The 70,633-nt window shown below is 48.7% G+C and overlaps 1 protein-coding gene and 1 long non-coding RNA gene across 4 annotated transcripts; one reads left to right on the top strand and one right to left on the bottom strand.

Annotated features, from left to right (window-relative positions):
• Window positions 1-1,378: 1,378 nt before the first annotated feature.
• Window positions 1,379-11,516, bottom strand: PKDCC (protein kinase domain containing, cytoplasmic). Of its 2 annotated transcripts, XM_080684088.1 has the most exons (7): window positions 10,689-11,516; window positions 6,063-6,185; window positions 5,224-5,495; window positions 4,545-4,624; window positions 4,181-4,288; window positions 2,530-2,703; window positions 1,379-2,305 (listed from the first exon to the last, which is right to left on the bottom strand). In XM_080684088.1, the coding sequence occupies exons 1-7, from the start codon at window positions 11,325-11,327 to the stop codon at window positions 2,220-2,222; spliced, it is 1,482 nt and encodes a 493-aa protein (XP_080540214.1). In that variant the 5' UTR covers window positions 11,328-11,516; the 3' UTR covers window positions 1,379-2,219. The 2 variants fall into 2 exon arrangements, with proteins under 2 accessions (XP_080540214.1, XP_080540213.1); XM_080684087.1 differs by lacking the exon at window positions 6,063-6,185 and having other exon boundaries at window positions 10,689-11,444.
• Window positions 11,517-11,684: 168 nt separating this feature from the next.
• Window positions 11,685-38,782, top strand: LOC308256130. Of its 2 annotated transcripts, XR_013961413.1 has the most exons (6): window positions 11,685-12,038; window positions 14,065-14,168; window positions 26,503-26,665; window positions 37,559-37,656; window positions 38,327-38,428; window positions 38,560-38,781. It is a non-coding gene; the product is annotated as an uncharacterized lncRNA (long non-coding RNA). The 2 variants fall into 2 exon arrangements; XR_013961412.1 differs by having other exon boundaries at window positions 38,327-38,782.
• The last annotated feature ends 31,851 nt before the right edge of the window (window positions 38,783-70,633 follow it).

Genomic DNA, 70,633 nt, shown 5'->3' on the forward strand with positions numbered 1-70,633 from the left:
GTGCCATGTTTCCTCCTGCTCTCAGAGCCCCACTGACTGCGTGGTAGTTGGAGAGTAACAGAGGGCACGGGGCAGGCTGCACGTGTTGTGCATGAATTCAGCTGAGGAAAGAGGTCTGGGGGCTGATGAAGGCCGAGGCCTCCTTGGAGAGGTGGCGACTGAGGGTGGTGAGCATGGGCAGGATCTGACTTGGCTGAGTCATGGTGTGAGGTTCTGTGGAGGCTCGGACTTCCCTTCCCCAACCACAATCACCAAGCCCAAGTAGCCAGAGGCAAGATGTGGGGTGTGTGGGTCAGGCACAGTGGTGGTGAGGTACAACTTGAGGGTCCAAGTGACGTCCATGACGAGGACTCCAGAGCTAACAGCGGCTCCTCCATCACTTAGAACTACAAGGACATTTTTAAAAAATTGATTTCAGAGAGGAAGGGAGAGGCAGAGAGAGATAGAAACATCAATGATGAGAGAGAATCACTGATTGGCTGCCTCCTGCTCGCCCCCTCCTGGGGATTGTGCCCAAAACCTGAGCATGTGCCCTTGACTGGAATCGAACCCGGGATCTTCCAGTCCCCAGTCCAATGCTCTATCCACTGAGCCAAACCAGCCAGGGCTACAAGGACATTTTGCATTTGAGAAATTACACCAACCACATCTGCTGTGAAGAAATCGAGTTGAATTAAAGTTTGGTTATTCTTTCTAAAACTCTCAAAGGTTTGTGCATTTTAAGAATGTTCTAGAAGCAGAAGAGGTAGGATTTCAGGTTAGAAGACCTGCATCCATGTCAGGGTTCTCTTTGGCCGCAGTGTGTAATCTTGAACCCTTAGGTCATCTTTTTGCTCTGGGCTTCCATACACTTGGACTTTCCCCTGCAAGACTGTCCCTCCTAAAACCCAGAAGATGGGGCTGGTCTTTTCCTAGGCCTTCCTTTCTCTTTGCTTTCCATATATTCCTTGCTCAGAGAAAAACTCTGAAAAGTGTCCATTACCTTGTGGAAGGCAGTGGTGGTGATGGCGAGGCCCAACCCTGTACGCAGGCAAGGCTGACCTGACTGGAGGTTGCTTGGGGTTCCCTGAGATGGTTGACATCCCACCGTTTGGCCATCGCTCCTTTGGGTAAGGCTCCTCACGTAAGAAGCTGGTGTGTGTTAAAATGGGAACCTCCTTAGGGGAAGGAGTCTCTCATGTCCTTTGTCCGGATACGGATGTGGATGGCCAAGTAGGGAGGTGGGCACCATGAGAGCAGGGCCTGAAGACACACTTTGCCCACTTTCATGGGGATTTCACTCCCTCAAAGGTCATCCCTCATGACACGTTGCCCCTCCCCGCAAACACACCGAAGACATCACTGAGGACTAGTAAGTCAGCCCAAGAAACTGTGGCTTGGAAAGAGGTCTTACTGTGAAATGTCATTTTATTAATTGATTGATTTTTTTTTTTTACAAAAATAAACATTTTAATGAACAAGAAGTACAAAAGCTTCTGGATATACAAACTCCAGGAGGAGGGAGAGGCTGTTTTTGGCTGTTTTCGGCTTTCACTGAAAGCAAATGAGGCAGAAAGGCCCTGGCCCCACCCCCACTCCAGGTCCTGGCTCAAACCGCAACCTGCTCCTCGACCCCACATCTTGGCTCATACCATGTGTGCCCCTCTGCCCCTGTCCCTGGGCTGGCCCACGAGAAACCCCAGTCAGGTGGCCAGAGGTGGCCTCCCCAGTACAGGATCACTGACTTCCTGTAGCATCCCGTCAAGTCTCCTGTCTGGAGCTCAGCGGAGAGAACACTCTGTGACCGATTGTCCCCACGCAGCCCCCACTAGGCCATGGCACCTGTAGCAACAGCAGCAGCAGCAGCAGCAGCAGCAGCCGGGGCTTTGGCTACATTCTCACACTACAAACACAGTGATGGGGCTGCCCACGGAATTGTCCCAGTGAGGGCAGAGCCCCCAAGGGGAGACCAGCCTGAGCCTTGCTGGCAGCCCAGAGGGTTGCAGAGGCCGCCCGCCCCCAGGATTTCTAGCCCTGGAGCCAGCAGTCCCACACCTAGACCGGTAAACTCACATTTTAACATTTGGCATTATTGCACATTGTCCTGGTCACCTTCGTCTGTCTGGGATGTCAGCCTTGTCTGTAGCGGTTCTGGGCGACATGCAATGCTGCTAGTGCAAGTCACTCCCTTCACAGGCAAGCCCAGCTGGCGGGGATGGTCAGCTGAGCCCTCAGATAGGTCAGCCAGAGGCCTTCACATATGTGGTCTTGTTGAGATCAGGGACTACATGGCTCCATCCCGTCTTGAAAAAGACCAGCTGCCGACCTGGGGGCAGAGGTGAGAGGTAAATTGGTCTGGATGTTTCTCTCCCTGGAGGCAGGGCCACTCTCCGTAATGTGACTGCCTTGAGGACACATATACTTGTCTCTTATCATCTCGGCCTTCTTGTCTTCTCATCATCCCTGGCTGCTGATGGGGAAACATTACCTATCAATCTCTTCTGGGAAGTCCAGTCACATCCCTCATGATGTCCTTTCCCACTGGCTCACCTGTCCAGGTGGTATGGTTGGTGACCACAAAGGCCCGGCACTGGGCATGGCTCTCACAGACGTCCACAGCCTCAGCCAGGTTGAACACGGAAAGGAGGCAGCTGCCGTGGTGGTAGGATGGCCAGCAGCGGTAGTCTTCCTGGGGGATGGTGCTGTCTGGCAGGCGCTGGTACTCTGTGGGTTGGGGATGGAGCGCAAATGAGAACTTTGTGTGCCCCGGGGTGAGGGCTTGGTCGCTTTCTGAAAAGGACAGGAAGATTCACTGGGCTGAAATCCAGCCCAGTCCCCGTAGCATGGAGATGAATGCAGCCAGCACTCTGAAACGGCAAGGCTCAGATTTAGTTTTGGGGAGACACACGTCCCCCAAATCCAAGAACATGCAGGTGGCTCAGGAAGCACACGGTGACGGGCACATGTGTAAGATAACTGCACACCCAGAGTCACTGGCTGTCCAGGCTGGTTGCTAAAGTCAGAACCTTTTGGACATTGATTGAGAGCGGGCTTCTCAAACATCACTGTGCATACGATTCTGATGCACAAGGCCTAGGGTGGCCTTCCTCCTGGTCTTGGGGAGAGAGGTTAGGCAAGCCCCTCAGATAAGGGGGTGGTCAGGAAGTTTTGAAGTGAAGAGGCATGCAAATGAATGTAAAACACAAAAATCACCATTTGGGAATCCACAACTGGAGTGTTTGGGGAGGAGGCTGGAGGAAGAATCTGAGATCTCCCCATTACACAGAAAGAGCTTCTGAAATCTGCTCAGTCAGGAAGCAGGCTGGGCTCGGCGGGCGGCAGGCTTCCGGGTCACCGTCTTTCCCACTGCCTGGGGAGCCCAGCTCTGGACTGATAATGCAGAAGTCCTGGGCCTCTGGTCACCCCGCCCTCCTGCCTCCTTCTACCAGGGACTAGACCAAAGTCCAGGCGGCTGTGATTTACAGCCCCATAAACGACGTCCTCAGGGACAGAGCCAGCCATTGTTCACCTCGTTAAACTTTATTTACAGGGCTAACGAGGGCTCCCCAACCCCTAAGACTGGCCAGAGCTCCTTGAATACGAAGGCTGCCCACCCCTCGCTCCCCTGCCAACCACACTAAACTCCAGGGCCTCAGCCGAGGGACCGTGGCCCTAAGCAGTGACTAAATCCTCCCCCTGCTCCAGGGCTTCTTGACTGGGCCCCCTCCACCCCAGCCGCCCTCCTAGCCCCAGAAGTGTAGCGGAAGGAAAGAGAAGCGAACATGTGCCGTCTTCTAGCTGTGGAATAGGAACTGGGTTAACTGCTTTCACACACTTCACCTGGTATTTATGCCCCGTTAAGAATTTTGTGAGGCAGGTAATACTGAACCCAATTCATAGATGAGGAAAGTGAAGCTCAAGTGGAACTTGCTCAAAGTCACACAGACAGTATACAGTGCAGTTTGGAGCCACCCAGAGAAGGAGTGTCAGTGCCAACCACCCCTGGTTTATGGTCAAGTTATAGTTCTAGTTCAGCCAGAGATGAGACCTCAAAGTGAAGGCTACACAGTCAGCAGCCTGTATATCACACCAAGTAAGCCTTAGAGGGGACAGGAGCTACTTAGTCCATTTAGGGAGACTGGTCCCCCTCCCACCTGTTTCCCACCTCCCCAGCCCCTGGATCCCTACCGGGGCTACTCACCAGCTCTACTGTCTGCGGTGGAGTTCTGCAGATACTGCCCGCTCCGGTACAGGTGCAGCACCTTCTCCAGCTGGGCCAGCGTCTCGTCCACCCCCCACGTGAGTTCTCCTGCAGGGTGCAGTGTCGCTCTGAGAGGGGGCGTGGGCTCCTGCTTCTCCCATGGTAGGCAGGCAGCTGCCTTTCCCTCTCTCCCTCTGGAGCCTGGGCCCCGAGGACTGGTGGACTGGGGAGGAGGTTCACCACAGAATGCCACTTTGGGAAATGATGGTTTCTGGACCCTGTGCTGCCCTGGGTCATTCTTGTCCCCACACCTGCTGGGGGAGGGGCATGGTGATGGGAAGCAGATGGGCCCTGGAGAGCTCACCTGTGGCATTGACAATACTGTCCAGCAGAGGCCGTAGTGAGGGTGGGGCACTGTGAGGAAGGAGGTATGTGAAGAAAAACCTGGAGCAGAGAGAAACCAGGGGCTCAGTGGTCCAGCCTTTGGAGACACATGCTTCCTCTATGCCAGCTTGGGATGGAATCCCGATTATCTCTAGGGAGTCTGCCCCCCCAGGCCTACCAATGAGGCACATCCCCAGAATGTACATGGAGTTACTCAGACTCAGGGTTGGGGTCCCACAACAAACCTAGCAAACAAGTCTGAAGTCAGTCTTCCCCACCCCTCAGCCCCACATTACCCTGACTGGCCAGTGTCAAAGCAGCTCCACGGCTGGGGCCCAGGGAGGAGCTTCCAGAGGTGAAGGGCGGGGCGGGGGGGCAGTGTCAATGTCATGGCCCTAAGCTCTGAGTCTGACACTATTTTAAGAAGCCTCCAGCTGCCACCCCCAACCCAGATTCTCCTTGGAGCTGGCTATTTTTAGCCTCACCCTCAGGAGCCTGAATGTTCCCTTCTTGACTGGGTGGCAGCCTTTCCCCTCCTGCTAATCCATTGGTCAAGGCTGAGCCTCCCACTCTGGCTGGCCTCCCGTTGGCTCTCTCCGAGCCATGCCCTCCCGGCCCACTCTCCCTCGCTGGCCTTCCGAGTAGGGGGTGGAGGTCACCTGTAGGCATTGTAGAGGTTGCGCTTCTCGTTCATGCCCTCACACCAGCCCTGGGCTGAGCAGGGCAGGGTGAAGTTCCTGGCTGGAAACTCGAGTATACAGTTGGTGCTGCTTGCACATGGTGTCTCCTCTACGCGTGCATCATCCAGATCCGTCACCTTCAGCTCCCCATCCACCAACACAAACTGTCGGGGGCGGAAGTCCAGCAGAGTGACAGAGCCCAGCGGGGAGTGGGCCAGGTGGTGAAGGAGGCGGCCCAGGCTCAGGCAGATCTGAGGGGCAGACACAAGGCTGCTCACTGCTTTTCTCCTGGGGCTCCAGGACTCCCTCCTTTGGAAACTCCGGACTTAGCTCAGGGGGGCTGACCTTTACTTTCAAAGCCTAGTGCTCACCAAGGGCTGAGGCCAGGGGCCTTACAGAGCAAGCCTGTGATTTTCTATTAACCCCTGGCTGACCTGACCCTGAGAGTAACATGGAGTAAGTGAGAAGTGGGCAGCAGGGATGTCTGGGGACAATGGGTCTCCTCCCTGAAGTTGCATCTTGTGTGTGGTTTTAGTCCAGTGTGTGGAAAGAGGAGGAGGACACTGGCCCTTCTGCAACCGGGCTGAGAGTGTATGTGAGGGAAGAGTGTGTATGTGTGTGCGTAGCTGGAGCACAAAGAAAGTCTGGGTCCTCTATGTCTGGCTTCTTACTTTAACCCTTTGGCGGATGGCCGAGTCAGCTTTGCTCCCTCCCTCCCCCACTGCGGAGGAGGAGTGGAAGCTGCTCTGGTAGGCTGGCCTTCTAAGGGTGAACCATCCCAGCAAAGAGCACAGGGCCCAGCCCTCCTCCCTGCTCACTCGGAATCGATCCTCCCAGGACGTCTGGAGCAGCTGGATCATCTCCACAGGGGCGCCCAGCTCCGTGATGGTGGTCAGGGTGTCCGGGATGTCCTCGCTGTCCTGGTAGCAGTAGCCATAGAGCTGGGGGAGGCCCGGGGGGGGGGGGTCATTAGGTCCCAGGGTGGGAGTGGGGACAGAGAAAGGATGGCTATTACGCCCTCTTCCTCTGCTACCAGCCCCCCTCCTTGGTGTTCCCTAGGCCTTTGCTTCAGCTGGAGCCAGAAGAGAATAGCAGCGCTGCCCGGGAAGCCTGCCCTCTGTCCCTGTAGCCGGAGTTCCTCCTAACTACATCAGCCCCTTACCTCTTGCTGCTCAGGCAAATGGGCTGGTCTGGCCACCATGTGTTAACTATGAGCCAGGCGTTGTGCTAAATGTTTTACAGGCACAACGCAAGTCTTATAATCACCTCAAATGGTACAGGAGGTACTATTATCTCCAATTCACAGGTAAGGAAACCAACTCAGAAAGTTTAAGTTACTTACACAAAGTCACACAGCTAATGAATTCAGGAGCTAGAATTCACATTTATGACACTGATTCTACAGCCTGGTTCTTTCCAAGAATACCGTTTGCTACTCGACAAGCCAGCAAATGGTTCCTATACCTCCTTCCCTGCTCCAATCCCTGTTTATTTCTCATTATTTCCACTTTTTGGCAGTTTCATTTTTCCCCCTCTGCTCAGGTCTTGTGGGAGAAGCAAGCTCCCTCAGCATTGGTAACAAGCACTAAGAACAAAAACTCTAAGGGCACGTCCTTGGGTGTTCTCTGCAAATGTTGGTGGGCGGGGGCCACACGCATCAGTGGGGGTGGGAGTTAAGAGATGGCTCCTGGGAAAGGTCAGTTCTTTGGGAGCATGATCACAAAGGCCTGCCCACTCCATATGATCTGGGGAGGAGCTTGGTACAGCTCAGCTGGTCAGGGGCTTCTGGGAAGCCCAGCCTGACTTTGTCACCAACACCTAAACCAGCATCCACAGAGAACTCTGCTTCTCCTGGCCTCTCCCATCACACTGCACATCAGCTGGGGTCAAACTATGCTCAAAACAACCAGTACCCTGTGGAGTAGGAAGGCCGAGTTGTTCAGGCCAGAGTTCTCCAGGGAGAAGAGAGAGCAGCATGACGGGGGGAGGGGTGGGGGGTGGCAGGGGGAGCCAAGTCCACAAGCTAGATGTCCCTGCATATTGTCACCCTTCATGCCATGATTCACACCCCTTCCAGCTCCACTCCAGGCCCTCGCAGACTCCCTTCCATCCCAGGGGTGCCCTTCAGCTCCCTGACCCTGGAGCCAGCTGTCCCAGTCCTGCTGGCATGAGGGAAGGCACCACTCAGTATCAGATCACTAGGGCTGCATGCAACTTGGGGGAGCTGGGGCCAGTCCCAGGCACCCTCTTCTTCTCCCTCTCTCCACCCCACCCCCTCCCCAATCAGCTCAGGGAGGCCCCAGACCCTGGTGGGGCGGGGGAAGGTAAGGGGAGCAGCCCTGGGGCCTGGTTCTCATTTTCTTGCCCAGAGTCTGAGCCTTTGTGGGAAACTTCTGAAGGTTATTAAACACCCGGAGGTCATTAAATGCGCTGTTAACGAGGTATTAATCAACACCCCTCAGGAAAAAATAAAAAGACACCATTAACCCCCCCAGGAAGCGTGAGGCTGAGCATTTCAGCCGTATCTTTTGTTCGTTTGGGAGAAGAAATATACTCTAAGCAGGGCCAGAATCGGGGCTCAGGCAGGCCTGGGGCCTCCGGGGACAACGGAGGGGGGTTGGAGGGAAGACCTTTGTGCCCTTTGACCCTGGGCTACAGAGGCATCTATCACATGAGGGAGTGTGTGTGTATTGGGGTTGGTTGGAGAGGGGGTCACAGAAGGTGGATAGAGAAATCTCGCTCAAGCAGTCCCAGGAGACCAGAGCAAGGCACTGGAAGGTACCCTGTGGGACATGCTGTCCTGGGCATTTTCTATTAGAATTTTTACTTTTTCCTGAGGGGTGTTGATTAATACCTCGTTAACAGTGCATTTAATGACCTGGCTGGGTGGTTCATTTGGTTGGAGTTTTGTCTGGATGCACCAGTGTTTTGGGTTCAATCCCTGGTCTGGGCACATACAAGAATCAGTGAATAGGTGGAACAAGTCAATATCTGTCTGTCTCTCCCTTCCTCTCTCTCTAAAAAAAAAGCAATCAATCAATAAAAAAGTTTCTTAAAAAAAGAACACACTGCACCAACTTGGGGCTGCCAGAGAGGGGGAGGGGACCTCTGGAGGTCTGGGGGAGCGGGAAATCTAAGAAATGTTCTCTGGCTCCTCCCCAGTTCAGCAAACAGTCAAATGGTTTTGAAATTTTAAATGATTAAGAGGTATTACAACAACATTATTTCTAGTTCCCTGCACACCCTCACTGAAGCCTCCTGAACAAGAAGACCCCACGCAGGCTCCCTGGAAGCAGAGGTGGCATTGCAGAAGAAGCCAGAGGGACACTGACCTGGGGCTTGGGGAATAAAGCGGGAGATCCACTCCCAAAGCAGTTCCTAAGCTCACATTACCGGCCCCCTGCTTCCTTCAGTAGTTTTTCATGCATTCAACAGAAAGGACCTGGGACCTTACTCACCTTACAACATGTGCCCTATGGCAACTAACCCCAGTTTTGACCCCCTGAGAGTCACATAGCCAACTCCAGACAACCAATCTTGGTCTCCTGAGGGAATGGGTGAAAACTATTCAGTTATAATTTTTTTCTTTGGTGTTCTTGGGCTGGGGACCTGACATTATAGTGGAGATCCATTCCGTGATATGTGTGTGTGTGTGTGTGGCGGGGGGGGGTGGGGTGGTCGTCAGTTGGATGCTTGTCTGGAAGTCTGCAGGGATAAGTGAGAAGTTCCCTAAGAGATAGGAAAGCACATAAAACTTCTAACCTGTCCAAAGGTGTGTGTGTGTGTGTTGTGTCTTGAGTCAATTAACACTAATGTCCTGCTAAGTCACTAAAGACCTCCACGACTCATAATCTGGCTGATACCCCAGGGTTTCCAAAAAGTAGAGGCTTTCCAAGAGCCCCTTAGAAGCAAAGACAACAAGATCCTCTCAGTTAGAATGGCCACGTAACCAGCCGCTCACTCCCTTAAGCTCCAGACACAGTGTCAGCCATGCAACCAGGCACAGCCACCCTTGGCTCTGCCCGACCTCCAGCAACCAGTTCAGAGTCCAGAACTCGGTCACAAGTGTTGGATCAGGGCTGGGAAGCCTGGGGAGACTGGGAGCCAGCGGGACTATACACACCTCCCTGCCTGGCTATCCTCTTCTGCAATGCCCATCTAGGCCTGGGGGCCACCTCACTCCTGAGGAAAGGGGGAAGGAATCCTGGGTTTCTGGTCAGTTCTGCTGGCTGCAGAAAGGTTAGTTTGAATGGGCTAGGAGGTGGAACGTGTGGGCAAGGTTCCTCTGCTGCGGAGTTTGTACACACCCTAGTTCAGTGGGCCAAGAGCAGTCAGGGATTCCCCTCTCAGGCTGCTCAGACATGTGCAAAGGGAACAGTTTGTCTAATCCTGGGGCCGACTCAAGGACAGAGAGCTGGGGGAGAGGAGGAAGTGGTTGTGTTAGGGCAGTGCTGGGACTGGGAGAGGCCCACTCTCTTAGTCTAGCCTGGAGGGGACAAGGTGGGGGGGGGGTTTCTCATCTTTCCCCCCTGCCCCAGTGAACAGGAGAGACAGAGTCCCATTTAATAGAAACCTGGGCATCTAGCCTTCTCCATCTTTCAGCCTCTTAGATCTAGCCTTCTCCATCTTTCAGCCTCTTAGCCACGTTTGCTCAGATAATGTGATCCTCAGACCTTCGGGCCCTCAGCCTGTCCCCTGGGCACTGAGCTAAGAACTTGAGGCTTCTCCAGGGGTTCAAGGGCCCACGTTAAGGCCTGGAGAATCCCAGGGCCACTTTTGGGAAGGGCTGTGCACTTTCTGGCCTACTACCTAATCCCCTCCAGTCCCTCCAGTGGTTTCTGGATGGGGAAAAGGGTGGGGGTATTCTCTGAGAATCAAGCTGGACATAAGATCTCTTTCTAGCCCTACCCAACCCCATTGCTGTCCCACCCCATCTTCAAAGTCACTGTTTGGAACTTGAGAGAAGTAGGGTTCAGATTCCATCAAGAAAGGGGACCCTATTACTGCAGTTGGGATCCTGACCCAGGGGATGACTGCTGTCCCGTGTCCTGGCTTGGGGTTATTTTCCTGGTGCTCACCACTCTAGCTCCAGTCAGAAGCAGGGCCCTAAGTGCCCACGGACCTCCACCTCAAGTTCAGGACCCTCACCCCAAGCTTGGGACCCTCTGCACTGGCCTCTGTCTTCCAGAAATACAGCGTGGAAGCTGAGAAACCCAGGAGTCCCTCCGCCAGGGGACACCCACCCAGGACTGGGACCTAGGGTGTGTACTGGGAAGTGGCCACGGTACAGGTTCTGCTCCTGGCTTAACTTGGGCACAGTTATTGGGGCTCCGTTTCTTCCTCTATAAAAGCAAGGGTTCTCTTCCAGCGGAGCGCCCGAGCCTGACACGTCCAGCCAGCACCTTCCCCCCCGCCGCCCCCCCCCTGCATGCCCGCCCTCGTACCTGCAGCACGTTGGGGTGCCGCAGCCGCTCCAGCAGCACCATCTCCTTGAGCAGCTTGTGGGCCGCCAGCCGATAGCAGCCCCTCCGCGCCCCGAACTCCCGCACGCAACTGCCCAGGTCGTGGCCGCTGAAGTCCACCGCCTTGAGCGCCACCGCGGCGCCGCCGGGCAGGCGGACCCGGTACACGGCCTTGGTGTAGCCCGAGCCCACGTACTGGGCGCCAGACACGTTGCGGAGCGCGGCGCAGCCCAGGCGCGGGCCCGGGCCGGGGGAGCCGGGGCCGGGAGCCGGGGGCCAGCTCGGGGAGCCGTCGGGCAGAGGCCGGGCCCCCGGGGGCTGGAGACGCTGCAGGCCCGGCCCGCCCGGAGCCAGGTCCATCAAGCGCCGCCGCTCCGGCCGGCCCGCCCCAGGCGCGGGGCCCCCGCGGGAATAGCGCTGCACCTCCTCGTAGCGCGCTCGGATCTGCCGGGCCAGTTCCCCGCGGCCCCCGCGACGGCCCGGGCCCGGGGCTGGCGAGGGCCCGGGGGACTGGCCTGGCCGCGGGGGCTCCGAGCCCGGTGCGAAGAGCACGTTGAGGACGGAGCCCAGCAGGAAGGAGGCGCAGAAACCCGCGGCCACCGCCGCCCGCCGGCGCCGCATCGCTCCCCTCCCCCCGACCGGCCGCCCCGCGCGCTCCCCGGCCCGGCCCGGGAGGCTCAGGCTCCGAGGCGGCTCCGCTGCGCGCCCCGCCGGCCCCCTGCCCAGCTCGCGCGCATGGCCCCGGCGGCCCCGACCCCGGCCCCTCGCGGGCGGCACATCGGCCTGACACTTGCCTCCCGCCCGCCCTGCCCCCGCCGCTTATAAGGCCCGGAGCCGCCCCCGCCTCCGCCCCCTCCGCCTCCGCCTCCGCCTCCCGCTCCCGGCCCGAGCCGTCCTCGGCGCCGCCTCCTCCGGCCTCCCGGCCCGGCCTTCCCGCTGACTGACAGTAGGACCTCCTCCCGCGGCCGTCCGGGCCTGGGAAGCGGCGCGGAGGCGGCTCGGCCCTGCCCAACGCGCAGCCCCCGGACTCCGGCGGGGGAGCGGGGGAGGGGCCGGCGGCGGCCCCGCGACGCGCGAGGGCTCCAGGCCCAGCGCCAGGGCGGATAACGGGGCCGTGGCTGCCGCATAACGGGACCGGGAGGCGGATAACGGAGCCGGCGGGGCGGGGTGGGAGAGTAGAAAAGGGGCGAGGCCGCGGGTAACGGACTTGGGAGAGGACGAGCAGCTGGGGTCGGTCTGGAGATCTGTGTGACCCCAGAGCGCCCTTCCCGGGACCCAGGGCCAGAGGTCGGACGGGGCGCAGGAAATTCCCGTGGGTCCCGCCTCCCGCCGGTGAGGCTGGGGGTGACGGCTCCTGGCCCAAGTCCCAGATTCGAGGTGGGGGGGGGGCGGGGAGGACGCAGAGGGGCTTGCACCTGCGAGCGCGCGTGGGACGGGAACTCTGAGATCAGAGGAATAATCATGTTTTCGGAGATGCACTGTTCAACCTCCTCTTACAAGTCTTTCCGATTTCTGATTTTTCCTTGTCCCTAACCCTTTCTCCTCCTCCGGGACCCCTGCGTTCAGACGCGGTCAGCAGCGGATCACGAACCAAGTGCATGCTAGTAGTTTCTGCAAAGAGTGTGTTTTTACCCACGGACGTGCGTGGTCCCCACCGTCTGTGGAGTGTGTGCATTGGTGTGTCTGAAGGGGCCACTGTGTCGGAGGAAGGGAGTGTGTACTTTGTGTGTAAGTTGGTGCTGACTCTCCACCAGAACTTCTGGTCCCTCCTCCTCCCTCCCTGATTGCATCATTAGTGCTAATTGAGGGGCTTTCACACGCCAGTGCATTAGCTGTTTGGAGTGAATTCCCTCCTCCTGGGAGAGATAAGCCGCTGCCCCTCCCCCTCCCAGCCCTCCACTTCCCCATCACCCTGGAACTGTCCACCTAGCTCCTCTCACCTTCCTGGGCACCTTCCTGCCTCCCTCTGGTCCTGGACTGATCAATCACATTCCTCCCCCGCAGTGTCAGAGATTGCCTGAAGAGGTGTCAGGGAGGGGGAGGAGGGCCCAGAACCTCTTCTCTAAGGAGGTGTCCAGGGAGGGGATATTTTCCTACAGGGGGCCAAAGAAATCTGGTGTTCCTACAGAACAGAGTTACTGTGATGAGAGAGAGGACAGAGATTCTTGGACATGGAAGGGCAGAGGAGAGAACTGAGTCCTTGATCTCCAGCCTGTGATCCCACCGAGGTTGGGGCACCCAACCCTGATTCATGGGGTCCCAAAGACGCAGAGGGCTGGGGTCCAGTCTAACTTAGCAAGCATGGGGGAGACAGAATGAGAGAAGCCACGATTCTCCTGAGAACCTTGGGTTTGCTGTAGTTCTGTCTGGTTCAGTTTAGCTGTTCTGCCCTGCACTGGCCCATGGCTGCTGGGTGTGGGGGGAAGGCTCTGAGCAGATGCCCTCCCCAGCCCTCACACCAGATGTCTTTGGTCTAATTAACTGTGCTGGGAAAACCAACCTGGGTTTGTAAACAGAGCTACTGGCTAAAGTCAGCAGGGAGCAGCAGCAAACAGCAAACATTCCCCTCACACTCAGCTTCAATTCAATCCAGCCCCCTGGGGAAGAGGAGAGAGCCTGGCTGATCAAGAGGCCTCCTGGCCCACAGCTGAGTCAGGGAAAGCCTATCAGCCTCTGTGACCCCATTATGGCTGTTCCCTTACCAGTTCCAGAGGGTACCCTACTGGGGAGGAAGGGGGATTCTGGGAGGAACAGAGTTGCTATCCCAAGATAGGCTCTGCCCCCCTTTGGATCCAAGAGGGGGCCATTGTGGGGGACAATATTCCTTCCAGGGCTTTCTTTAGGGTCTGCTCTGCTCCTGGGTCTTGGAGAAAGAAGCCTGTGAATTAGGTAGGACTTGGCATTGTGGGTCTATAACTCAGAGTTGGTGAATATAACGCGAACATTGTTAAGTTCGTTACACATCATGTAGGTATTATAATAACATGTTCCAAAATTAGATAATTATTCTTTGCCAAGCTTCAGTGTTTCTGTTATGGTTTGAAAGTTCAATGCACACAGGGGCCTGAGAAACAGGCACAAATGTACGTACAATGATATGCGGCACACATAAGCCCCGGAGCAGCAGCCTCACACACAGGAACAAAGGCATTTCAACTCTTTCCTTCTCACACTCACTCTGTCTCCCTCACCAGCTCTCAGACACACAGACATATACAATCTTCGATGGAAATAGGTTTTTGGCCTCTGAAAAAAAGGACTTAACTTTCTGAACAGATTAGAGTTTCTGAATTGGCAGTTCTTGAGTTCTTAACCAAATTTTGCTCATTTGCTTTTTTTTTTTTTTTTTGCCACCCAGGGAGAGGAATCATCCTTTGAAAGAATTGAAAAAGACACAAAAACCGCTGCTTCAGGCTCCAGGTCTGCAATCTGTCCACCCGCTCCACCCCAGAGAACTGGCAGGTCAGTATCCTGGGCCTCCCAGACCAAAGTCCTCAGGCCAGTGTCCAGCTCAGAGTGCTGAGTGCTCTCACTCAGGGCCCAGCAGCCCTCCCACCAGAGGGTCTGTCTGCAAGTGCGAAGGCTCAGAGCTGCAGACACACGGTATTGCCCTGCTCTCCCTTTGCTTACCACACCCCACCCCACCCAAAGGCTAACTTAGATAGCAATCCTTGGGAAAGAGCAGATGGCTCCAAAATGCTGAATTTCTTTGGAAATGTCTTTTAGATAAACTATTTCTACATGTTTTGTCAGATCATCCTACCTGCCTGGATTGTAATACCAACCTTTCAGCAGCCCTCCATTCATTCATTCATTCATTCATTCATTCATTCATTCATTTTAGAGAGAGAGGAAGGTAGAGGGAGAGAAAGAAACTCCTGATGAGAGAGATGTCGATCCCATACTTCCTGCATGCCCCCTACTGGGGATTGAGCTTGAAACCTGGGCATGTGCCCTGACCAGGGAATGGAACTGGGGACCTCTTGGTTCATGGATTGACACTCAAACACTGATCCACACCGGCCGGGCTCAGCAGCCCTCTTAATTGTCTACCTTTTCCCTCCAGCCTAGGTCTCAAACACTTCTTTTGGAGAACAGTCATCCCTTGGTATTCCTGGGGGGATTGGTTCTAGGAATCCGTGAATACCAAAGTCTGAGGATGCCCAAGTCCCTTATGTAAAATGGCGCAGTATTTGCATGTAATCTATGCACATTCTCCCATATACTTTAAATAATCTCTAGTGCACTTATAATATCTAATATAATGTAAACATTAGGTAAGTAGTTGATTTACTGTATTGTTTAGGGAAGAATGAAAAAAAAAAGCCTGTATGTTCAATACAGACACAACCATCACAGGCCTAACTACATAGTACACGTCAGCAACAATGTAATGTTTTCAGGCCAACTATTTTCTATCCATGATTGGTTGAATCTGCGGGTGCTGAACCTGCAGATGTGGAGGGCAGACTGTATTACTCTCCAGCTCAGTAACCTGGAGCAGAGCCTCAGGCCTCTGTGAGTGGGCCCCTGCCCTCCACCCTCTCATTTCCCTGCACGGAGCCAGACACTCGAAGACTGGTACTTGCACTGTCTCCTGACTCACAGCCATGGTTTGCATTTTTTTTACGTTGCCCTCCCACTTCTTCCTTCCTGAAATGCCCTCTTCTAGCCTTTCCACACACTCTTTGCTGGTTGGTTCTTCAAGGTCTCCCAGGAAGCAGTGCGTTCCAAACAATGCCTCTCCAACTGGGGTGCCTGGCTCCCTGGGATCTTGGAGGTTTACTCTGAGTTCTGTGGATTTATTTCCTTTAAAAAAGAAATGTACAAAACTTCTCAGGTCTTGCAAAACTTGATGCAGAGTAAACGTGGAGTCAGAGAAACCTGGGTTCAGGTCTTCCTAGCTGAGTTACATTGGGCAAGTAGTGTTCGTTTTCTCATTAAGAAAATGGGAGATAATAATAGTACCTGCCATATAAAGTTGTCGAGTGGGTGATATGCAAAGTTATATGAAGTGCCTGGCACAGGACACACCCTCAGTATGTGTAATCTATTGCTCGTATTAACAATAACATTAAATAAACACCTGTGGCGGCATGTTAGGCAACCAAGTTGGCTGTAATGCTGCCTGGAGGCAGAAATGACTTTACTTTCCATCTTGGTTTCCACTGGGCTCTCTCTGTGCCTGGAATTTTTCACGTTTTCTCAAATCAACAAATCAGCACTGGATCAGAAGAGGCCTCACTGCCTTCCCCACCCTGCGGTGAGCTGTGGAGGAAAGGAAGATCATGAATCAGGACCTGATTCCTGATGCCACAGTGACCCAGAGCAGGGAAGGCCTCAGCTGAGAGCTCCGGGGGCAAAGAGCTGGGGGAGGGAACGGATTCAGAAAGGAGGGGGCAGGGGAAGGGGTGGAGCCAGGCAGCCCACTCCTCAATCCCCACTTCCCTCAGGTAGGAAGTTAAGTGGACGTTTCCAAAATATAAAAAACAGATGATGAAGGTCAGGTTTCCTACACACTGGGGAGTGGGAGCCCTGAGGCAGAGTCCCCAAGAAATTATCTGAGACAGAGATGGGGTCAGAGAGAGAGAGAGAGAGAGAGAGAGAGAGAGAGAGAGAGGAGACAAGATAGACAAAGATGCGGAAACAGGGAGACAGACAAAACCCCCTGAATCTCGAGAAGGGTAGTCAGACACAGAACAGAAAGCCCTGGCTCAGGAGAGCTCTTTCTACCCGTCTCTGGAAAAGAGCTTAGTTCCTCTTCGAGGGTCTCAAGATAGGAGGGAACATGAGCCATTGTGGTTCCATGACCCTGGCAGAGGGTGAGGCCCTCTGGGACCCTAGTAACCAAAAGGCTCTGTGGGCTCCCAGAGCTCTCACTGCCCAGGCTGGTCTCTCCATCTGTCTGGGCCTCCAGGTCTGTGATCCAGTGTGTCCCTCTCAATTCCCCCCCCGGCCCCCGCCCCGCTCCTGCCTGGCTCTCTCATCCTCCCTCCTGCTCAGCCTCATCCACCAGCCCAGAGAGATGCTCTATGACAGCTGCTCTTGTCTCTCCTTTTCCTGACTGTCTGAGCTGTGTTTCCTGTCTCCATCACTGTTTCCTTGGATTGGAGAGCTGGGGGTGGGGTGGGGTGGGGCTAAGGACAGAGAAGGCTGAGAGGTACCTATTTAGAACCATCACCTGGCATTGGACCTAGCCCAGAATAGAGACTCTGTCCTAAAGACCCTTCCGGGGAGGGAGAAGAGTGAGGGCTGCATTCCTGGGCCTCTGTTCCCCCGGCAGATGGAGAGTCAGGTAGTTGGCGGTTGGATCAAGGGGTGATGGATGGACTCTGGTGGCAGGGTGGTAGTGGAGGGGAGACTTTTGCCTTTGTCCAGAGGCCTTTGCATGGGAGAGGGAAGGGACCTGGAGCATCGGGGCCAGGTGATTGGGTCTGACACATCACATCTGACCAAGCCAAATGCACCCTGAGTCAATGGGGCAACTTTTCTTCTAGGCCATGGTCAAATAGAAAATGCCCGTTCTGTGTGAGCAGCCTCAGGGCTGTGGTTTGGAAAGCAGAGAGACGAGGATGAAAGAGAGGCTATTGAGTTTGTGCATCTGGTTCTGGACCTTTAGATGGTTGACAATTTTCTCCTCCTTCCCCAGCTGCCCCAGGAGGCTGGCCTGGAGCCAGGTCCAGGAGGAAGACTGCTCCTTACAGTTAAGGAGGCCTGGCTTGCTTCTGCCCTCAGGAGCTTACCCAAAACCATCAGGGATGAACACAAAGGAGATTATGCAGGGTCTGGGGGTTAGGATGCAGGCAGGAAAGAGCTGGCCCCTCCCTGGAACCCCAATGGAGGACTATCATGTACTGAAAGCCTGCTGTGTGCCAGGAACGGTCTAACCTTTTGATACAGAGTGTGAGGTCAGTATTATTACACCCGTTTTAGAGATGAGGGAATTGAGGCTCATGAGATTAAGAAATCTGTCAAATGTCACAGAAATTGTAAGTGGCAGAGTAGACCACCATGAATCAGAAAGCAGCAACTCAGGCCCTGATTCAGCTCTTCTCTTAGCTCTTTGTTGGTCTAGGAAAAATAACAATTCCAGTCAAAGGGAAAGATAGAAATGCCACCAGTGAGAACCAGGATAGAAGTGTATTAAAGGTTATTTTTGCCTCTAAGCAACAAAGTTTGGTCATAAAGATTTATTATTTTATTGTTCTTAATAACACTAATGATAGAGCATGCTTATTAAATGCCTTTCATCATCATTTAATCCACTTAATACTTCTAGCAGATAAATACTGTTATTATCTCCAATTTTCAAGATGAGAAAATTGACATGGGGCGGTTCGGTAACTTGTGGCAGAGCTGGATTTGGACGCAGATGCCTCTGACATCAGAGCTCGTGTTCTTCCATGGTCTGTCCTGCCGCCCGGAGTTTATGGGCTGGGCTGAGCTCAGCTATAAAAACCCCAAGGTCAGTCTTTCCAAGCCCAGCACTGCAATCTGGCTTCAAAGATGTGGGTCTGATGATGTTTGAGTCTTGGAGGATAGGCCCTGCTGGGGGAGGGGGCAGTGGGAAGAGAAGGAGGGAAGGAGGGGCAGTGGGGAGCCCGCCACCACCACCATGGGAAAACCACAGACACAGGAGCTGAGACCAAACCCGTATGAAGTGTTTTGCAGACCCCAGCAGACCCTGCAAATCATTCCTTCTTTTCCTTTCACTGTGGGGGGAGGGAACAAATCAGGAGGGATGGTTTACAAAGGGTTAATGAGACTCTGGGAGTCTGCATGGAATGAAAATAATTATTTGAAAAATTCCAAAAAGTACAAAAAAGGAAGTAAAAATTACACAAAATCCCTCCATTAAAAGAGATTATGTATCATAAGATGTGAAAGCCACCTTGCCTGCCCCTCCAACCCCACCTGCAGAGGTAACCACTGCAAAGGATTTACTGTGTGAAGGCTCTCTAAGATGCCCCATGAATTCATCATGTCCTTCCCCCCACGAGCTTCCCTTGGTGACAGTCTCATTTCTGCACCAGCAGGCTCCAAGGTACCTCGGAGTCTCTTTGATGCTTCCAAACTCAAATTCAAGTCCTGTGCTTTTAAAAAACTGTCTCTTGGATTTGCTCCTTTATGTTCTCACTGCCATCCTCCCCAGTCCAGGCGCTTGCTCTCACATCTGGTCTGTTGATTGGGTCCCCTTCGTGTTCGTTTCCCACCTCAAAGCATGTATGGGCACCAGATTCATCTGCCAAGAACACTGCTTCCAACACATCGTTTTCCTGTTCTAAAACCTTTGATGATTCCTCGTCATTTGGGGAATAATTTAGCTTGGCATTTCACGTCGGTCACAACCTACCCGCTCTATTCTTGTACCCACAAGTACTTCCTGACTGTGTTGCAGCCTGGCTGGCTGCTTCACCAATCTTAGAGCATGCTCTGCTACTCCTTCCTTTCCTCACCTATCCAAAGCTTGCCCATCCTTCAAGGACCTAATCCAGACTTTTTTTTTTTCCTCCAGAAAGCTTTCCCTGACTGCTTTAGTTCACATCCACTGTTCCTTCCCCAAATGCCTGAAAACAGGCTGTACTTCATGGTTTAGAGAGTCCCCTGATTGGAAGAGATATTGGGTCTTACCATAGAATAGTAGTTCCCAGCCTGGAGCCCAAATATGTGTTAGAAAGGGGGAGCTATGTCAACTTTCAGAAAGCCTGTAGGAAAGGATACATATTTCACAATAAGTTTGCCCAATCAAGAAAAACATTGACTTTCTTTGCTGGGGCCAAAATCATATCATGCACTGAGTTTCTTCTGTTCATAAATGACATCAGTGATTTTTTAAAAAGAAAATGGTGGTGGTGGTGGTGGTGGGGAAATATGTTATGTAAATGTACCCTGGTAGGCAAACTCTTTATTTTAAAGAGTCTAGGGTTTGTGGGGCAGCAGAATGAATAAAAGAAATCCTTGATGATGAAAGAGTTAGTCATTGATCCTGTCCATTCTCCCGACCAAAGTAGAACTCTTCTCTGCCATTCAAATAACCCACTCATCCCATCCCCCACCCTTGTGATCGGCAAACTCACTTTCTCACAGGTTGCCAAGACATTAGTTGATTGTAGCAAATCTACACCGTTTTCTTCAAGACAGCTCTTCAAGTATTTGAAGATAAAATCCTCATTGGTTTCTGTTCTCTGAGGCCCCACATACTATAACCTTATCTACCTTTCTTTCTTACCCCTTCACTGTGCTTTGCCTCCTTTTCTTTGCTTAACCACTGTTCCTCATTTGTACCTTGCTCTCTTCCCCTACTTACTTTTCCCTCTGCTTAAAACACTCTTGTCTCCCCTCTTTGCCTAGTTATTCCACTCATCCTTAGAGTTCAGTTCCTAAGAAACCTCAAGGTAGTCTTTCCTGATCACTCCCAGTATGGGTTCTTGCAGCAATATGTACCTATCCATTGCAATACTCATTGTGGCTGTAAGTTCTCTCCTTGTGTCATCTGATTGAAGTCTGTCTACTCTTGACTATATACTCCATAACAGCAAGGCCTGGTTTGATTTTTGCTCCCAATATATCCCCACCACCTAGCACAGTGCCAAGGCCTAAAGCAATTTGTTAATACCGACTAATATTGTTATTTTCTATTTCATAAGAATGTTAGAAAGAATAAATGTATGCACCGGCATTACAGTTTGATCTCCTAGATGCGTTCAGATGTATATCCCTCATACCTTCCTTCCACTGGGCACCCCCTTCTTTTGGTAGTGAATGACCTGGTATACGGACTGAGCTTTTCCCCCTCACCTCTCTTTTTTCTGTTTTAATTGGTTGTTGAATTAAACAATAATCTGACTAAATGAAGTTCCTTCTAAATGTTCAATCTTTCCCTTCCTCTCATTCCTTCCCCCCCTTTTAATCCTACTTTTATTAGGCACCTACTCTGTGCTTGACATCAAGCACATAACCAGGGACACAAAGATGGATGAAGGAGCCTCTGTCCTTAGGTGGTTCTTGAAGTATTCTTGATGTAAGAGGGTCCCTGGGGCCTCTGCCCAGGTCATGCCCCTCTGAATATTTAGTCATTTGATAATGCTCCTCCCAAAGTGGGGACCCAGGATCTTTGCAGGTCTGGCTGGCTCGTTGTCTGTGTATTTAAGTCTTAGCTCAGATGTGATCTCATCAGACAGACCTGCTCTCTCCATATCACTCTGTTTGTCCTCAGAGCACTTATCATTGTCTGACATGACACTTATATTTTTACTTGTTTGTGGTTAGTCTCCCCTCATTAGAATGCAAGCACCACAGGGGCAGGGTCTTTGTTTTGTTCACTGCTGTATACTTAAAGCTCCAAGTAGTGGCAGCATATAGTAGGTACTCAGTAAATAATTGTGGAAGGACTAAATGTGACATTCCCAAGACTTTCTGCCAACTCATGCTGAGCCTTTCCCCTCCTATGGTTTGACACCATACATCTAGTAATGGGCTTGTCCTCTGAGATTTTTCAGGAATATCAGCTTTGTGCCAGAGGCTAAATAACAAATGTCTCCTCATCAGCAGAAAAGAAATTCTTTTCTTCCTCTTAACCAAACCCAGCCTCTGTATCATGAATCTGGCTTCTTGCTTCCTGCAACTGTGAGCCGAACTGCTCCCCAGAACTTACCTGTCCTGTGTCTCATTCCTTCAGGGCTTTATTTTGTGACTTTAAAGGTGACAATCAGTTAATCCAATAACAGAATCCTGCTAATGTGCTAACGAGAGAGGGTTAAAAAAAAAAAAAAGGCTCCCAGCTCCCTCCCTTCTGACTCAGGTAACATCTGTGCATTTAACAGGACCCTTCTGGAGACAATTAAATAAATGCTTTATTGAAACAATAAAATTAATAGGGGTCTCATGGAACTCAATGAAAGGTTTTTAAAAATTAACTTCATTGTTTTTTAAGCTTCAAATTAAGCTTTGCTAGGCAAGGGGGTGGGCAGGCCAAATTTTTATTAAAGCAGGTCCCTGCTCACAAGGCCACCCTTGAGGGGATTGAGATGCCAAGCCTGGGCTTTTCCTGAGGAAAGGCCATTGCTGCCATTCTGAGACCTGGTTGTAAGGGGCTCCCCCAGTTAGAGGCGAGGCCTTTTTAAACCATAGGTCTGGTTCTGTTCATGGCACTCTGTGACCTCAGAAATTGATTAACTCCGGGCTTCATGAGATTAGGATGCCCTAGGTCAGGTGTCCCATCAAAGGAAATGTCATGATGACATTTGTCATGTTGAATGAATGAAACAAAGAACAGTGGGAATACTCCTTCTGCCAGGAAGTGGGGGAGAGGACATTTGTCTGGTTCTGTTTGCCTGGATCCAGGCCCATCCGCCCCACCATATTGCCTCACAACCCCTGGCCCGGCCTTGTGACCCGGGGTCACCCATTTCTCCCTAGGAACCATTTTCAGCCTCGAGAAAGGCCTAAGAAGTCAGAGTTTGTCAAATTAGAACCTGAGGCCAGAGTTTTTGGGAAAATTGTGGGTGGTTCTGCGGGTGGGGGCTGGGGAGCAGCTGTGATGTGGGACCAGGGGACTTCCTCATGAAGGCTTTGTCCAGTTTAGCGGGTGATGAGACCCTGGATGGGGAAATTCTTGTGGAAGATGTGGTTCTCTGTCCGGACGGATGGAGCTGGCATAAGACTGTCTTCAGGACTCCTCATTATTCCTATCAAGGTAGCACATTGATTCAAACCATCTGTGGGCTTGTGAGGTCTGATTAGATTTGGCGTTTCCAACCATGGGCTCCCGACTTACGCCCTATGTGAGTGTGAGGAGCAGGCTGGAGGTGCGGTTGAAGTCCGGGGTGGACCTTTCTCTCTGAGGCCCAGATTCCTTGCCCCCAGTGACTCAGGGCATATGCAGCTCCAGGTCTCTTCCTCCCCTCCCCTGGGCTGCCAACAGACATTGGGAAGGGTCCTGAGCTGAAAGTCAGGTTTCTGCTCCCAGCTCTACCCTTAACTAGTGTGACTTGGAGGAAGTTATTAGTCTTTCCAGGCCTCAGTTTTTTCATCTGCAAAATGGGAATAATGATACCTGCTGTGGTTGTTTTGAGGCTCAAATGAGGCACAGGTGTGAATCACTTTGAAGTGCATGAAAAAAGATAGTATGAAAGTTGTTGTTTTCATGTTGGTGTTCCCCATCTGAGGGAACAGGGCTTTCTTGCTCTGGAGTTGCTATCCTCTGAGTACTGGGTTCAAGGCATCTTTGGGCTCTGGAAGGGGAAATGAAACTTTTTGGGGCAGGGAGGGGGTCTTTGTTTATTAACTCCTCACTTCCTCTAGAGGGCTTCTACTTTCTCACCCCCTCCCCCCCTTCCCCCCACATCACCCTCCTACTCTTCCAGAATGGAGATCTTGGAAGCATCTTTGTTCCCACTCTTTTATCCCCTTATATCTATTCTGTCAACACATCTTAGTCCTTTCTTTGAAATCTATCCCTCACCTTTTCTTTCCCTGTCCCACTGCCATCACCTTAGTCTAAGCCATCATTACCTGGGTTTCCTCAGAAGCTCCCCAACTGGTCTCCCTGCCTTTGTTCTTCCTCCCTTCCATGCCTTCCGGAACAGGGCTGCCAGAGTACTCTCTCCAACGGCCACTCCCCTGTAGTCAGCTTGGCAGAGAGGTGGTCTCTCCATTTGACATACACCAGCCACAGACTGATCCTCTACTCTAGGCCCAGATTGATTCCCATCCTCATTATAAACTGGCCACTACTCTGACCACAGACTGAGACCCCAGAGTGATCATAGGGAACTGCAGATGGCCGCTGAAACCCACATAGTGTGTCATTCCTGGTGCCCAATGGTTTCCTCATGGTCTCATCAAGTCCACTTCCCCCTGTGTGCTTTCAAAGTCTTCACTCCTCTTACATCTGCTCTAGGCAGCTTGGTTCCTTGTAGTCCCCCCCACCCCCAGCCTCACTCCCCCTCCTCTACAACCAGACCCACTTTCTACTGTCCTCCAAAAATGCTGTGTCTATTCCGATTTCTGTGCCTTTGCAAAGGCCACTCACCTGCTTGGAGTGGGAATACTCTCTTCTTCCTGTCAGTTCTCTTCAATCTGCAGCATTCAACTCAAGTTCCTAGATACACCCCCAGAATGTTCTTAAAAGGTTGTCTATGGGACTATCTCCCCACTCTAAATTCTCCTTGCTTTTATTGGTAGTATTGATTTAGTACCAATTATCTTTCATTTCTTGTCCTCCTGCCCTGCCTTCCTTACTTAGATGATAAACTCCTTGAGGGTTGGGACCCTTTCTTCTATCTTTCCTGTAACATCTTGGCCGATTAAGGTGGACAAAGAAGCCTGGTTTGGTGGGTGGAGACTGTGTGGAGATGCTCTATTCTCCATACTGATTTTGTGTCCCCTCCACTCCTCCCCCAACTCCTGTTCTTCAAAATCCCCCCTTCCCATGTCTTCATCCATCAGTAATAAAGCAGGAACAATAGGGGGTTTCTTTCTAATTAAAGGAAGCAGTTAGTGTTTCCACTTCAAAGCCCTGAGAGAGAAGACTTTTGTTCCTGGGGCCTGGGAGCTCTGGGAGCCTGGTTGGGTGGGGAGAGCTCCAGGCCCAGCCAAGCATTAAGCTCATGAACCTGAGATTCCCCCCGTTTGCAGGCCGAGAAGCTCAAATTTAAAACAACAATGTAATTTGGTAACTTCGGCTCTGATAAAACAGTTGGGGGAATTTCTTCTCTCCTAGCGTCTGAAGCCAATGTTATTACAGGTGTGTGTTTGTCTCTCCCACACCCTACCCGGCCTCTGTTGCCTCACCACACACAGCACACACACACACACACACACACACACACTTATGTGGGACTCACAAAGAGGACATGGTGCTCGCTTAGTGGGTACATCCCCTCCCCCTGTTTCCAGGGCAATTTGGCCTGTACTGTCCCACATACCCGGTTACTCACACATATCACTTCTCCACCTTTAAATGCTCAGGAACAAGGCACTCTGGCTTGAGAACTATTCTCTGTTGAGCTGTAAGTCAGCTTGGCAGAGAGGTGGTCTCTTCATTTGACATACACCAGACACAGACTTATCCTCTACTCTAGGCCCAGATTGATTCCCATCCTCATTATAAACTGGCCACTACCTCTGACCACAGACTGAGACCCCAAAGTGATCATAGACTGAGTGTAGATACAGTCAAAGGCTGAAGCTCCAAAGTGGCCACAGAGGGTGCCTTAACTGTAGGTCCAATAAAGAGCATAGAGTAGGTTTTTGTTCTAACAAATCATCTCACAAAATGGATCCATTGATATAAAAGGTGGAAAGAGAGCTTTTGGTTTACTTCTCTGGTGAAACTCTGTAGAGCCCACAACATCCATCCATCCATCCATCCATCCATCCATCCTATATGGAGCACCTATTCTTTGCCATATAGTGGTCAGCAAAGCTAAGTATAGACTCTGTTCTCAAACATCTCAGTGTTGGAGTAATAGCACAGGTTTGGGCATTTTATGATCCTGTGTTCAAATTCCCCCTCCTTGATGTACTAAGTGGGTCATTTTGGACAAGTTACTTAACCTCTCCAAGTCTCAACTTTCTCATGGGTAAATTGGAGATAATAATAATAATAATAATAATAACAACAACCTCTAGGGATGTTAAAAAGATTAAATGAGGTTATCAAGTGCTAACACAGTGCTTGGCACAAAGAACATGCTCAATAAATAATAACTATCATTCATTTAGTTATTTTTCATTCTAGTGGACATATAGACAGACATACCTAAAATTACAAAACAGCATAAGAACTGTCCTGGTTACATGTACCAGGGGAGCAAAGAGGAGACTGAATCTGCTGGGGATGTCAGGGAAGGCTTTTGTGAAGGTGGAGGTTGGGGGTGGGGGTGGAGGCAGCCCCTTGGATAGAAGCTTGAGGGGGTAGGAGTTTGCTTGGCTAACCAGGCCTGTTGTGTCCAAGAAGAGGAAATGACATGCATGTTCCACTGGGGTCAAGAATAGCACCCCCCTGCAACCATGGATAGTATATTTTGAAGACCACAGACAGGTACTATTCTCATGACATCAGTTAATCAACTCATGCCACTAAATGATAAAGGTGAGAATGCTCTAAGCATCCCATCCAGGAGTGTCTCAAAGGGCATTTGATGATGCTGGCGGATGGTAATGGTGATGGTGACACAGTGCTGTGGTCGTGGTAAAGCGATAGTTTGATTAAGTAATGGGTGGCTGAGGTCTTCTGGCTATGCACCTTGCCCCTGCTCTAACCATGCCTTCCAGATCCCACCCCGTCTCCCCATTTCCTTCACCTCACTGCTTGCTTTCCTCATCCCCCAAGGCCCCTGGGTTCGAGGTCTAATCTGGCTGTTTCCGCACACGCACACGTGATGCCGCCAGCGTGGGGCATGGCCGCCCTGCTGCGGCCTTGCTTGCTCCCCTGATTATTTCTTCTTAATTGAGCGTAAAGAATGTGAGGAATGTGGCGTAGACCGCAGGAGGAGGGCTGCAGCAGCCCCCACTATGATCCGGGATTTCGGGCTCTGGATTGGAGAACTGCAGATGGCCGCTGAACCCCACATAGTGTGTCATTCCTGGTGCCCCCACCCCACCCCACAATGGTGGGCTCACTTCTCCAACTGTTGATCGGTCCCTTCTCTGCACTGGGGCTTTCTTTTCTCTCCTTTCTGCACAAGGAATTTCACTTTGTAAAACTGGCCAGGATTTCCCCTCTTCCTGGGAGTCTGCCTTGATTACAAGCCCTCTGACGTTGATAATCCTGATCTATCTATAATTCCAGGTGGAACTCAAAAAGCTATTCACTCTCCTCTGGTGGAGGCGGGGAAGCAATGATCCTGGCTACCCCTTGGTCTTGTTTAGCTGCTGGGAACCCTGTGCCTGAGCTACGGGAAGATGAGTTCAGGCGTGAAGCCAGGATGCTTGCCTGTCACGAAGGCGGCCAGGTGAGTACAGCTAGTGTGACTGTGAAGCCCGAAGGGAAGTGCTTGCATCTCCTCTGTCACTTTCTTCTGCTCACTCAGGGTCCAGCCTCCTGCCTTCTCAGGTGGAGTGTGACATGGGGGAGGAAGCACAGGTGGAGGACTCAGACCTGGGTTCACCTGCTGGCCCTGTCCTGCCATCTATTAGCTGTGGGACCGCAGGTGAATTTGTTTATCTTGTCTGAGGCTGGTCCCTCATGAGTAGAGGATGGTGGCATTTCCACATGTGTGGGGTTGTGAAGATGAAATTAGATGTGCTAAATAAAGCATGTGAGGCATGTACGAGGCACTCAGGAAGCAATAGTTTGGCTCTTTGGAAGAGATTGGAAGAAGGGGGTGCATTTTGTAAAAGAGGCCTTGTTTCCTGCAGTAAATGCAGTAGGCCATCCCCAGATATCATCGAAGGAACAGCGTGATGCTGAGAAACCCAGTCCTAGGACTTCCACCCAGATCTTGGAGCTGAGCTCTGCTAAAGAGAATTACGGGCTCAGGGATGGGGGTGGTGGAAGATCTGGCAATTCCAGGGCTGTGGCTCTGGCTCCTTAAGAGAGGACAGAGACAGTTGTCTTCTTCCACCTCTCCTCCCCTGGGCCATGACCAAAGACAATGACCGATTCTGCAGTGGGTGGAGTACGGGGTGTATTTAAAGAAAACATCCTGCCCAGGAGAGATGTTCTGTGTTGAGCTAGCTAATCCTCCTAGAATAGCTGAGTGTGGGCCGGTCTTCTTATTTTCACAAACAGGACCGGGATGGGGGCTGGCTGGAGTGCAGGCCAAGCTCACCAGGAGGCGGGGCTGGGCAAGGAAGGTCTCCCTGGCCTGGTCCCACCCAGACTCCTGACTGCCTTCAGCCTCCTGCCTCCTCCACTCATTGGTAGGCAGTGGCCTGGGGGTGCTGAGTCTGAGAGTGAATAGCAAGGCTGAGAATGCACTGATTATATTCTGCAATTTCTGGAAAGTTCCTGCTGTTAGCGATTTGCAAACTTCTCTCGAGATGAAAATTTAAAACAAAGTGCGAAGTAAATGGGCCTCTTGAGGGATGGCGCAGGGAGCTTTATCATTGGGGGTGTTTATGTGCAGGGCCCCCTGAGCAGGGCCGTGGGCTCCTTCATCTTTATGGCATCCTGAATGCCGGGTATTAGTGGGGCTTAGGACAGAGGCTGACCTGCTGGGCTGACACTGACATTTCCCTCCATTTCCCAAAAGGAGAGAGGCAGCATTGCTGCCCTCCCACCTGTGGCAGGAGGTGCCCAAGGAGAACCCCTGGGCCATCTGCAGAAAAGGGTCCCAATGAAACTGATTTGGTAGTTGGAGGCTGAGCTGGGGAAGGGCAGCAGGAGTTGCAGGAAAGTGCAGAATGAGGCGAATTAGGCCTGGAGCAGATGAGGGTGAAATATTCATTTGCAGGAATCTATCCTCCTTAGGACCAGACTGAGCCTTTTCATGAAGTCAGATGCTAGACCTCTCTCTGCCTCAGAGCTGCACTCCTCCTAGAGCCCAGAAAGCTGTTCTGTGCATTGTCTTCCCCCACCCCCCCTTGTCCTCCAGCCCCAGCCTCAGCCCCATCTGGGTCTGCATTCCTGTGTGCAGCCCCAGCAGCCTGGCGGCCATGGCCAAGCCACATCTGGGGCTCTCATGGTCACATCTCCGCTTGCCCCTCTTAGTGCCAATTATTTCTATTCTGACTTTTATCTGCATCTGTGGAATCAGGAGGGGGTCTTTGGATGGTGGGTTCCCAGCCCCAGGAGCTGTCAGTTTGCAGGGGAGGGTTGGGGAGGACTCCATGTCACCCAGCCCAGAGGATTCTGCTGAGATAGGCTGTAGTTGCAGGCATGGGCTCCTACCTCTCTGCAGACATATAGATTCCTGGCTCTTCGGTTCCAGGAAGAGACAGCTGGGAGTGATCCTGGCAGAGCCTCACACCTCCCTCCCCAAGCCCTTTTCCTTCCCCAGTCCTACTCTGCCTATGCCACATGTCCCTTCTCCTCCAGGAGCTAATTATACTTATTACTGTTACTCACTCTAAATTATGTCTCCCAAATGACAAAGGGGGATGGTGGCAGAAGAAAGAGAACACTCATGTTATACATGAGAGGGAGATAATGTGGGGGATGGGAGAAGAGAGAGAAGATGGGACTGAGCACAGGTACCTTCAGTGAGCCACCATGAGCTACTTCAGGGGTCCTGGTCTGGTTTGGAAAGGCACCAGCTAATGTCAACATGTAGCAAGCAAGGGTTGTGTGGCCAAGATGCTTCTTATTTACAGGCTTAAAGTATCCATGAGAGGACTTTTCTGGCTTTTAAGCCAAAGTACCTTGGCCAGAGACTGGGTCTCTCAGCTGGCCTTCTGATCTGGCATCTTTGTGGCCAGAGTTCCCTGGTTGGGTCATCTTCTCAAGACTGATTGAGAATGGTGGTGGTAGAGGTGAGGTGCATTGAGCATTTCTTGATGTGGTCCTTAATAGTTGGACAGACACCTGGCCATAAAAATCCTGACATGCCCAACTGGTGTGTCTCAGTGGTTGAGTGTTGACCTGTAAACCAGGAGGTCATGGTTCAATATCCGGTCAGGCACGTGCCCGGGTTGCAGGCTCAATCCCTAGTGTAGGAGGCAACTGATCAATGATTCTCTCTCATCATTGATGTTTCTATCTCTCTCTCCTCCCTTCCTCTCTCTGAAATCAATAAAAATATATTTAAAAAACACATAACAACAAAAAGACCCTGACATAGCACCTAACCAAGGAACAAATAGAGGACTCCAGAGAGCCAGTACCTCCCCCTTTGGTCTGGCCAGACCTGCTGATGTTCTGTGAACTTTGTAGGCCAGTGTCCCCCTGAGTGAGGTCCTTTAGAATGAAGTATATCTTTTATTTGCTTCCCTCATAGGACTAAAACAAAATACAAGGTTTGGGGCATAGAAAAGAAACTGGAAAGGTCCTAAATGGGACAGTGGGTGAGTGTATGAACAAGCCCATCTGTAAGAGAGAGAGAGTGTGTGTGTGTGTGTGTGTGTGTGTGTGTGTGTGTGTGTGAGAGAGAGAGAGAGAGAGAGAGAGAGAGATAAATCACTAAGCTTAGAAGGTCATCATCCCTGTCCTGATTGAGGACTCCCCTCATTGAGTTCTGGAAGGCTCTGGGGGGTATTCCCCAGGATGAGTCAGAATATTAGCTGAACTCAAATGAGAGTTGGCTGATCAAGAAGAGCACCCCCGAAGTAGTGGGGTGGTTGTGGTAGGGTCTTCAGTGATTCTGCAGAGCTGGAAAGTAACGAGGTTTGGGGTTGTTTTCCTAAATCAGATCCTTTCCACCTATGCTATGATTCTTGCGTCACTCTGCAGTAGGTTTCTAGGCTCTGAGACTTCAGAGCCAACTCTCACTCATATCTGAGCAGAGTCCCCATCTGGATCTCAAATGATGGAATTTGATTTGGCCTTTAGAGCAGCCATACATTCTCCATGTAGACAGAAGGGATCCCAGCTGAGGCTCCACTCACCCTGGGAGATATTGCTGGTGGGAGCAGTAATTCTACCCATCACATCCAGGGCTGGGGGCACTTTCTCAGAGTAACTCGCCTAATCTTCCTGAGCCTCGGTTTTCTCCTCTATAAGATGGTAGTAATAGTAATGCCTAATTCATAGGGTTGATATTAATACAGCAACAAATGGGAAAAGTCCATTATAGTGCCTAACACATCCTAACTGCTCAATGCACACGCACTCTTCCTGTTTGTTAATTCCCACCCCACAACAGACAACCTAGTGCAGTCAGGCTTATGATGTACGTAGCTCAGGGTGAGTCTGGAGCTGGGCTATGGTAACGTTTTGGATGAGGATAAAGGTATGGGGTTAAATTCAACAACTTTAAATCATGTTTGGGTTGTGACTGGCTTGGGGTTCTTGTGAGGGATGGATTTTGGGATTAGGATGACAGTTGCGAGAATTAGGATTAGGGATGGAGTTGTTTTTAAGGAAGTCTTTCTCTTAGGAGTAGAATGACTACATCTAACTACATCCCAGCATAAACTCGAGAGATACTGGGGCTCTGCAAGACCAGCTTCCTGATGGGGTGCCTGGCCTGCCTAGGCCTGGAGCTGTTCCCAGGATGACCTCCACCTGTTTGCTGAAGAGAGCAGTGTAGGAGGTTAAGGCCTTTTGGGGTGGCTTGGAGACTAAGGCTAAAGAGAATGTGGCACCTCCCAGAGTGGTTGGGTTTTGCTTTTGGGCTAGTCCCATCCCTCCAACACTGTTATGCTCTGTCCTCCCACCTCCAGCCCTCTCCCACTCCTCACCACACCCCACATTCTCACCTGTGGCCCCAGCTCCCTTGCACATCTCACAGGGAACAGGCAGGGAGAAACTGGCCTGGCCTCTACCTCCTCCCCCCTCCCCAACCTTCTTCCAGCCTCCACCTCCTGGCGGGGGGGGGGGGGGGGGGGCGGGGGGTAGGACACAAAGACCGGATCTTTCCACCAGCCCCATCCTCCTCCCTCTGGCCCCTCTGCCTCTCCCTCCCTGGGCTGGCAGAGGCCAAAGAAAACAGAGCACTTCCCCAGCTCACTCTCACTCTCTCCCTCACTTCCTGCTCCGGGAAGATGGTTTACTCCCTCCCCTGCCCTGGCTCAGGACCTGGCCTTGGTGTCAAGTTTCTTCAGAGCTTCCAGAATTAGAGGCTCTGCCTGAGCTCAATCTGGACCCCTCACCTCTCTCCATTTCACTTTCCTGCATCTTTTATCCCTTGACCCAGGCCCTGTAGTAAAATTTTGTTATTCAGGTGGTGGAAAAATCCCATGGAAGGAAGGCTCTCTTGGGGGTGGGGAGCATGTAGGATAGGAGGGGGGTGGAGGACAGTTAGCTGCTGTGCAGAAGGAAACTGTGGGTAAGAGCCTGTGAACACAGGGACCAAATACACTTCCTTCAGTTCTGCTCACCCAGTGGAAAAAGTGCCTCTTTCAGCCTAGTATGAATGGTGATTCTGGGACTGCAATGAGGTGGCTCTGGCTAGTGGTCAGCCCCAGAGGGCCAAGCAGCCCTCCGTCCATTTGTGCCCAACTCAGGAGACACATCTCCCTCAGCACCTCTTGATTTCTGGATCCCTGCTCAGTACAGTTTCAAGTGTGGCTACCCTCCTCACATTTCTCCAGAGGATCCTCTGCCTCATTTCCTCTGCTTTGGGGAGAGCTTTGCCAAGGAGTCCCTCAGCTCCTGAGGGAATTGCGGGGGGAGGAGGTGTTCCGAAGTCCTGGACCTCTGACCTGCCCTCTCTCTTCATAAGCAGGTCTTGCTTCTGGCCCAGACCATCTGTCCTCTTCTCTTTTTCACTTGCTCTCCCCACTTTCCCCACCCAGAAGTTGGGTCCCCTTGAAATTACTGCTCAGTTGACTCAGAAACAGAAGTTCAACATCTGGGCTCTGGTGTCACAGTCACTGGATTTGAATCCTTATAAGCTGGGAAACCTTGGCCAAGACACCGGACACCTTATTTTTTTAAAAAATAGGCTTTTATTGATTTTTAGAGAGAGAGATTGAAAGGAAGAGGGATAGAGAGATAGAAACATTGATGAGAGAGGAACATCATTGAACAGCTGCCTCCTGCATGCCCCCTACTGGGAATCGGGCTCGAAACCCCAGCATATGCTCTGACCAGGTATGGAACCATTCTATACCACAGAGCTGTTGTGAGGATTAAATGAGATAATGTAGTATTGCATGTAAAGGATTTAGTGTCATGCCTGGCACACAGTGTACATCTGACAGGTGACAGGTGTTATTATTATTACCATATCTTATGATCACTCACCTGCACCTGAAGGCAGTTCCAGAGAGACAAAAGAAGAATGAGGGTGTGACTCGCCACAGGGACTGGTTGGAAGGGGTCCTGGTTTGCCGATCTACCACAGTGGAATACCTATCTTGGCATTTAACACAAAGTTAGGTCTTCCTTCCTCCTTCTTTCTTTCCTGCACGAAACAGGTATCAAGAATCTACTCTGGCCCAATACTTTGCTGTGCACTAAGGATACCATAATAGATAAAGACAGCCTGAAGTCTGGTTTTGGGAATAGAGGAGACAAGCTTGTAAACAACATCTCAGGTGTTGTGGCAGAAGATGTCCAGATATGGTGGAGCATCGAAGAGCTGAGTTAGTAAAGTTTCAACACTGAGGGGTCTAGTCTAGAGCTGGTTTTCAGGAAGATAGAATACTTGAGCAATGACACAGAGGAGAGAAATACCATCTTTTACTGGGAATATCTTGTTCAGTTTGGAGTTGAGGACTAGGAGAATGACCATGAGATCTGCAGAGAATATATTTCTCAAAGTGTGTTTCTTCCTTCTAGAGTTCATCTAGGAAAGCCCTTTCTACTGTTATCTGAATGGCTCTCTCTCCCCTTTCTCAAGTCTTGACTCAATAGCCACTTTCTCAGTGAGGCTTTCCCTGACCATCCTGTCTGAATGGCAACCTGCCCCGCCCTCCACAGCTCTATTTCCCATCCTTTAACTTGCTTTATTTTTCTCCATAGCACTTTTGGTCATCTAACATTTCTAATATTTTACTTTATCTTCTTGTTTTATTTGTCTCCTACTACCAGAATATAAGCTCCACGAAAAGAGGGACTTTTGTCCATTTTATTGACTACTGTATCCCTCCTGCCTAAACAGTCTACACACAGTGGGAGCTCAGTAAATATTTGCGGATGGTGCTCATTCCTGATTCATTTAGGAAACATATCTGGCCATCTCTAAAATGGGCCCGGTATGTTCCTGGTGATTTGTAGCCAATGATTCCCTAAAGGCTAATTCACAGACCAGCTACATCAGAATAATTCTGGGGCGTGTATTAAATACACAGATTTTGGAATCCTACTCCAAACCAAATGAATTAGAATCCCCACAGGTAGATGTGCATTTTTTTTAAAATAAATCTTTATTGTTCAGATTATTACAGGTGTTCCTCTTTTTTTCCCCCATAGCTCCCCTCCACCTGATTCCCCACCCCACCCCATGCCCTTACCCCCCACCACTGTCTTCATCCATAGGTGTAAGATTTTTGTCCAATCTCTTCCCGCACCCCTCACACCCCCTTCCCCCTGAGAATTGTCAGTCCACTCCCTTTCTATGTCCCTGATTCTATCATGTTCACCAGCCCATTCTGTTCTCCAGATTTTTTATTCACTTGATTTTTAGATTCACTTGTTGGTAGGTATGTATTTGGTGTCATTTTGTTGTTCATAATTTTTATCTTTACCTTTTTCTTCTTCTTCCTCTTCTTAAAGAATACCCTTCATCATTTCATGTAATCCTGGTTTAGTGGTGATGAACTCCTTTAGCTTTTTCTTGTCTGTGAAGCTCTTTATCTGACCTTCAACTCTGAATGATAGCTTTGCTGGGTAGAGTAATCTTGGTTATAGGTTCTTGCTGTTCATCACTTTGAATATTTCTTGCCACTCCCTTCTGGCCTGCATAGTTTCTGTTGAGAAATCAGCTGACAGTTGTATGGGTACTCCCTTGTAGGTAACTAACCATTTTTCTATTGCTGCTTTCAAGATTCTCTCTTTGTCTTTTGCCCTTGGCATTTTAATTATGATGTGTCTTGGTGTGGTCCTCTTTGGATTCCTCTTGTATGGGGTTCTGTGTGCTTCCTGGACTTGTAAGTCTATTTCTTTCACCATGTAGGGAAAGTTTTCTGTCATTACTTCTTCTAAGAGGTTTTCAATATTTTGCTCTCTCTCTTCTTCTGGCACCCCAAAAATTCGGATGTTGGTATGCTTAAAGTTGTCCCAGAGGCTCCTTACACTATCTTCATATTTTTGGATTCTTTTTCTTTTTGTTTTTCTGGCTGGGTGTTTTTTGTTTCCTCATATTTCAGATCTTTGGTTTGATTCTTGGGTCCTTTGATCTACAGTTGAATTTCTGTATATTCTTTATTTCAGACAGTGTATGCTTAATTTATGACTGGTCCTTTTCCAGTTTTTTGGCATTCTCATTAAGGTCCTTGAAGGTCTCACTAAACTCCTCGGAGGTCTCATCAAGTTTCTCGGCGGTTTTTAGAAGATTCTTGAGTAACCTTATAAATGTGGTTCTGAACTCTATGTTGTCCAGTAGTTTGCTTTCCTCCATTTCTTTCATTCTTGACATGTTTCTTTGTCTCTGCATTTTGCTGCTTCCCTGTGTTGATGGAGTGGCTTTGTGTGGTAGGTGACCTATAGGGGCCAGTAGCTCAGCCTCCCCAATCACCTGAGGTGGACGCTCTTGGTACACCCCTTTATGGGCTGAGTGCAAAGTCTTGGTGTAGTTAAGCCTTGATTGCTGTTGGTACACTGGGAGGAATTGACCTCCAGGCCAATTGGCTGTGAGGACCCGCTGTGTCTCTAATGGAAGAACTGCTGCGCTGGAGACATGCTTATGGTGCAGGACTTGTTTCAGTGGGGCTTTGGTGCTCACTGAGTCTGCCTCTTGAATGTATCACTTATGGATGTGAGGAGTTGAAATCTGGTGTCTCACACTGACCACTAGGTACACTGGCTTCTGGATCTCCAATGGGTGCAGGTCAGCTACTGTCTGAGGCCACTCAGCAGGCGCTACAGCGAGAACTACAGTTTTTCTCCTCTTTGCTTGGGGTTTGGAGGTTTTGGAGCTGTCTGGCCTGAGCTGCAAGTTTGCTATGTTAAGCTGCAATAGGGCAGGCCATTCATATGCTAAAGCCGCTGCTTGGAGCTTGGGTGGGTTTGTAGGTTGTGCGGGGCGGGGTCTCAGGGCATCACTAGGCTAGGGTGTGGCAAACAGCGATGGCTGCCTGTAAGCCAGCTCTGCATCTCCGACCGTGTCCCCGTGTCCCGCGCCCCAGCGCAGTAAACAATTATTCCTGCATGCAGCCCTGCAAGCAAGCCACCCTCACTTTCCGGCCCGATGGCAGACAGTCCAGCTTCTCCCCGTAGGAGTTTGGGTCCCCTGTGTCTCCCCAGAAACTGGAGTTCGGAGTAATCGGGAGCTTGTCTCCCTTCGGGTTGAAAAAAGTAGCGCTCCCAGTCGCCCGCTGCCAGCCCAATACGCGCGCCTCCATACCTCGGCTTTTCAGCGCTTGTGCACGTCTCAGTGCTCTTTTCTCTTTCCTTCTAGTTGTAGAACTTCACTCAGCCAGCTTTCCTGTGGTTCTGGGTGATAGATGTTTTGTCTTTTAGTTGTAGTTTTGAAATTGTTGTGCGAGGCAGCAGTTTAGGTGTTTACCTATGCCGCCATCTTGGATCCTCTCCTAGATGTGCATTTTAATAAGGATGCAGGGTGATTTGATGTGCACCAAGATTAGAAACCACAGCTGGACAATCTGGAGAACAATAATGGTCAATAAGAGAATGGAGCATCACAAAAGAACACAGGGTGACCGGTCAGGAGGCCATTGTTATAGTTTAACTCAGAAACAAAAATGGCTTTGACTAGGGTTGAGGCCTTTGAGATGGGGAGAAGTGGATGGATTCAGAGGATTTTCAGAAACTATATCTTGAAGATGGATATCATATGGCTGGCGAGGCATCAAGAATGACCTCTAGGTTCCAGGCTTGTCTCACTCTCCCCTTCTTCAAGACTACTCAATTGCTACTTTTGATGGAGGTGCCATCATTCAGATGGGGCACCTTGGAAGAAGACCTAGTTTTTTTTTGGGGGGGGGGGGGTAAGATTATGAGTTAGCCTTAGATATAGTGAACATAAGGTACTTTTGGCATTCAGAGGGAAAATGGCAAATCAACAGTTATGTTCCAGGGCCAGGAGCTTTCCAAAGCTAGTCATCTGAAAACATGATGCTCAGAATGGAAGTCGACTTTCAGTGAAGAAAGAAAGCTGAGATCAAAGGAGTTGACCCAGACTACCTCAGCATGTTTACTTGTCATGTTAAAAAATACACAAACATATATAGAACCTATTGTGAGAAGCAAATAAAACCGGGGAACCTAAACTTAATTATGCTTAAAAAAAAATAGAGCAGGAACTATGCAATTGTAAAATGCATGTGTAGCTCTTATTGAAAGATTTAAATCTTGCTGACACCAATAAGAAATGATGGGTTGTGATTCATAGGGAAGGTAATGTGATTTCTGCACATGGGCTCTGACCTTGGGCGGCCCAGGCAGAGCTTGGAGAGTGGTTCTAATTGAGTCAACACCCGGCAGGCAGAGAGGGAGTCGGAGAGGATATCTGCTAGGACTGTGGAAAGAACAATCATACTGCTCTTTAAACAGAGGGAAAAATGGGGCAGTAGACAAGAGGCGGTTCACATAGAAAAAGGGGTTGAGAGAAGCAAGATGTGTCAGCTTCTCCAGTTTGGCCCAGGGCAGGGAAACAGAGGATGTAAAAGGCAGGAGTAGCCTAATGACTAGAGTGCCTATTGTTTCAGGCTGGAGTGGGACAGGGGATATGTCACTGACGTCTCCTGAACTAAAGGGGAACCATCACCTCCGTTGCCCTTTGCTCTGATTCTGGGCTCACCAAGCAGCCTTCTGATGACAATTCAATTTAATAGTAATAGAGAACACTTTCTAAGCACTTAGAGAACATTCTTCTAAACCCTTTACATGCATTATCTCATTTAATCGTCTTGATAACCCGTGATGTACGTTGCTGTTATTTTCCAGATATTACAGATGATAGAAGTGAGGCCCAGAGAAGTTAATTAATTTGCCCAAGGTCACATAGTGAGAGAGCTGAAATTCAAACCTAGACTCTCAGGTCCTCAACTCTTAACCGCTTCCTTGCACTTGACTACTTAGTGGGTGGTTTTCGTTAGGGATTTAGTATTCTCTTCCCTGGTGAGGGAGTGAGTGGCCAATCCCATATTAATGTAATAAATTGAAACTCTTGTTTCCACAGAGGTTCCTGCTAACCCGAGTCTGCTGCCGAGAGACCGGTAGAAGAACATCCAATTGTCCTGAAAGGCAGGGGCCAGAACTTGAACATGGCCTCTCAAGGTAATTGCTGCTCTTGACAGTGCCTAGCATGTAAATGGCACACGAGACTCTTACTGAGGGGCTGAAGTGGAGGCATTGCCTCAGGGACTCTGAGGGATCTCTAGGGACCTGCTAGTGGTCCCCGAACAAAAAGATAACACTGTTTTCGACAATTTGTAGCAAATTTTCAATATTTAGAGATTTTTTTCTTGTCAGGTACACAATGGGACTGCCTAAATGAACGACTGCTAACCCAACTCCAAACTTGTCTATAAAATGTAGTTATTATGGAAGGAAAAAATATATACTCCCAGATGTAAATTGAACCAAAGTGCACATAGAATGTAGAACAAGGCCAAGCTGTTCAGAGTAATCATTTTGGGGGAGAAAAGTTTCCAAAAGGCTTTTATCTCCCCACCAAAAGCTCCAAATGAGAGGAAAGTAGACATTTATAAACTCTTAAGTCTTGAGGGGCTGCAAATGTCTGTAATTTGGAGTCATTTTTGGAGGCTGTATTTCTATATTGCCCTCTGGAATGATAACAAACTTCAGTGTCTCCAAAATGCCATCTGAGCACTCAGATGATGCCCAGAGCAGGTTAAACACATCATCTTCCACCTAACAGGCCATTTGCTATTTTAATGTTATTATTATTATTATTTTTTAAATATATTTTATTGATTTTTTACAGAGAGGAAAGGAGAGGGACAGAGAGTCAGAAACATCGATGAGAGAGAAACATTGACCAGCCGCCTCCTGCACACCTCCCACTGGGATTGTGCCCGCAACCAAGGTACATGCCCTTGACCGGAATCGAACCTGGGACCCTTCAGTCCGCAGGCCGACGCTCTATCCACTGAGCCAAACCGGCTTCGGCAATGTTATTATTATTTTTAAACTCTTGAAATAATTATTGATTCACAGGAATATGAAGAAAAATGTGCAAGGACTCATGTGTCTTGCCTCCGGTTTCCCCCAGTAGTGACATCTTGGATATCGTTTTTAATTAAATAGAGAAAATTAAAAAGTGGTTTGGGCCCTTCTGTGACAAGCTTTCAGAAGACCGAGTCTACACTGGAAAGATTACATTGATTTAAACAAAGAGGGGGAAATATTTTTTGCCTAATAAACTAATTTGAAGACGTTTAAAATGTATTTGAAAAATTTACTTTTGTTTTTAACATGTAGAAATTGGTCCATAATCACAGGTAAGTGAACCCAAATTTTTACTTTCAACTGTGTAATCTGAGCCCTTACACAGGCCCAGCCTCATCTCCAGCTTCTCCTCCATTGCTTTCAGCATCTCATTAGCAATTAAAAATGTCAGCCCCTGTGGTGGAAAGGTAGTTTTTTAAAAAAATGTCTGGAGCAACCATTAACATTTTAGTGATACTTTGGGGTCCTGTGAGTTCTCAGACATTTTCAGTAATATAAGTACTTTAATTTATGGCAACTGAGAAGTAGAGAAATTCATGGTGAGGGAAATTACCAAGTCACATTTGTGTCTCTTATACTTTTGGGGAAAAAATGCCAAGCACTTGCCCGCTGAAAGGGTCTCCCCAGCCCTTCTTCTCCGTGAGGGATATTGGCTTCAAGTGACTTTTTTAGATATTATGTCTCTAGGACTTCAGATGGAGCTGAAAATATCACACAAATTGATTGTGATGCTTTAACTTCAGAGAAGAGAAATCTTCTCCATCCTTGTTTTAAAAAATCCATAGTAATGAAACATGACCTTACTACTTTTTACAGTCTTTTGGAGAGTCTGACCTTTAGCCATCCAAAATCATGACATTAAAAACCTTTAAGTGATTGGAAACTAATCAAATGCCCAGAACAGGTGAATTGTGGCATATTTTCCACAAAGGCATACTATACAGCAGTGTGAATGAATGAACTGCAGTTGTGTACATGGAAAAATATAGAAGACTCACAAGCATAATATTGAACAAAGAGGCCAGACAGAAGAACACATACCATTTGATTCCATTTATATGAAGTTTTAAAATAGGTAAAACTAATCAGAGATGTTGGAAGTCAGCTCTTTGGGGGTAGGGTGGGGTGGGTTACTCCAAGGGAACAGCAGAGGGGTTTCTGGGATGCTGGGAATGTTGTTTCTTGATGTTGGTTATGTGGGTGTGTTAGATTTGTGAAAATTCATCAAGCTGTCTACTTAACAATTTTTGCACTTTCACTATATAAATTATACCGCCATAAAACATTAGGGAAAAAAAGCCACTAAATGCAATGGGAATGGGATTATGGGAGAGCCTGGGTGGCTGGCAGGCATCCCAGCATCCTTCACTTCACAGACGTGATGGCATCCATTCAGTTCTGTCTCAGACGGTGGTGGATGGTGGGGAGGCGTGGCAGGCTCCATGGAGGCAGCATGGATGGCCTCTAATTATACTTTTCCTTTTAGAAAAAAATTTTTTTTTCCAAAAGAGGGACTTTAAATGATAGTTCATGGGAGGACCTCCTTGATGTTGTCTACATTTGGAACACTTTTCTCACTGACAAATCTGTGTGACTGAACCCACACACACATCCCTAGCTCAGCATCACACTGCATGGCGGGGGGGGGGGGGGGGGGGGGGCGGTGGCGCCCAGAAGTCTTGGCGCTCTGTAGAACTGGCTTTAAATTTCAGCTCTGCTTCTCACCTGCTCTACATCCTTGGACAGGGCCTGCTCTCTAAGCCTCAATCTCCACCTCATAGGTTGATATTAAAAATTAAATGAAATGAGGCCTTCCAGAGGATATGTGTCTAGTACAATGTGTGACATGTGGCAGGTGCTTGAGGAATTGTTCCTTACTTACATAGTTTCTAATTTTTACTCTGAGCCCTAGTGATCTAAGGCTCTGAGGTCACAATGACCTCAGGCTTCCGGGCTGTGGCCTGGCTGATGGGGCCAGTGTGTGGTAGGGGGTAGGGGGATGGGATGGTGGAGTGGTGATGAGCAGATAAGTACCTGGCAGAAGGCCAAAGGCAGGGCTGAGGGGCTGCTTGGGATCTGGACCTTGGAGGGAAGAGGAAGAGAGCATTTATGGCTAAAATGCCTCAGGCCAGGAGTTCAGGAAACAGGCTAGTGCCTGATGGACTCAAACCCTGGGATGGCTAGTGGCTTCTAGGACTCTGGAGGGCATGTTCTAGTCTCTGAGGAAGAAGTTTACGGCCAAGCCATCCCAGGAGCACCACTCCTTTCGGCCATGAATGAGCCGTGGCTGTTCTCTCTTCAGTGGGGGCCTCTGCTTGCCCTGTGTCCAGGGCAAACCCTTCGGTGTGTGCACCACGACTTCCACTCCCCTCCACCCCCGGTTATGCTACTCTCCCTCCAGGCCCTCTTCTCAGCACAGACACAGACAGGAAGAGCGCAGGCTTTGGCACTAGAGAGCTGAGCTCTGATTCTGACTCGGCCATTTACCAAGTGACTCAGCTTCTCAGAGTCTTGCGTTCCTCTTTTGTAAAAGAGAATGATCGAGGTACCTGCCTCATACACCCGACGTGAGGATGGAATGAAAAAAATATGGCCAGAGTACCTGCCCCATAATAAGTGTTCAATAAAATAACTGTGCGTAGAGTAGTGTAGGAGGAATAAGATAATGTGAACCGGCAGTGTGGTGTGTGGGGATAATAATCATTTCTATTCCAAAGTGTAGGTGTGAGACTCAAAATAGCGTCTGTGGTACGGAAGCTCCTAGCCTGGTGGCCAGTGTCCAGTGCCCAGTGAGGACAAAAATGTAAACTGTTTATCTTGTCTCCAGCTAAAACCCCATGTTCCATCCGGTACTGGAGCCTCCTTAGATCCTATCTCGCAAGTTCCCCTGGACGGCTGATATCACATGGCTCCCTGCCCCAGGAAGCAGCCCTGAGGAGAGGGCCCTGCGTGTGGATGAGAGGAGGGAGAAGTGTGCCCTGAGGGGAGGCCATCAACCTGAGACCTGGGGCAGACGGAGGGAGAGGGCAGCCGAGCGGGTATCTCTATCTGCATGCATCCCAGGCTGGTCTAAACCTCCGTGCTCCCATCTGCCTCAAAAGGGGCTCCAGTCCCTCCACTCCTTGGTGAACAGCTCAGGCCAGCAGTCAGCCCCACTGCCACATTCTTTGTCTCCTCAACCCAACCTAACGAACCCTCTCCTCTCTTTACTCTTTCCAGGCTTCATCTTTTTCCCCACCCCTGTGGAGCTCTCCGCCTGCCCTATCTCACCAGATTTGAATCCAGACCTAGCCCACCCCTGCCTAGCATCTCCCCCTCCCTCTTCCTGCCCCTCCCCCAGGGCTTCGGTGAGGATCTGAGTACCCTTCTGAGATCTCTAGAGGACACGCCCTGCCTCTGACGGGAGGAATGTCTGCCAGCCATTCCGTTTTGATGAAAGCAACGCCCGGGGCTGTGCTCCTCACCCTTGGGCTCCGGATGTCCCTGAAGGGCTCTCCTCCATCCCCCCTGAGGGCCACTCAGCTCCTGGGGGCTCATGGGTACAGTGAGTCAGGCCTGTCTCTCCTGTTGTTTATGTAATCCTTCCCTGCAGTAACAAGGTGTTTACTGTTGCACAAACACATTTTGGTTTAACGGCTGACAGTAAAACTGTCTGATAAAGTTTGATTTAGCGAAAGAAAGCAAAATAAATCTGGGGGTATGGAGAGCTATTGGAAGGACAGACTCCTAGGGCTTTAAAGAAGGGGCATGAGAGTGAGGGATGGGGGTGCCGGCTGTATTTCCCTGGCTGTTCTTTCTGCCTGTCTCCCAAGAGCACCTCTGACAGTTCCTCTGCAGGAAGCCTAATTTCCCCCAACCTGGCATTTTCTTGCTTTCATGAATGTCTCCATCCTTCAAAATCCCATGTAATTTGTTCCTCCTCCAGGGAGCCTCCCATGATTGCTCCAGCTCAGATAGAGCTGGCAATGTTGCCTGAGGGAAAGATCCTTGAGCCAGGAGACTAGATGTAGCTCTGGGATTTAGTGGCAGTGTGGCCGTAGGCAAGTCACATTGGCTTTAGGGATCTCAGTTCAGCCAGCTGCAAAGGGCACTGAGCAGGATAAAATACAGAAAAGTGCTTGGTTCTTTAAAAAAGTTTTTTTTTTTCAATTATAGTAGACGTACAGTATTATATTAGTTTCAGGTGTACAACGTAGTGATTAGACATTTATATAACTTATGAAGTGATCACCCCGATAAGTCTAGTGCCCATCTGACACCATGCTTAGTGGTTACAGTATTATTGACTATATTCCCTATGCTGTACTCTACATCCCCATGACTGTTTTTATAACTGGCAATTTGTACACCTTAATCCCTTCCCCTTTTCACCCCCACCAACCCACTCCCATCTGGCAACCATCAACATGTTCTCTGTATCTGTGAGTTAGTTAGTTTCTTTATTTGGTTTTTTAGATTCCACATAGAAGTGCTTGGTTCTTGAAAAAGTCCTACCCACATTTGAGACACTCCTATCTTGTTCTCCCTGGAATCTCATGAGGCATGTATTTCATGGCTGTGTATGCACTTGTTCTCTGCCATCTCCTACTCCTTATTTGTCAGTATGGGGCTGAGGCGAGGCAATAGGTACTCAAGAAATATTTTTTGAACTTTTTACTGAGGTGTGACATTTATATGTAGACACACATACAAAGCATAAGCATGTAGCATGGCGAAATTTCTGAGTGAACACATCCATGTAACCAGCTCCCTGATCAAGAAACAGCACATTCCCCCACTCCAGAAGTCCTGTTCCCCGTACACTTCCCAGTTGATATCAGCACAAGGCTAATCACAGTCTTCACTTCACCACAGATTAGTTCCACCTGTTTTTGTACTTTATACAAACGTATATAATCCTATATAATAAAAGCCTAATATGCTAAGTGTTCAGTCAACGGGTAGGCTGTTCAACCAGTCAAGGCGTAATATGCTAATGATATGCTAAGGCCACTCAACTGCTCGCTATGACATGCACTGACCACCAGGGGTCAGACAGTTGACGGGTCCACCAGTCACTATGATGTGCACTGACCACCAGGGGGTAGATGCTCCAACCGGTAGTTTAGCTTGCTGCTGGGGTCCAGCCGATCAGGACTGAGTGAGTCCGGCCGGATATGCCCTGGAGCCCTCCTGTGGTCCCTCCCCAGCTGGCAACCTCCTGCGTCCCTGATTGTGCACCGGTGGGGTCCCTCAGCCTGGCCTGTGCCCTCTTGCAATCCAGGATCCCTTGGGTGGGTGTCAGAGAGCCAGTTTCAGCCTGATCCTGCAGGCCAGGTTGAGGGACCCCACTGGTGCACGAATTCGTGCACTGGGCCTCTAGTTAAATATATGTACTCTTTTTGTATTTGGCTACTTTCTGCTAGCATCATGTTTGTGAAATTCACTATATTGTTGCGTGAAGTAGTAGTTCTTTAATTTTTGTTGTGGAGTAGTATTTCAGTATGTGAATATACCACACTTATCTATTCTATTGTTGATGGGTGTTTGGATAGTTTCCATGTACGTTCATTTTGGTGAATGCTTTTCTGTTAGATATATGCCTCAGATGGAATTGTAGGGACAAAGGGTATGCCTACCCAGAGGGTAGCTGTAGAAGATTTCCCTGAATAGTTTTCCAAAGAGGATGTGTCAATTTATATTCCACCCAACATTTGGTATTGTCTTTTTCATTTTAGCCTTTCTGGTGGGAGTGTGGTGCTATTTCTCTGATGTTTCCATTTGTATTTATGATTCCTAAAGAAGTTGAGCATGTTTTCATATGGTTACTGGCCTCTTTTGTGAAGTGTTTGTTCAAGTCTTTTGTCTATATTTCTGTTGAGTAGCTTGTCTTTTTCTTATCAATTTGAAGTTCTTTATATACTCTGGATCCAAGTCCTTTGCTATGTATATAAATATATTATATATTCTGTAAATATCTTTTCCCACATTGTGGATCACCTCTTCAGTCTCTGTGTCTTTTGAAGAACAGAAATTCTTTCTTTTAATAGTATCCAATTTATTTTAGTTTCCAGGAAATAGCTTTTGACAGGTTGAACCTCAATTCTATCTTTTTGGCTAACTCCATTTTCCCCTTCTGAGTCATCTGTTTTCCATGTTCTGTCCTGTGTTTCTTTGGGGAAAAATGATTTTCAAGGAAAGCCTCATAGTTCAGGCCCCAACTGTTCACCTTGAAGCCTTTTCCACTTGGAAGTGTTGCTCGAGCATCCCTGGTTCCTATGCCTGGTGAACTGCCAAATCCTTCCCCCTTTTCAGGAATTTGGGTGAGTTGAGTAGACTAAACTTCTCTCTTCCACTTCAAATCTGACTAGCTCACTCAAGAGAATCTAAACACCAACAAGCATATGTAGAGTTACTGCATATGCTGGATAATATTAATAATCAGAGAGATGTAAATTACTAATCAGAGAGATATAAATTAAGAAATACTGAGATACCACTTTACAACTGTTGGAATGGCAGACATTAGAAGGCTGGATAACACCAAGTGTTGGCTAGGATATAAGGGTATAATAATGTGCATGCTCTGCCAGTGGCAGTGTATCAGGAGTGTAAGCAGGCAAGGAATTAAGGCTGTTTGTACCCTTTGTACCAGCAGTCTCACTCACACAGGACTGGAAGGATGTGGTGATGTGCATCGCAGCATTGTGGTGGTGATGGTGGTAGTGAGCATCTGGGTGTCACCCCTGGAGGAGTGGATGGGTTAGATGGGGTAGTATTATGCAACAGTTGGAAACAACAGATTATATGTACACTCAGTTACATGCATGGTACTTTAAAACATAATGCAGAGTGGACTAGTAAAAAGCAAAAGGAGATATACAATATAACACCATTTGCATATTCTTTTGTACCAAAGAAAGATAAGCACTTTGCAAAAGCACAAACAACCCAAAAGATATACACACGCAGCACGTTAAGGTGGTTGCCTGTGGGTGGGTGGGAGTGAGGCATGGGACAAAAGCAGATTTAGAAAAGTTCCAATACCTTAACTTTCTCCTGCTTAATGCAACTTAAAAACCCCCCTTCTCTGTAATAACTTCTGGGTCTCTTTCCAAAGACCTCAGCCCTCCCTCACTTGTCATCTCCCTTCAGATTAGCCTCTCTCAAGACATGTCTGACCTGCACAAGGTAACATTCACGAGATCCACATTTAACCTGAATGAGCACTCAGCACACCACAGTTGCCAGCATGAAACCCCCATAGGACTGGGGAGAGATGGGAACCTGAGGACTTGAGTGGGGACCCATGTTCTATTATTCATGGTGTCTGGCACCTGGGAGCTGCTCAGACAATGTCTTTTGAATGAGCCAAGGAAATTCTGGCTCTGCTGTTCACCGGCTGTGCCAACCAGGGCAAACGCCTTCACCTCTCTGAGCTTTGATTCCCATCTCTGTCAAAATGGAAATAATAATTACACTTGCTCTTTCACAGGGTTATTGTTAAGGTTAGATGAGGTCATGGCTTTGGACAGTACTTTCAGTACCCAAGGCAATGGAAACAGTGTAGAGATAAGAATTGTAAGTATGCAGATGTCAAACTGTAATCTTGTACACCTAAAAATTAAATAATGTAACTAACCAGTGTCACACCGATAAATTTAATTTAAATAAAAAGAATGTAGGAGTCTCAGATCCCAGCACTTTTATGAATTTGCCGTGGGGCCTTAAATAACAGAGCATTCTCTGGTCTCAGCTTTTAAATTCTGTAAAACGAGAAACAATGTCAACCTTGTAGAGTTGTTATCGGGATTAATGACAATGTTATGAGGATTATTGACAATATGTAGTTGGTATATAATAGTAGGTGTTTAGAAAATGGGAGCTCTATAAATCCATTTGTTAATTTATTCAGTGAATACTTGTTGAATGTCTACAATGTGCCAGGCTAGACACTAGGAATGGAGCAGTGAACACAATAGACAAAAATCCTCAAATCTCTGTCCTTTGGTCTGGGAATGGGGTCAAATTAGAAACAAAATTAATAAGATCTCTTGTAAGCTAGATGCTGATAAAGGCTATGCCAAAAACCAAGCAGGGAAGGGAAATAGGGAGCATCATTGGTGGAGCGGGAGGGATTTCCTTTTCAAGTAGAGTGGTCGGGAAGAGCCTTGCTGAATAGGTGATGTTCAAGCAAAGTCTTGAAGGAGGAGGGAAGCCCTGGGGAAGTACAAAGACCCTGAGGTGGGTGCATTCCTGGTGTTCTCAAGGCATAGCAAGGGGGCTGGGGTGGCTGGGAGGAGCCAGAGTGTAAAGCCAGCAGTGGGGCTGATGGTAGGTGCTCCACTTAAAGATCGCTGTGAATTAGGCCTGGGTGCACAGGGATATGTCAGGAGAAGAAAAGAGGCTGAGGGAGCCGTGATTTTCAGGTGCGTAGGTGCATGAGTTACCTATGGCTGCCTAACAAACGATCCCAAAACTTAGCAACTTAAAACAGTAAGTGCTTATTATCCCACAGATTTCGTGGGTCAGGAATCTGGGCCCAGCTTACGTCCCTCAAATGGCTATAATCAAGGTGTTGACTGGGGCTGCAGGTATCTCAAGGCTTGACTGGGGGAGGGTCTGCTTCTAAACTCTCTCTTGTGGCTGTTGGCAGGGCTCAGTAAATCCAGGCTGCTGGTGAGAGCTGTCGTTCAGGTCTTTGCCTTGTGGGTCTGTCATAGTTCAGCTCACAACATGGAAGATGACCTCCTTCACCAGAGGAATATATCTGAGAAGAAAGCCACCGTTTTTTTGTGTTTTTTTTTTTGTTGTTGTTGTTTTTTAAGATCTTTGTGAGAGAGAGAAAGAGAGGGAGAGGGAGAAAGAGGAACATCAGTTGAGAGGAAACATTGATTGGCTACCTCCTGCACACTGCTCACCAGGCATCGAGCTGCAACCTGGGCATGTGCTCTGACTGGGAATCAAACTGGCAACGTTTCAGTGCATGGGATGATGCCCAACCAATTGGGCCACACCTGGCCAGGGCAAGCACGGTCTTTTAATGATGTAATCTTGGAAGTGATATCTCATGAGTTCTGCTTCATTCTTTTCTCTAGAAACAAGTCACCAAATTCAATTCTCACTGCGGGAGAAGGAGATGACACAAGAATACCACAGGAGGGGAATTACCTGGGAGAACAGAAGTGAGGTCACTTACCACCAGCAAGCTGTGATTTCCAGGTGTGGCAGAGTTGCCAAAGAGTACAGAGGGATGAGAAATTATTTGTCCAGATGCAGCAGGGACATTTGAGATGTAGTTTGTCATACAATGCAGTTGTACTTTTCTACAAGGACTAATCAAATAACTTGCTATCTAGCTACTATCTATCTATCTATCTATCTATCTATCTATCTATCTATGTATCTATCTATGTATCTATGTATCTATCATCTATCTATGTATCTGTCTATGTATCTATCATCTATCTATCTATCTATCTATCTATGTATCTATCATCTATCTGTCTATCTATCTATCTATCTATCTATCTATGTATCTATGTATCTATGTATCATCTATCTATGTATCTGTCTATGTATCTATCATCTATCTATCTATCTATCTATCTATCTATCTATCTATCTATCTATGTATCATCTATCTATCTATCTATGTATCTATCATCTATCTATCTACTATCTATCTATCTATCTATCTATCTATCTATCTATCTATCTATATCTATCTATCTGAAGTCCTAGCTAACCTGGCTAATTAGACTCTCCAAGTGCTCATTCTCAAGCTAGGTTTCAACTTTCAGGGAAGAGGCACTATTAGTGTGTGTGCACGTGCACACGCTTGTCTGTGCTTATTTTCTATAGTGTCTGCATCTGGGGTCCTACTCTTCCCTGAGCCTGGAGACCCCTGGGTTCACCTTTCCTCTGCTCCCCCCTCTGCACTTTGTCAGGAGGTCACGTGTGAGGAAACAAGCCCCACGTGGTTTTAATCATTTTGCTATAAAAGCTGAGCTGCTCTCCTCTTTGATCCAGGCTGAGCTGCTGGAGGAAGGGCTGGGGGCCAGGCTGGCCAGTCCGCCCAGCGCTCCGCACAGGGCTCCCACATCAGACAGCAGCCGTAAAATGGAGCACAGCTCATTAATTCTCCCTCTTAACCAGGGCACCTGACAAGAAGTGACTTTGAAAACCCGGAGGACGGATGGGCGGGCGGGTGGGCGGCTCTGGGGCTCTGTGAGGAACATCTGTTTCCAGGTCCCTGTTAAATTGACATCTTTTTATTTGAAACATTTCTTTTATTTCCCAACTTCCTGCAATTGGCAAGGTCTCTGTGCCAGGGAGCAGAGTGTCCTGGCTTTTCGGGCCATGTGAGCTGAGTGGCCTCACTGTCCTGCTTGACAGGGCTAGGAGTGCCAAAGTGGGCAGCCTGGCACTCTGTCAATTATTAAACCTATGTTTGTGCAGAGAACATCAAACCCCATAAAAAACCAAAATGGCCTTGAAATGGAAAACCCTGTGAAAATCTGTGAGCCTCCATATGAGAAATATTAGCGTTTTAGAACTAGAAAAGTCACTGGGAACCTGGCATTTTCCAGAGTCTTCTCTCCCTGGGACCCAGCCCTACGAGGTTTGGTTGCAGGCTTGATCCCCAGCCCTGGGTGGGGCATGTACCGAAGGCAATCTATTGATGTCTCTCTCTCACATCAATGTTTCTCTCTGTCTCTTCCCCTCCCTTCCACTCTCTCTAAAAATCAATGGAAAAATATCCTTGGGTGAGGATTAACAAAAAGAAAGAAAGAAAAGAAAAAGAATGACCTCCTATGCCTGCAGCCTTCCTTCTGGACGCTGCGATACCTATTGGTGACCAAAGACTCAGGTTTGACCTTGCAAAGGTCACTAGCAAAAATGGTTGACCTTTCCTCAAGGTGAGAGCTCAGGGCTCTTAGGATGGGGGATTGGGAGTGGTGGCTAGATAATCCTATTTATTACCACTTTGACCTGGGGGCCTTTGGATTATCTTATATTTCTGGCAGTCTGATCCATATGTCTTATCCATCACCCTTCAGGATCCAATCTTGGCCAGGTGCATGATTGTCAGCTGGACAGCCAGCAGTCAACATTTGAAAAACAATGGCATGGCTGAGTTCCAAGAACTCAACAAGAGATAACTGCATCTGGTATACCCCTTGGTGTGCACAAGAGTGTGTGTGTGTGTGCGCGCGCGCGCATGTGCACGCACACATGAACTTGTGCACTGTGTGGTGCCAGAAGATGTGAGTCTGAATGTTAGTGCATCTGTGTGAAAGCACTGGTGCCATGATGGGTGTGTTTCTGAAGCACGTGCCTATGAAGTGAGTAGATGAGTGAATAACATACCTTTTTTCAAATTTGTTTCTCTGTGTTAAAGTGCACGAGAAACTGCTGGGATGAAGTGGTGTGTGCATTTGTGGGATGTGCATGAGATGGAGAATTTCCTCATTCTCATGTTTCCTAAAAGTGATGGAGATGTCCTTGCTGGTTTTGCTTTACCAGTGATTATAACACTCATCCCCATTAATTTCCAAGACATTGAATACTGCCATACCCAATTCTTTGAAGGCCCCATTAAGACTGTAGGCTCTGCCTGGCTGGTGTGGCTCAGTGGTTGAGCGTTGACCTATGAACCAGGAGGTTATGGTTTGATTCTTGGTCAGGGCATATGCCCAGGTTTCAGGATCGATCCCCAGTGTGGGGCGTGCAGGAAGCAGCCGATCAATGATTCTCTTTATCATTGATATTTCTATCTCTTTCTCCCTCTCCCTTCCTCTCTGAAACCAATAAAAATGTATTTTTTTAAAAGACTATAGGCTCTTGAGTCAGATTACCTGGTTTTGAATCTTGGCTTCATCTCTTTTTAGCCTGATGGGCTTGGGCAAGTTCCTTACCTCTATATATCTCAGTTTAAAGGGAGACTAAAATACCAAATTGGAGAATCCACGAAATAATTCACATAAAGCTATTTGAAATGACCTGGAACAGAGTAAGCATTTGGTTAGATGGCATGAGCACTACCCCTTGTCACTTTCATCACTCTAACCTCTTATCTCAAATTCTGTACTTCCATTATGCCGTAATAGTCTTTCATTCTCCCCCATCTCCCTTCATCACATTATCAGCTCCTGTCAACTCAGTCACACCCAGCCCCTTTACCACTGTTTGACACCACCTTTCCAATCCAGGCCACCATACTAGGGAGTTTCCAGAGGGGTGGAGCTGGCAAGGCATGACCCAACCAAGATGCATCACTTGGGTGGCAGAGCCTGACTATAGATGCTCCTTGATTTCTCTATGACTTGAGTAGAGAATAAGAGCAGGTGAGTGAAAGTAGGAAAGGAACCATCCAAATTTCCCCCTGAAGCATGATTCCTTCTCCCTTTCTCCTCTTCCCTTTGGAACTTGGCTTGGGGTGAGGAGGGAGGACCTGGGGCAAGGCTGTGTCTGCTCCCTAGCAGCTTGGGAGTATCCAAGAAAGAAAGTCCTGATCACTTTGGTTTTTCCATTCCAATTTGAATATATTAAAATACAACCTTCCAGCTGTGCAAATCCCCAGGCCATTGAAATAAAGGTTTTTAACTTTAACCATTAAAGATTTAACTAGCCAATAAATCTAAGTATGTGGGGGGTTGTTACCAAACATTTATTACATTGCTCTTGCTTTTAACTTAAGAGCAAATGCCAAGTGTGGACTTCCATGAAAAAGACATTCCCTTCTGGTCAAAACTGATGTCAGTCTTCGACTGAAAAAAGAAAGAAAAAAGAAAGAGATCACTTTCTCCAGAAGGGTATACTCACTTTCTTCCCAAATCCCTTTAGGAGTTAATATGGCTATATCACTTTTACAAACCAATTTGCTTGCTGCAAAATAAGGCCTATAATAGCCTCGTGTTGCCACGGTCAGAACATGACTGACTAAATTAATCCAAAAGTCTACTTTCAGTGTGAGCATCTTGGCGCCGACTTTTCCAGAACAGGGTTTTATGAAGGCACAAAGGGGATATAGCTTTAGTGAAGAAAATCACAAGACCCCTGTCTTTTAGTATCTTCTGGGTGCGCTGGGTAACTCGTGTCTTGGGTGGCACGGGTTTTCCCATGTTTTATTTTTAAGGCAAGCAGGAGATCTGCCCAGTAGTGAAATATGGCTTTTAATTTACACAAATGTAAACCTATAGAACTTAACAATCATATTCACCCTGGACTTAAAAAAAATTAATAGAAGCCAGATAAATCTTGGCCACTAAAAAAAGAGAAAGATCTAACGTACATGTTGAGTTATACCAGCCAACAAGGGGACAGAGCCATATCCCAGATGTGCTATTTTCCTGCTCACTGACAGCTCTCCAACCCACCCAGCAGTAAAAAAGTCCTGAAGTGGATTTTCAGCTCCGGCTTAGACTCCTTTTTGCCCAAGAGGCTTGCTGGGTGGGTGTTATGGGTTTCATTTCTCGCAGAACAGACCAGCGAGCCCCGTTTGTGAGAAATACACAGTCAATTCTGGCTTTTTCTCAGGAAACTTCCCCCTGGAGCATTTTTCACTTCTAAATAGGAGGTGAATAAAGTTGACAAGCAGTTGTATTTTTTTTTAAAAGTGATTTTACTTTTAGCTTGAAGATTTTAACTCAAGATTCTTAGCTGTCTGAAGCCTTATCCTCTGATCCCTAAATTATAAGCCAGAGTAGAATGGCAATGATGAAACACATGCTTTTTTTTTTTTTCCAGTTCAAATGGCAAGGAACACTGACATTTGTCTTTTGACTCTCAACCCATCCACATCTCCCTGGCTTCAGCCCAGGAAGGGACACTGGTGGACTTGAGTTTTCTCTTTCTGTTCAGACGATCTCTATCTTCATCCACCCCTTCTATTCCATAGCAACTGCCTAGAAGGAGGAGTTCCCTCTCAGTGTCCTTTGATGTGGGTGTGGTAGGGAAGGGCCACATCTGAGACATTTGAAAGTTTCCTCAATGGATTGGGAGGTGGAGGCACTGGAGAAATTATTTTCAAGCCAGAAATTAACTTCAAACCCCATACAGGGAAAGCGCCGGCTGATTTCCTGGGACTCTCTCTTGACCCTGGGAGGCAAGTTGAGAAACTCCAAAGACCTGTTTCAACCCCAGAAACTGGGAGAGCTGGCCCCATCCCTCAGGTGGCTAGGTGGGCTGTCTGCCTTCTGAGGCTTCTAGATAGCATGAATCGGCAGCCCACGTGGAAAACACAGGGTATGTCACACTAGCCTCTTGCTGAACACTTCCAAATTGACTTCGCTGTTTCTTCTGCCTTCTCTGATTTTCAAATCCCAACCTGTTTAACCCAGAAGAGGGAGATAGAGCAAGAAAGGAACTTCTCAACGATTACTAGAATATTTTGCTCTCTGAATGATTAGCCACTTTGGAAGAAAAAAAAGAATGTATTTGGATTTCTTGTAACCTGTGCAACTGTCCATGGCAGCCTTGTTTTTTGGGGGTGTAATTTTGGTGTTGATGGAGAAAATGTACCCATACTTCCCCCCAGAAGGAATACAGCTGCTTAGAAGATATTAATTCCATTCATTCATGGATCCATTTACATATTGGTTTATTTATTCATTCCATAAATATTCCTAGGTGACTTCTATGAGTTTCTGCTGGGCGTTTAGTTCAGGGCTATAGGCAGAACAGGACCCAATGTCTGAGTAGACAGTCAGCCAGAGCCCTCTGGGAAGAGAAGAGTGACCCTAGGGACCCTGCTCTGTGGGTATTCAAAATGAGAGAGTCTTGCACTCACTAGAGGTCAGGTCAGTCTTTACACGTGGCTTTCCTTATCTCCCTGGAGCTCCTCACAGTGCTATTTCAGCTCTCCCCTCTGCCCCTAATCCCCAACTCCCTGATCTCCCCCACATTCAATTCCTGTTTCTAGAGAAGGCAGACAATGTTCAGTATGCGTCTTGGCTAATATCCAGACCCTCTGCTCCTACCAGTGCCCACCCTCCCACAGCCTGGTTGTCAAAACTGATCCCTCCTAGTTCCCTCTTGATCTCTTCGCTCCTACCTTCTCCAGACCTCCCTGTTCCAGGAAATTCCCATATCCTCTGTCTGTCCAGTCTCTCCTCCCTACCAGGACTTCTGAGACTCATTCCCATGTTGTGGACCTTGATAGATCCTCTCTTCCCGCAACTGGTGGGCGGAGTATGACGTAACCTGCGTCTGCAGCCGGCCGGGACATTCCTGAGACATTGAACCACCAATCAGCACGTGCCAAGTGCCCTGGGTCCCACCCCTTCCCGTTCCTCCCCTCAAAAGGCGTGTTCACATCTGCACGTGTTGCTGTTCTCCCCTTTAGAGACAGCCCGGCTGGGTCCTCCTTCTCCTCTAATCCTGTTTTTTCTACCCTCTTTTGTAATGAATGTCGCCCGTTAGTGTGGAATAAACTTCCTCTTTTAACTTGTCTGGGTCCCCAACTCCATTTCCTGCGCCTCGAACCTTACATTTGGTGCCAAAACCCGGGAGGGGTGAGCATTCCATCTGACCATTCACGGTCCAGGATGCCCCCCTCTTTTCATGGCTCAGGATCCTCAGGCCTCTCCCCCGGCTCGGCAGCATCAGTGGTAAGTCCCAGCCCGTGCTGATTCCTGGCGGTCGTTTTTCCGGCGTCTCTGTCCGTAAACCACGGCCTGCATCAGAGATTGCCTTCCGGGCATAGACCTCTGGGCCCCTCCAGGAGGGGTTCCGAAACCTGCGAGGCAGCAGAGACGTTCCTGTGCCCCTCGGTTTTCTGGCCTTTTGGCCTACGTTTTCTGGACCCCCTTCCAGGAAAGGGTTCCCGGACCCTGAAAGGTAGTGGAGACGTCCCTGCTGTCCCTCGGGTCCCTCCGTCCGTAGCCTTGGCTGAACGACTGGGATGCTGGTCCTTTAGCCCCAGCTACTGACCCCAGGTATTAGACATGGGTAATAAAAAAATCTAAACCAGATCCTAGCACACCTCTAGGGTGTCTCCTCACCAATCTGGCTAAGCTAGGTCTGTCCCAGGATCTGCATCCTAAATGCCTCATTTACTTCTGTAACGTGGCATGGCCTCAGTATGAATTCAAATGGGTCCAGATGGCCTGAAAATGGGACTTTTGATTTTAACATCCTCACTGACCTCAGTAATTTCTGCCGGCAAACCGGGAAGTGGCCCTTTGCTCCCTCCCCTCGCTTTACTCCTCATGTTCCACTCATCAGATCCTCCTCGCAAAGTCTTCTTCACCCCCTCAAACCAGTCCTCAGCCCCTTTCTCTGTCTTCTGACTCTTTCGACCCAGCCGATCTTTCATCTCCACCTCTCCCGTTCCCGCCGCCCCGCCTTCTGCTCCCTCTCTTCCTCCTCCTCCTTCTTTGCCATGGCTGCCCCTTTCCTGGCTGGCAACCGCCACTGCGGGTGCCGCCGTTGCTGCCTTGGACCGTGAGCCAAGCAGAGGCCACTGCGCAGCGCGAGAGCCGCCTGCCCGCCACCCCTCCAGCCGCTCTAAACAGCTAAGTGAGATTTCTGTTTGTCTGTAGAAATTTTGGTTTGCTCTTCCCTTGTGTATTGTGAGCAGCCGACATGTTGGCCACATGGCTTGCCGCTCCCATGGGGGCCACCATCTTGAAACAGCAAGGTCCAACCCCTCTCTTTGTTTTTTTTTTTTTGGTTTTGTATTCCCAATTTAGGAGGGTTTTTTTTTTTCTTTTAAATTTTTTTTTTAATTGTTTGAAGTATTACAAATAGTAGTACATATGTCTCATTTTTTTTTCCCCATTGACCTCCCCCCAGCCTCCCCTTCCCCCCAGTACATGCCTTTACCTGCCCCCCACCCCAGTGTCTTTTATCCATTGGTTATGCTTATATGCATGCGCACAAGTCCTTCAGTTGATCTCTTACAGCCCGCCCCCCCCCAAAACCTCCTCTGCCTTCCCGCTGTAGCCCGACAGTCTGTTCAATGCTTCTTTGCTTCTGTATCTATTTTTTCCCCTTTTCTTTCCTTTAAAGAATCTTGCCTCTGCAGACTAGGAATAAACATATAATTACAAAAAATGTTTGAGTCCCAATTTCAATGTCCAACAGTTCTGAGTTCCCGTTTCAATGTCAAACAGTTCCTTATGTGTACATGTCAGCAATGATATCTGGATGGTGGGCACATGGTGGCAATGCAGGTCCGACCCTCTCTGGTTTGGTCCTAGGCAACCTGCTGCGTCACACAGCTTCTGACTGCTAGCGTGGCAAGGCATCGTCAGTGTCTTCCATCTCTGGACTGTTTCTCCTCGTCTTCCTGCCAACCCCTCTCTTTGAATAAAGTTACTGAGACCTCCCACAGCCCGTCCCCGCGGGCCCGGCCTGGTGTGGCCGCCCACCGCCATGCTCCTCCTCCTCCTCTGGCCCACGGCCTGCCGCCTGCTCCGCCACCCCCTCCCCTAACGCCTTCTCAGACCCGGGTCCGAGATCTAGTGAATATGGCCTTTAAGGTTTTTTTTTTTTTTTTTAATATATTTTATTGATTTTTTACAGAGAGGAAGGAAGAAGGATAGATAGTCAGAAACATCGATGAGAGAGAAACATCGATCAGCTGCCTCCTGCACAACTCCCACTGGGGATGTGCCCGCAACCAAGTCACATGCCCTTGACCGGAATTGAACCCGGGACCCCTCAGTTCGCAGGCCGACGCTCTATCTACTGAGCCAAACCGGTTTCGGCGGCCTTTAAGGTTTTAATGCCCGTGAGGAGCAGACAGAGTTGGATCAGGAAGCCTGCCTTCGACAGAAGGTGAACCTGCAAACCCAAGCCTTGGTTGCAGCTCTGAGGCCGACAGTAGCCATGCACGGTCCCTAGGGGACCGTGCATGGTGGGGGTGAAACGAGAGGACGAATGCCACCTGGAGGATGCTTCAAGTGCAGAAATGAAGGCCACTGGGCAAAGCAGTGTTCCAGGCCCCGGGCTCCAACCAAGCCCTGCCTGGCATGTGGTCAAAGTGGCCACTGGAAAAATGACTGCCCCTGGAAAAGTGATGGGCCCTCTGCGTCTCAGCATAGAGGGACCGCCCTTCCAGGTCATGACCCGCCGCTGGCCATGACTGAAGACTGGCTGAAGACTGAAGATGCCCGGACTCGACAACCTCCATCACCCTCACTGAGCCCAGGGTAATGCTCAAGGTAGCGGGTAAGCCGGTCTCCTTCCTGGTTGATATGGGGGCTACCTTCTCTGTCCTGCCCTTCTCTGGGCCACTTTTCCCTTCCACGATCTCGGTCATGGGTATTGATGGCAAATCCACCTGCCTACTGACCACCGGGCTTCTTCCCTGTCTCCTCGACGATAGCCCTATAACTCACTTGTTCCTAGTCATGCCTTTGTGCCCCGTGCTCCTTTTAGGACAGGATATCCTCACCAAACTAGGGGTCACTCTGCAGCTCACTCAGAGCCCTTCAGCCTCCCTGCTTCTTCTGCTCCTGGCCCCCTCCCTTCACGGGAATGCCGATCCCCCACTGCCTGCATCCCTTGTCGACCCGAAAGTATGGACTAACTCTACCCCGGTGGTTACTAGACACCATACTTCGGTCAGGATCAGACTTAAGGACCCCACCTCGTTTCCCTCCCGTCCCCAGTTTCTTTCTCCCTAACTCATCGCCAAGGCCTCAAACCCCTCATTACTTGGCTTCTGGGGCAGGGTCTCCTCATGCCTATCGACTCTTCCTGCAACACCCCCACCCTCCCCGTTAGGAAGGCAGATGGGACCTACCGGCTGGTGCAGGACCTCTGACTAATCAATGAAGCGGTGGTCCCCATTTACCCGGTGGTCCCCAATCCTTACACTCTCCTTTCCCGCATCCCATCTGGTACCACCCACTTTTCTATCCTTGACCTCAAGGACGCCTTCTTTACCATCCCTCTGGATCCAGACTCTTACCATCTGTTTGCATTTACTTGGGAGGACCCAGACGAGCAGGTATCCCGCCAACTCACCTGGACAGTCCTGCCCCAGGGGTTCAGAGACAGTCCTCATCTGTTTGGCCAGGCCTTACCCAGAGACCTCCGACAATGCTTGTTAGAACCCAGCACTCTTCTCCAGTATGTAGATGATCTCCTTTTCTGTAGCCCCTCCCTGGACATGTCTCAGAGGCGTACAGCTGGCCTCCTCAACTTTCTAGGGGACAAAGGATACCGTGTGTCCCCTGCCAAGGCGCAACTGTTGGCCCCCACCGTCACTTACTTGGGGATCTGTCTGACGCCCAATTCCCGAGGACTGACAGTTGACCAAACGCAAGCAATATGAGACCCACAGCCTTTCACTTCTGTGGAACAGATCTTGTTCTTTCTAGGGCTGGTAGGATTCTTCCGCCATTGGGTCCCAAACTTTGCTCTCCTAGCTAAGCCCCTATATGAGGCCGCTAAAGAAACACCAGTAGGCCCCCTCTCCTCACCCTCCCTTGTTCGCCAGGCTTTTTCTAAGCTCTGGGATACCCTTCTGACATTTCCCTCTCTCTCTCCCAGACATCTCTAGGCCTTTCCAACTATTTACTGATAAAAGACAGGGAATAGCTATGGGGGTCCTCACCCAGCCTCTAGGGCCAGCCTTAACCCCCGTAGCCTACCTGTCCAGACAGCTTGATCCCATGGTTCGGGGATGGCAGCCCTGCCTTTGGGCTCTGGCTGCAGCCGCCGCACTCACCAAGGAGGCCCAGAAGATCTGCCTCCAGCAACCCTTACAGGTCTTCTCCACCCATAGGCTACAGGATCTTCTGTCCTACCGATCCTTATTTCTCCTTACCCCCTCTTGCATGCAGGAACTCCATCTCCTGTTCCTCGAGAGTCCTGACATCTCCCTAACTCAGTCCCCAGCCCTGAACCCGGCCGCTCTCCTTCCCACTGCCTCCACCCAACCTGAGGCAACGCACTCCTGCCCCGAGGTCGTCGAGGCCCTCACTCAACCTCGGGCGGGGCTCTCAGATTTTCCTCTCTCTAATCCTGACTTAACTAAACTGCACATATCCTACCGCCCACAATCATCGGGTAAGATCGAGAGGAACAACGGCCTCCTTAAAGACCATCTAACTAAACTCTCTAGAAATTCGTAGCTCCTGGCCGTACCTACTGCTCATGGCCCTGACCGGAATCCGGGCCACACCAAGGAGCCCCACCTTCTTAAGCCCTTTTTGAACTCCTATATGGGAGACCCTTCTTGCTCAACCATCGTCTCCCTACTGACCCTCCTCTGCTGACTACTTATCTTCCATACCTGCCCTTACTCAGGAAACTGCTTTGGGAACACGCTGACAGGTTTCTGCCCAGGCCAGAACCAGCCAACCAAGACTCCTGAGGACCAGCCCTCCAGCCGGGGGACTGAGTCCTCCTCAAGAACCTTACCCCCAGGTTGTATTTCAGCTCCAGGCCCAGAAAAACAGCAAAACCAGACAAGTGATGCTGTGGCAGCCTCAGGACCAGCTTTTACCTCCCAAGTGACTCAACAGGATTGCTCTCAAGACTTCACCAACTAGTCCCTTGGGGAAATCATGCTGCTGCACCCCTCGTCCAGCATGGAAAACATTCCCTGTTTTTCACTCACTTTCCCCATGGCTCCTCCCATCATTAGGCCCACTGGTATCTATTCCTTTAATTTTGCTCTTTGGCCCCTGCCTCATGCGCTGTTTCACTAGTTTTTTGCAGAACAGAATGCAGGTGTTCACCAACAAGAAGGTGGGAGAGATCTATCTGGCCTTGAATTCAGAACCTAGAGACACCTATGTCACCAGAATCCTTGAGACCCTGGGTAGACACCCCTGACAACACCCCTGACAATGCCCCCTCTCAGCAGGAAGTAGCTATGGAAAATGGACCTTCACCCCTTGACCTTGCCTGGACTCTCAATTTTTTTTTTAATATCACCAAAAGCCTGGAATGATAGATCCTCCCTTCCCCCAACTGGTGGGCGGAGTATGACGTAACCTGTGTCTGCAGCTGGGACATTCCCAAGACATTGAACCACCAATCAGCACGTGCTGAGTGCCCTGGGCCCCAACTCTTCCCATTCCTCCCTGGGCCCCACCCCTTCCCGTTCCTCCCCTCAAAAGGCGTGTTCACCTCGGCACGTGTTGCTGTTCTCCCCTTTCGAGACAGCCAGGCTGGGTCCTCCTTCTCCTCTAATCCTGGTTTTTCTACCCTCTGTCGTAATGAATCTCGCCCGTTAATGCGGAATAAACTTCCTCTTTTAACTTGTCTGGATCCCCGACTCCGTTTCCTGTGCCTCGAACCTTACAGACCTTTCCCTCCCAGGCTTTCCATGGTCTGAGACCTTGGACCTGAGGGAGGAGACAGACTCCATCAGTACAGGCTGGGACCATTCCCCCTCCTGCCAAGACATTGCCCCAAACACGTTTCCCTGTTTTTTATTTTCCCTTTTGCATTCTGAAAATGGCCATTTAAAAAGGTTGAAATAGGCTTCGTGAGGTTTAGGAGTTTATTAGTTTTAAAAACTATGTCCCCTGTTTGGAGGGAGGGAAAACAGCTGCCTTCTTTTCACATTACGTCAATCCACAGGCGTCTGTAATTTACATTTTTTTTTTTAAAACTCAAATGTTCAGAAATAATGGAAAGGCTGCTTGAAAAAAGCAGATGAAATAAAAACTGGGGGAAATGTGTATTATACAAAAACCAGACCTGTGAGCCTGAAGCGAGACACCCCGATGACCTGGGGAGCTGATTAATGAGGCAAACCAAAGGAAGGCCAGGTGAGTGTAGATGCCATGATTTCTTCACAGTCACTGACGCCCATGTGCTGGCATTTCATTTCCCACGCACGACTTCACGAATGGTTTTCATTCGGAAATTTTAGAACCACTGATGTGCCTGCCCTAGGAGAGCTGTGGAAGCTGGGCAGGTGGGGGAGTGTGGAGGAAAGGAGTTGGGGGCGTGGAGACTGGGACCCTCCTGGGTCCTAGCCCCCATTTCTCTTGGTCCTCAAAGCCCTTCTTTTCTTATCCAGCTTCATCCCATTCAGTCCCTTCCTCCTTCCTTCTTCCCTCCTCATTCTCTGAGAAAAAGGAGATGAAGGTTTGATGATGAGACCACGGTAAGATGTATTAATAGTTTTATTTTCTGACAATCTTCTAATATACTCGCTTCATTCAAATAAAGGAAACCAACTCCTAGTTACAAATTAAATATCTGTTTTCAAGATAACATTCTATTCTGCATGTAATTATTCTAGATATTATGCTTCTGAATTATATAATTATTCTAGGTCTTATGTCTATGTTTAACATCCCTTTGACAAATATTTTTATGCACATACACCTGGGCTGGTTTTAGGCTTTGGGGACCCCAGGAAATGAAAACAGACACAGCCATTGCTTCCTGCTTTGGTGGGGGCAGCGTGTTGGACAAAGCCATCAGTGTAGGGCCAACACTGTAGGCTGACAAGATTTCTGACAGTGGAAGCACCAGGTATTACAGAAACCCCGTGGAAGGGTTGGGGTAGGGATGAGGGACTAGAGAGCTTGCTGGAGAAAGTGACTTTAGGTGCCTGCAAGGAGTAAGACTTAACCAGTTAAAGAGGCTTAGGAGGGCACTCCAGGTAGAGGGAAGACTGCGTGCCTGGGAATGTCAGTTCTGTTGAATGGTGGGATGGCACCTGGCAGGAGATGAACCTGAGGGGACACTCAGGGACCCAACCATGCAGGCTCTTTCCCCGTTGTTTAGGTTTAAATCTGTGGGTGAGGGGAAGCCTTTGAAGGGTTTAAGCAGAGAGCTATACCTCTCTGAATTACTTCTACACAGTGGCTTTAAAAATCCTTCAGTACCCGGCTCTTTTTTTTAGAAGATGAAGTTGAGAGTCAGAGATGGAAATACCAGCACTCCTCTTACTGCCATTGTGACTAGTTGATATTGATCGAGAGCTTATAGACATCAGCACTGTGCTAACTGATTTATCTGCCTCTGCTCCCTCATCCTTACAACCCTCTGGGGGGGGGAGGCAGTACTAGTAACACCCCCATTTTACAGATGAGGAAACCGAGGCCCGGAAAGATGAAGTAACTTGCCTCAGGTCACTTGGCTAGCAAGTGTCAAGTCAATATTTGAACAAGGTCAGCCTGGCTTCACAGTCTTCATTGTAGACTCTACTTTCCCGAGGTTCTGATGGTGAACTCAAGAAATTAAAAAATTTTTAGCTTCAGATATATAGTTAATAAGTTTGGTAATTAATGTGTGTAGAAAGCTATTGTTCAGGGACTAGAATGTGTGACTGGACCTGCCCTGATTCAGGAGACCCGCAAGCAATTCGACCTAGGAGGACTGAAAGCGCCCAAGATGGTATCTGAGCCAATGTGCTCTGGGGAGAGAAAGGCCTGGGCCCAGGATACAGATAAAGAACCACGGGTCAGCGGAAGAAGGGATGCTCAGAAAATCACGGACTGCTGGTTTTATCTGATTAACCCTTTTCTCTGAATTCCAAACCCTTTGCCTACACTTTTTTCCTCATGAAAATGGTCAGCTTGAGATGAGATGGAAGAGTCTTTTTAGGGTACGTAACCCACTGTCTTCTCGGATCACGGGCCATCTGAATAAAGCACCCATAGAGATTCAATCCTTGTCTCTACTCACTGGTTCTGGTAGTGACAGGTAGGTAGCAGGAATGCTGGCTTTTCTAGTTTCAGTTCCATAATTAAAAGCAGGGCTGGAATTTAAACCCAGTCCACCTGCTTTCTTAAGAAGTGGGTAACAGACCTCGTGTCATCTCTGCTTCTGTTGGCCACGTCTCTTCTGACTCTGTGTACTCCTTTGCCATAGTGATGCCTCTGAATATGTCACATTCATATCCTATTCTTCATATATCTCATTGTATGTATTTCAGGAAGTTTATAACACTGATATAGTCAGTGGTAGTGGTGCAAGGAAGACAAGAACTCAGAGAAAGCTGGGGTGGGGAGAAGTTCTGATCAGTGCGTTACACAGCTCTATGGGATCCCCAGTCTGGTGGCCCAAGGACCCTGTGCTGTGGCAGGGCTAGCCCCTTCCAGCCCCAGTTGCTGAGCTGGCCTGTGTCTCTTGAGGTCAGCAGCCCTCAGGCCAAGGACCTCCCAGGGCTGGCCACTGTAGGCGCCTGGAATTGTCACCTTCAGGTTCTATGGGGCTCGTGGCTGCCAGGCCTGGTGAAGTCCTAGCCACTCGTCACCGCTTTCCAGCTAATGACCTCCTGGCCTGGCCACATCTCAGCTAATTTCTGCAATTAGGAAAGCTTGTTTTCAGAGGCTGAAACAGGAACTTTTCTGAATTAGTTTTTATGGTTCAGAGCCTTTAATTTGAGATTTAAAAAACATCATAGCTCGCCAAAACCAAATAAACTGCAGCTAATGAAATTCGCAGAAGTTCTCGGAGAATGCTTCTCACTGGTGCTCCTGCATGATTTATTGACAGCTGGTTGTAAAAACAATCTTATTAAAGGTCATAATGTTGGGTAAAAAAAAAGCTCTTTAATTTATAGCATAATTAGGCCTCCTCCAATAGCTCCGCTGCCAGGGCTGTCACTTAGGGCTCTGAGGAAGCACTTGGTGTTTTTCATTATATCACAGCGAAGGAGATCCATGCTCCTAGAGGGCCCCCTGACTTTCTCTTTATGGCCCTTTTATTGCTGCTAAAATAGTCAAAACAGGGGGTTGATTAGAGCCCACTGATGCCTACTGATTATGGGAACACCTCTTGTTGGGGGAGGGAGAAAAGGTAGGAGGGGGTTAGGACTTCAGGACATGCCACGGACAGAAAGGGAGGGGACTGTGAAGCTTGCCTGGGAAGTGTGACCAAGCTTCCGGGCTCTTCCCCAGACACTTGTGGATTGAAGGTTGACCCCAGGCAGGCGGGGCTGGGGTGATAAAAGGCGTGTGGAAGGTGCTAATGCCTCAAGGAAGAGGACAATCCCAGGGCAGGATGTGTAAGGGAATAAGAACCTAAACAATGCGAATGGGTCCCTAGGTAGAGAGAGAGCAGGCTGCAGGCATGTTGGTAGTGAGGGAACAGCTCAAGAGTAGAAGGTTGTAGTAGATTTCACTGGCCTTGCAGAAGGATGAGGAGACTTGGTGTTTGTGTATTGTGGTGGGGGTGGGGAGGTGGCAGGCCCTGGTCTCCCACTTCCATGAGCCCCAGGTATTGTACTGTGGGGCCAGCTCTCCAGGGCTGTGCTTATGCAGTGGGGGCACTTGGAAGGGGTGACGATAGCCAAACCTGACCCAAAATGCCCTCACACCACCCCCAATCCTCCATCCTTTCCCAAATCTGAGGCTTGTTAGGGGAGGAGCTCAGAGCTTCAGCTCTAACCACAGAGGTCATACAGCCCCAGCTGACCCATGGCAGCCTTCTTCCCAGCTCCCAGCCCTGATCCCTTGTTGTCAGGCCAAGGGAACCACGGGTCCTGGAGCTGCCTTAGCTCTGCAGGCTTTGTGTGTGTGTGTGTGTGTGTGTGTGTGTGTGTGTGTGTGTGTAGGATGGACTATCCTTCTGCCAGTTGTTTGGGTTCCTGGGTGTGGCTTGGAGCTGACCTAGCAAGAGAAGGGTGACTGTGTGGGGTTTTAGCAGCCGGGGAAGTTGGTCTGCTTCTCTGGGGCTCCTTGGTTGTCTGCTCTGCCAAATGTTGGAGTGATTCATCCTGGGCTGCCTCATCTTGTCCAGTCCTATCACATACAGTTCCGTCCCATCAAGTCCCATCCCCTCAAGTCTCATCAATTCTCATCAAGTCAAGTCTCATAAAGTCTTTCTCTTCTCTTCTGAGGTTTATCAACCACTCGAGTTTGTCCGCCATCCTGCATGAAACTGGGGAGTACATCTCAGTCTCCTGGCATCTGCTCACCCTTTGGAGGGGCAAGGAATCCTATTTCTGTCTCCTCAAAGCTGAGGGTTGGACCTAGGCCTGTGGTGGGCTCACCAATGGGCTCACACTTTGGAGATGCAGCATTCTCCTCGCCTTTCTCCTCTCCCTCTCCCTCCCCTGTCCTCCTCCTTTCGGAATTAAGTCCGAAAAAGGTTTATTCGGAAGTAATATTGTGAAAGGAACGGGGAGGCAGTAGGATTGGGCAAGGAGAGTCTTGAGACAATGATGCAAAACTGACAGTCTCTTCCGCCTCTTTTCACAAGGTCACCGGTTCCACACGCGCACGAGTAGCAGGGAAGGCTCTCTGGGTGCTGTCTGTCTGTGTCCACCTCAGAGTGGAAGCCAGGATGAGTCTAGAGCTGAGAGGAAGGAGCCTTGTCATAGAATCTGGCCTTTTTCTGAGGAGCTTCTGATGGGGAACTCAAGAACTTAAAACCTTTTTAGCTTCAGATATACAGTGAATAGGCTTGGTAATAAATGTGTGTAGAGAGCTATTGTTCAGGGATTAGAATGTATGACTGGACCTGCCCTGACTTCAGGAGACCCGCAAGCAATTCGACCTTAGTGCCCTAGGAGGACTGCAAATGCCCAAAATGGTGTCTGAGCCACTGTGCTCCGGGGAGAGAGTGGCCCGGGCCCCGGATGCAGATAAGGAATCACGGGTCAGCAGGTTGAAGGGATGCTCAGAAAACCACGGACTGCAGTTTTTACCTGATTAAGCCTTTTCCCTGAATTCCAAACCCCTTACCTGTACTTTTCTTCTTCTTATAAAAAGCATTGGCTTGAGATGAAATGGAAGACAGCCTTTTTAGGGCACATAACCTGTTGTCTTCTCAAATCGCTGGCCATCTGAATAAAACTCCCAGCAAGAGTCAATCCTTGTCTCTAATTAATGGTTCTGGCAGCGACAGGTAGCACAAGGGCCAACTTTTCCAGTTTCACTCCCTTAGATTTTTTTTTTACCCAATTCCAACTTCAGCTAGAGAGAGATATAGATAGATAGAGATAGAGAGATAGATTGATTGGGGAGAGATTGCCCTGCTCCTTGGGCCAAAGTCCTTAGCCATGGCATTCAAAGTTCATACAGTGAACATTATTGAATGCCTACTATGTGCCCGGTACTGTGAAGAAAGATGGGCTTATAGAAATGAACTTAGAGAATTTCTAGGCTGAGGCAGAGAAGGAGAGACAGTATAGAGTTTACCACATTATATGTGGTAAATGCCACCAGGGTCTAGGAGAGTATTAAGGAAGGAGCAGGTAACTGCTTAGCATATGTGTGTGAGAGTGTGTATGTGAGTGTGTAAGTATATGTTGTGAGTGTGTAAGTATATGTTGTGAGTATGTAAGTATACGTTGGTGTGATGTGAGCATATGGGTGTGTCAGTGGTTGTGTGACTGAATGTATTTGTGAGTGTGAAAGTATGTGTATGATGTTGTGATGTTGGAGTATGTGGCTGGGTGCACATGAGTGTGTGTCAGTGATATGCTGTGGGGTTGGCCTGGGGCACCCTTGATAGCCTTTGCAAAGGGTGGACGAGCCCAGAGAGGGGATGGTCTCTGCTGTGCTGTAACCCAGTGCTAGCACAGTGCAGGCTCATAGGAAATGGTCAACACACATGTTCTGAATGGACAGCTGCCGCCCCAGCAATGCAGGAAATAAGATCTGGTCTGTCAGCATTAGCTGTGGCCTTGGTTTCTTTTCAGGTTTTGTCCTCTTGGACAAAGAAAGGGAACAGGAGAGTTTTGTTTTGTTTTTCTTCTAGATGTTAGTAACTGAACCTAGAGGGTAAAAGGATACATTCTTGAAATAACTAAGTGCTACAAATGTCCTAGCCCTTTAAATGACCATGACTCAAGTCAAGGGGTTGTAGTTAATTTCAATTTGTTTCTACAAACTTTTTATACTTTCTAAATAGTCTTCCATTTTTTTGAATCAGAAAAAAGAGTTATTAAAAAAGGAATCTGTCTTTTCCGTGCAAACTTGGGGTGTAAGGGTGTAAGAGCTGCTTGGGGTGCTGGCCGTTGGACCCTGGGTGAGTTCAGACCGCTGGCCCCCTGATTGCGTGCCCCAACCTGCAGTTTCTTGTTCTGGCCTCCACTGTTCCTGCCGACCAGCCCTGGGGGCTTTGTGTCTCAGCCTCGGTTATTTGTCTTGTTTTCCCTTGATTGACAGGTCATCTTGGAGTCACATTTCCAGACTGACCTCTGCCTTCTCCAACAGAACACAACTCTGGGACTTACCTCGGGCCTCATGCTCTGAATCCTCACTTTCCCTGTCTCACCGTGAACCCTGTACCCTGTAGGCCACAGGCCTGGCACCCCTAACCAGCTTCCCAGGGTCAGGAGGAGGCTGGATATAAGTCATAATGAAACATGCTGGTGTCTCTTTAAAAAATCTAGCTTCTCCCTGTGGATTCTTCTGTCTTCTTAGAAGCTGGCAATTATTCATCATTTATAAATTGAAGATAATCCCATTTCCTGATGACTGCTGGCAGACCAGGGTAGGGGGAGATGAGTTTCTTAAGAACTTTCATCCCAGTCTGCTGTTTGTAGAGGAAGTAACTAAAATGCCTCTATTTCTCAGCTATGAAGTTCTAAGGTCGGGTTCTTTCCAAATAGATTTCTGAGTATTAAATCCTTTAATAATGGCAATAGCTTCCCATCAGATTTTAAACCAATGGTTCAAGGCAGGTTTCAAGCTACAAATTGCAGACAGCTGTCGGTCAAGGCTATCAGATTGTGGGGCAGTGGTGATTCTCTCCCCAGAGGTCATTCCTTTCCGTCTTTCCTTTTGACCTAGGGTGAGGTTGGAATTGGAGCTAACGTTAGGGCTGAGGTGGTATAGGATTGATTGGAGTTGAAGTTGGCGTTTGAGTTAATTGAATTATTTTATTTAGTGTTCGTGTTGGGTTAGATGAGGCCCGGGCTGGGGTTCATGCTGAATTTCCATGCTCATTTGGACCAAACCCTTGCTCCTGCTGTGCAATTTTGGGCTGAAAAAGATAAAGACATACTATTTTCTCTCTGGGTGTGTTTAGGGGTGAAATGCCACATTTGAACTCCATGGCCTAGGAAGCCTGGGGTGACCCAGTGTTGGGGTGTATCTCTTTTGGCTCCTGTGGAGGCAGGAAGGCAAGGAAAGTTAGTGGGCAATGATGCTTTTAGTCTCCTGTGGCTGCTGAAATAAAGCACCACAAACTGGGTGGCTTTAAAACAACAGAAATGTATTCTCTCACAGTTCTGGAAGCCCGAAGTCTGAAATCAGGTGTGCACAGCTTGGCACTGCCTCCCAAGTATCTAGGGGACAATTCTTCTTTGTCTTTTTCAGCTCCTGGCAATCCTTGGCTTGTGGCAGCATTGCTCCAGTCTCTGCCTCTTGTTTTAACATGAGCTTCTCCTCTGTGTCCGTGTCTCCTCCTTGTCTGTTTCTTAAAAGGACACTTGTCTTTGAATTTAGGGTCCACCCAGCTAATCTGGGATGATCCTCAAGAGCCTTAATTTAAAAAATATATATATATTATTGATTTTTTACAGAGAGGAAGGGAGAGTTAGAAACATCGATGAGAGAGAAACATCAACCAGCTGCCTCCTGCACACTCCCCACTGGGGATGTGCCGGCAACCAAGGTACATGCCCTTGACCGGAATCGAACCTGGGACCCTTGAGTCCGCAGGCTGACGCTCTATCCACTGAGCCAAACCGGTTAGGGCCCAAGAGCCTTAATTTAATCATATCTGCAAAGACCCTTTTTCCAAATAAGGTCAAATTCACAGCTTCAGGAGGTTAGGACATGGGCATGTCTGTTTAGATGCCAACAGGCAACTTGCTACAGAACCATAAACTAGTCTAGGAAAATTTCTTTTTCATTCATCAGAAATGTAAAACTGCAAATAAGATTTGGTTCTCATTAACACCAAGTCAAGTTGGATATTCTCTCCTGCCAGGAATATACTCAATTGAAAATGCACCATACATTTTTCATTTTTTCACCAAAAAATTACAATTTAATCAGAATTCCTGTGTTTGTAGGGCACACATTTGCATGAATGCTACAAATAGCTGGAATGTTTGTCTGTAAAGTCATGTGTTTGTGATTCTGAACTTATCACTGAATCATATAAAAATATAAAAATTTATTGCTCATTTGAGATGAAATTCTGACATCAGTGAGATAATACAAAACTTATAGACAAACCACTAAAATGAGAAATCAACAAAGTGGTTAACGAATATTGTCAATTTTAAGAATATTTAAGATGAGTCACTGTGTAAGAAAACTTGACACACCCTGAAATACTGTAGTTCATATATGAAAAGACCTTGATAGTGGTTTTTCCAAATATGACAACAATCCTAAACATTTCTATGACCTTACCAATATCAAGTTGTGAAGCTAAAAAAAAAAATGTTCTAAACCATCAACAATAAAAAATGAATTTTGATCAAACATGCTAGAGGAAAGACCGAGTTATTTTACCATCCTCTCTATAAAAAATACCACAAAACTTTTGATAGAAAAGAATCAATATAGGTACAAAGCAAAAGAAATATTTTTTTTCCCAAAAAGTACTATAGGGGTTTGTCAGGCAGTTAATTAATTAATAATGTTATTTTTCTGGGTTTTGTGATATTTATCAGTGATATTAACACTTTATTTTCTTGTGGCTAATTTTCTCATTCTGAACAAATACTAGTATACACTTTCCTATCCAATTTTGTATTCATAAATTTGCCTTCTTTCTCGTAGAGTCCCCCATCCTCCAGTTATGCCTGTGTCATTTAACCCGGATCACCCCTGAGTTGGAGCCCTTCACTTGGAGTGTCTTGCTCCATCCACCAGACTTTTTCTTGCTTGTATCCTTTGTCTTCTCCCGTCTCTTCCCTCATACATGTTTAGGTTGTTCCCAACCCGAGGACATTTCAAGCTTTGCAGTTACTCCTTTAGTGGTAGCTCTGTCTCTTTCCGCTTGCTGCTAAAGAAGGAAAGGTGATGCATCTGCTCTCGAACCCCACCCTGCAACTATCCTATTAAAACAGCCCTTGGCAGGGTCCTCACCCATCTTCTCTCCATTCTCTCTTTTGCCCATGTCATCTGGTCATACAGCTTTCGCAGTCACTTCTCAGAGGACGACCGCACAGGGGAAATTGCTATGTGAGCTTTCTGGTCCAAGTCCTAGTCTGGTTTTTACAACTGTCTACTCTGTTGCTCCAGGTGGGTGTTCTGCTAGGCTTTCAGTCTCCACGTAACCCACCATCTTCTCTCCTTTCCAAACCATCTTCTCATGAATTCCCATCTTCCTAGTCCCTTATATTTTAATCCAGGGGGAGGTGTCATCTTTGTCTCTTTTCTGTTCGTCACTCCTTTTAGTTCATCCAACAAACATTACTGTATGTTTGCTATGTGCCTGATATCGTGCTAGGCTCTGGAAATTCACTGGTGAACAAGACAAAGTCCCTAACCTCAGGAGCATATGTCCTAGTAATAGTCTGTTGATACCAACTCACTGTGTCCCATTCTTTGCCTTGTCACTGCCATTTTCTGGTTGACTTGTGGGAGTTATTTGTATTTTCTGGTTCTGAGTTCATTGTAGAATTGCAAATATCTTCTCCCACTCTGATTGACTTTTCATTCTCTTTTAATAAACAGATGTTTACAATGTTAACTGAAGTATAATTTATGAATCTATTCTTACATGAATAGTGCTTTACTTATGATGTTCTCTTAAAATTTTTTTTTAATCTACCCCAATCACTTCAGTATTTTTTTAATACTGATTTTTGGGTTTACTAAACTAGATTTTGAAGTGTGGTTACCTGGGGAATCCATGCATTTTAAAGCTCCTATGAGTGCAAGTGGCTTTTAAACACATCAAAAGTTTCTCAACCTTATTTATAATGAGTAAAATGCAAAATATAACTAAGTGAAATGTTATTTTTCTCATCTAAAATTAATGTGGACCAAAATGTTTTATAACACACTGTGTTAGCCTAAGATGTGAAGCACTCCTGCATCGTTGGTGTCTGTGTAAATAAGTAAAACCCGGATAAAGAGCAATTTAGCAAAATTCATCGTAACAAAAATACATGCACATGCCCTTTTATTGGCCTAGCAGTTCTAAAAATATATCCTACTTGCCTTGTACTCACAGTTATGTACAAGGAAGTTTGTTACATGAATACTTACCGAAGCATTATTTGTAATACGAA

The sequence above is a fragment of the Plecotus auritus genome (genome assembly GCF_963455305.1).
Source record: "Plecotus auritus genome assembly, chromosome: 8".
Classification (NCBI taxonomy): domain Eukaryota; kingdom Metazoa; phylum Chordata; class Mammalia; order Chiroptera; family Vespertilionidae; genus Plecotus; species Plecotus auritus.

What these genes read in the sequence shown, in the direction of transcription:
- PKDCC (XM_080684088.1), bottom strand. Translation starts at nt 11,327, where the DNA reads ATGCGGCGCCGGCGGGCGGCGGTGGCCGCGGGTTTCTGCGCCTCCTTC. An exon ending in AACCTCTACAATGCCTACAG is followed by an intron (nt 4,625 to 5,223) that starts GTGACCTCCACC and finishes TCTCTGCTCCAG; the next exon opens with GTTTTTCTTCACATACCTCC. An exon ending in CACCGCAGACAGTAGAGCTG is followed by an intron (nt 2,704 to 4,180) that starts GTGAGTAGCCCC and finishes CCCAACCCACAG; the next exon opens with AGTACCAGCGCCTGCCAGAC.